The sequence below is a fragment of the Pinus tabuliformis genome, chromosome 1_2 (genome assembly GCF_031772625.1).
Source record: "Pinus tabuliformis cultivar Carrire ecotype Pingquan chromosome 1_2, CPIR1, whole genome shotgun sequence".
NCBI classification, from domain to species: Eukaryota; Viridiplantae; Streptophyta; class Pinopsida; order Pinales; family Pinaceae; genus Pinus; species Pinus tabuliformis.
The window spans coordinates 809,009,482-809,081,570 of NC_142298.1; positions in this window are offsets into that span (position 1 = coordinate 809,009,482).

Below are 72,089 nucleotides of genomic sequence, written 5' to 3' on the forward strand. Positions count from 1 at the left end.
AAGAAAACTCCAAAGTGAAGGTCATAGGTGTGAATGTACAACCAACTGCTAAAACTTGTCACCCTCAAGAATCATCTTCAAACTTAATAAATCTAGGGAAAAGTGTTCTTATTCAATTGTTTTGAAGGTTGTGGTTCTTGTTCTTGTGGAGTCGCCTTTGAGCCAGAGTTATTGCTTTTAACCAAAACAACCAAAAAAATTCCTCCTCACTGAACAACCAGAGGAAACTATTGAAAACCCAGGGAAAAGTTTTCTTGCTTTCTCTCCCCGGCAATGGCACCAATTAATGTTGTACCTTAAGAAACCAATTTCCTGGCTGTGTAGAAATTGTGCTTAAGACATTAATGTTTATAGTTATTGTCACTTAATTGTATGTTGTATTCTCAAATTAAGTACCTGGAAATCTGATTTTTAACCCTCAATACTTAGGTGACAAGAAAATATTAAAATGCCATTTAATTTTTGAATAAAAATGATGAATGAAGAAAGCTTGAATAAGTCATAAACAATATGTTGTTTTACATAGAATCTACTATCTGTGACACTTGGAGAAGTTATAGATAATATGTTGTCTTACACATAAAATACTATTTGTAACTTATAAGAATGCAGAGGTGTGAACTTCAAGTATAGGAGCTCTCTTCTAAGGGATTTTAAATTCATTTACATAAGCAAATAAAGACCTGCAGCTTCATTACCATACTTAAATGAAGAAAACATAAGATGACACATAACAGAGAAGTCACAAAATCATACCCAACAATGTATGGAAAACTTCTAATTCTTTCATTAATCAACAATTGTATCAGAAGTTTAGTTGCCTAGTATCTAGGTTCTCCAAAATTCGAACCCATTCTCTCTAAATTTTCCCTTTTTTATACATTATGAGACAGTTGGTAGTCACCAAAACTATCAAACTACTTAACTATTTCCCTAACTTTCTAAAGCAAAAAACATTACAGAATATTACACAAAGGGTAAATACACCTCAAAGAACATAAAATAATAGGAAATAATGGAACTTAGAAGATTATTTCCATTCTCTGTTCGAAACTGTATATTGAGCCTTAAAGGAGCAATGGATGAAGGGCGGAAATCTTTGGGAACACTGCGGGGTGTAAAGAGTGTGTGAGAGCATCAATGAGGTGGAACCCCCACGGTGATTCCTGGCCACACATTTTGGTCAATTGTGCTAACGTCACGGTCAACTGCAGGGGTCGAGCTCCGGGTGTCCCTACAGTGCGCCTTAAAGGACTTATCAAACTATCGCTTGATCATGCTTGTCGAACTTGTATGACATTTAAATGATGGTGGGCCCATGGAACTTAAAAAGAATTAACACTGGTTCATAAAACCTATCGCATCTGCCTTTTCAATGCACCTTTGACTCCCTTATGGACCCGATAGGACATAAAACTATATTTAATAATTCATCAGGTCTGATATTACAGATTGAACCCAATGACTTTGCCAACCCAATTTATGGACCCGATAGGACATAAAATGTATTTAATAATTCATCAGGTCCTATATCAAAGACAGAACCTGATGACTTTTCTGACCCGATAGGAAATAAAACTGAATTTGATGATTTATCGGGTCCGATCAAAAGATGAAAATTGATCACTTTCTGACCCGATATTGCGACCCGATATTTGACGGATCCTGCCTCTTCCGATGGACGGCTGAGATTAACCCGGACTTCAGCAAATTTAAACTGTGTTTGATACACCATCGCGTCCGATCTCCGAAATGAACCCATTCTTAGTTAACTATGTGATTGTCGTTGGATCTATGGCCTGTTGATCGGACGACCCAGATCTTCTCGTGGGTTTATTACTTTCAAAGCCCTTGAAAATATAAAATCAACCATTTCTTTCATGTTTTTTGATTTTTCTCTCATTTTGTAATAAACTGAAAATAAGACTTAAATAACAATGGACAATGAGTGCTACAACAGAAATGACTGTGTTTTTGTGGTCGTCAATAGGTTCTTGAAGATGGCTATTATGGCGGCCTGTAAGAAGAATATCATAGCAAGAGTCATTGCTAAACTCTTCTTTGAACGAGTGTGGGTGCACTTTGGGATCCCACAGTCTATCATCTCAGATCGGGATAGAAAGTTCCTCAGTACATTTTGGTCCAGTCTCTGGTCGATGTTGGACACCAAACTCACTAAGTCCACAACCTTCCATCCTCAAACTGATGGCTAAACAGAGGTTGTCAATAGGATGATTGTACATATTCTGTGCATGTACAATTAAAAGCATCCATGCACATGGGATGAGAGCCTACCCTATGTTCAACACAGCTACAACTGGGCTCTCCACAACTCAACTGGCCACAACCCTTTTCAGGTGGGCTTGCGATTCTAGCCACTATGTCCCATTGATGTGGACATGCCATTCGCAGCTACTCATGCAGATTCGGCTCATGTCCAGTCCGAAACAGATAAGGAAAACAAATTCATTGAGCACATCCAACATATTTGCCAGCAAGTCCACGACATTATGGAGAAATCAAATGCCAAGTACAAGCAGCGACATGTTCAACATCGGGTGCCACACAAGTTTCAGGTGGGTGACAAAGTCTGGTTGCATTTGCAAAAGGAACGCCTTACCGGAGTCTATTAGAAACTCATACCACTCTGATATGGTCCTTACACCATCACCAAGGCTATGGGAGACAATGCATTTGAGATCAGCATTCCCCCATTCCTTGGCTTGCACCCAGTGTTCAATGTGGACCACCTTCGGCCATACTTTCCACCATTACTAAACACATCCGACATTGCAGAACAACTCACACCCACAGAGTTAAATCCATATTGCATGGAACAAGATGTAACTGATCAGATCATGGACACATAGATCAAGCACACTTGCCAGCAGAATATCCAACTGAATCGAGTTGTCAAACTAGGCCAACTCCTTCACCAGGGCAAGTGGCTCACTAAGGACCAAGTTCAGCAGAAGTTTCCTCATCTAATGGAGGAACTCAACGCAATGGGGACCATTGCTTCCTAAGGGGGGAGGAATGATCCAGGTGGATATTAGTGGCCACCCGCCAAGTCCACTTGGACCCCCACCATTGTTTATTTCAGCTTTTCAGTTTCCTTAATTGTAGCACAGTGTACTATTTTTAGCAGTTTTTCGGGTCCTGCACTTCCGAAGTTATTTTGAGGCCCCAAACGACATTTTGGGAAAATTGGGAGCAACATGGGTCCATGGACCGATGTTTCTCTTCCCAAATTTGTAGTTCTCGGATAGATAATTCTAATGAGATATTGTGCACGTCAAGCGAAGATCGTATGCCAAAGTTACGACCCCATGAAGTTGATGTACTAATTTACCCAAACAGGGCCCACAGTTTGGCATTTCATCTTCTAGGGTTAGGTTTCTAGATGTTTAGGGTTTTTCATTGTTTCTCAACAATAACTAGGCCTTCAAGCCTCATTGTAAAACAGTTTAGAGGCATGTAGCCGCCACATCTCTTCTCAGAGATAAGATACCACTGCCCTAGCTAGTTTATTTCCATTTCTGTTTGTAAGCATATTTTAGTATTTTACAGTAATTAAATGAAGTATTATTTCTGTTGCATCTCTATATGTATGGTTATATCTATAATGTGTTGCGTTCCTGTTTAAATCCGGATCACTTCTCTCGCATAATTCGTCTATCTAAATGGTTTCACTTTATGTGAATTCCCGTATAAAAAATGTTTGGTATTCTGGGTGTGACCTCTCAAATTTCCAAGATTTTACTTATGAACGAATTCATGAATCTATTGCAGTTCATTCGTCTTCATGCAAATCTCTCACATCAAACTCGGGTTGGGAATGTGCATCTCTCATAGAGTCATGGAATTATGAAGTGGATTATCTCAAGGACTATCTTTGTGTGAAGGAATCATACTTATCAAATTTATCCCTTAATGGTCAGCTCATCGGTCTTCTTGTGAGTTTCATATTGCAAATTTGTCCTCTCATCACACTAGAAATCTGCTTGAGTGATGATGAATGCACAAGTTGTCACACGAATCAAGTTCTTCTCCATTCATCGTGCCTCAACTGGTCTCATGCATTCGTGGTGCTAGCATCCTTTTTAAACTCTTTTGGTGATTATGATGCTTGTACAATTTGTCACCAGTTGCAGGAAGGTGATTTGTCATACCTGGATTGGAAGGAACTTGGTTCGATTGTTTAGAGCATTCACAAGATTGTTCAAATTTATTTTTCTTCATGTATTGCAAATTGGGAATTTGATGCTTCCATTAGATCATCTGTTCATTTCTATATCTTTGGTGACTGTCATTCAACTTATCATTTTCCCATAAGCACATCCGATGATAGTTGTTTCACACCCTTTGGTATTCATTATTCAACATCTCTTTATTCAGATTTATGTCAAGTAGGTGAGGCACTTTAGCCTTCGCTGATGGTTATGGTAGGTCTTCGACGTCCATGCATGGGTGCTGAGAATGATCAGACCTATTTTCCCTTACAATATTCACATCACGATCCCTCTTCTCGAATAAAAAATTCATCTTGTCAAAGATCACGAGGTTTTCAAGAGGGCCATCATGAATTTTATGATCCAATCGTTGAATGGATGGAATAATCTTACATGGAAATCTCTGTAGAAAACAACAAGTTTCGATCTTTCCTCACGCTTACCAAGGAGCTCGGTGAAGATGAAGACATATCCACAAGAAGCTTCCCAGGTTTGTTGAAAATTGGTATTCATTGAAAAGGTAAGAATGTGAATTGGCTAAGAGCAGTGGGTGTGACACATCTTTCCACCCACAGGAAAAACCTTCCTTTTCTTGTGCAAGTTTTTCAAGTTTTTGTATCTTTTGTTGCACACCACTTTACATATTTTTTAATCAATCCTATCTTTGTGGATGTAGGTCAAAAATGACTACGGTGAATTCACTGGAAATTACATTACACGTAACCTCGACCTTCTAGCTGTTAGCTTAGGAGTAGGATTAGCTACACCGTTAGCTTTCCCTTTATTACACTCATTCTGCACTCATCCTCCGTAGTCTGTCTTCGTTTCCTTATTCTGATTCTACATCATTTTTTTCTTTGGCCATTTTGTTTTCTTGTCTTCTAATTTTGTTTCCTTTTTGTGTATTTCTTTCCTCTTGTCTTGTTTTCTTTCTTGTTGAGTTTTATTTTTCTTTCTACGTGTGAATAAGTGTTGTGGTTGGACCTGTTTTGGATTCTTAGTATGTGTGGTTGAACTATAAAGAACCTTGTGACACTTCAATATTTGGCCAATCCTATGTTCATATTCCTTATATTTGGTTGTCTCTTTTGGCCGATGAAGTTCTGACGGAAAATAAAATTCGTTCATAAGGAGAGCTTCCATCGCACCATGAACCCATGTTTAGTTTGGAAACCTCATGCCTATACTCGACTGTTTTTTCTTGTTAGGTTGTGTTATATTCTTTCCGCGACTAGCCCATGTAGTTAATCGGGGGGTTAGAGGGGGGGCGGAGCCCCCCTTCGTTGCGCCGATTGTGTAGCAGGGGGGGCATCACAGGGGTTTGAGGTGTACCCGTAACCCCACTTTTTGGGGTCCAGGGCAGTGCTCCGGAAAATTTTAGTTTTGGACCCTATGTTAGGATGGGTGGACCCACCTATGGTTTTGTGCATGATTTTCGCACATGTTTTTGGACGCGATGGTTTTCGGTCCATGGTATTGGACGCGATGGTTTTCGGTCCATGGTATTGGATGCTTCGGCATGTATAAATATGTATTATAACATTTAAAGGAACATAATGAAAAATCAGGCTGGTAGTCCCGGTTTTGGGATCCAGGGGAAATCTCTGTGTATATGTGTTTTATGTGTTATGCTCTCGCATTGTTTATTTTCTGTGTTTTAGAATTCGTATGCAGGTAATTTTTGTATGGGGTTAAAACCTATATTTGGTATCAGAGCTATTTTGGCTTCAAGGGGATGCCTTTGTTGCTGAGGGGTTTCACTCGGGCCTGTGGTAGACCTTGTTCAGTGGGAGATCTGCGAGATCAATTCTAGTGGTGAAAGAAGATGGCGAGCAGTGGAAATATAGAGATCAAAAAATTTAATGGTCAGAGTTTTGAGTTGTGGAAACTCAAGATGGAGGATCTGTTGGTGGATAAAGATCAGTGGATCATGGTAGATCCAAGTACTAAACCAATAGGAGTGTCCGATGAATAATGGAAGAAGTTGGATTAGAAGGAAAAGAGTACAATACGATTATGTGTCTCAGATTCAGTATTGTTGAATGTATCAGGGGAAGCTACGACGAAGGCTTTGTGGGACAATTTAGGGACTTTGTACCAATCTAAGTCTCTGGTGAATAAACTATTCCTGCAGAAAAAGTTGTATAACCTGAGGATGAAAGATGGAGACTTAGTGACAGAGCATCTGAACGCATTTAATACTGTGGTAAGTCAGTTAGCATCTGTTGATATTAAAATTTTAGATGAAGATAAGTGCATTATTTTGTTGTGTTCTCTACCAGATTCATGGGATAGTCTGGTTATTGCAATAGGTAGCAATGCAACTGCCTTGTTGTTTGATGAAATAGTCTTAGCCTTGCTGATATAGGAGATGAGACGGAAAAATATGGAGAGCCAAAATGGTGATGCCTTGTCTATATGAGGACAGTCCCTGAATAAAAACAAAAATAAGTCATCGAGTGGGAGATCTAAATCTAGAGGGAGATCTAAATCTCCAGGAAAACCTATAAAGGTGGTGTGCTAGAAATGTGGAAAGGAAGGGCACTACAAAAGGGACTGTAAATCTAAAGCTCCTAATAAAGGAAAGGGATCTGATGATGCTCCTTCTGCAGAGGTGAAAACACCTCAGATGAAGGTGGGGATGTGTACTTGGCTTCTTCAAGTACGCATGTAGATCATGAGGCATGGCTGATTGACTCAGGTGCATCCTTTCACTTCACTCCCCATAGAGAGTGGTTCTGTGAGTATGAGAAATACGATGGTGGTGATGTCTTCTTAGGGGATGATAGGAAGGCTAGAATAATTGGTCGCAGAAAAGTAAAGTTGAAGTTGCAAGGTGGAAGGGTTAGAACACTTCTGGGTGTTCTGCATATTCCTGCATTGGCCATAAATTTGATTTCTGTAAGCAAGTTGGATGATGTAGGTGTAAAAATAGTGTTCAAGAAGGATACTTGCAAGATGGTTCGGGGAGCACTGGTATTGATGCGGGGAGTTTAGATTGGAACTCTGTACAAGCTGCAAGGTAGCACTGTTATTGATGGGTGCAACAGTTTTGTGGTTCTTGAAAGTGGAGTAGAAAATCTAGTGGTCTCTAGAGAGAAGACCATGCTGTGGCATCAAAGGCTTGGACATATTGGAGAGAGGGGCCTTTGAATACTTCATGGTAATGGTGTGGTAGAAGGTATGAGTAATAGCTCTCTAGATTTTGATTTCTGTGAAAATTGTGTATGTGGGAAGCAGAATCGGGTGAGTTTTCCCTCTGGTAGTAAGAGGGCGAAACAGATATTAGAGCTTGTGCACAGTGATGTGTTTGGACCTGTGAAGGTTCCATCACTGGGTAAGTCTGTGTACTATGTATCATTTATAGATAACTTCTCAAGGAATACATGGATATATTTCCTTAAGAAGAAATATGAAGTCTTTGACAGGTTTAAAGAATTTAAGGCTCTTGTGGAAAATCAGACAGAGAAGAAGATAAAGGTGCTAAGGACAGATAATGGTGGAGAGTTTTGCAGCAAGGAATTTGAAGAATTCTGTAAGAAGTGTGGTATATCACGACAGAAGACTACTCCATATACACCTCAGGAAAATGGAGTTGCAGAAAGAATGAACAAGACATTGATGGAGAGGGAAAGAAGCATGCTCAGTGGTGCCAGGTTAGGACAAGAATTCTGGGCAGAGGCGGTGGATACTGCATGTTACCTGGTCAAGAGGTCACCTTCATCAACGTTGGAGGATAAGACTCCACAAGATGTATGGACTGGTAAGAAACCTTCTCTTTCACATCTGAGGGTATTTGGATGTGATGCATATGTACATGTTCCAAAGGAGAAAAGAACCAAGTTAGATAGTAAATCTGAAAAGTGCATCTTTATTGGGTATAAGGATGGTTTAAAGGGTTATAAGCTTTGGAACCCAGTAACAAGAATGGTTATGTACAGCCGAGATGTGGTGTTCAGAGAGGTGAAAGATGTTATTAAACATGAAGTCCAACCAAAGGAACCTGAGAAGATAGAGTTTGGGCTAAAGGAGGAAGAATCAGACTCTACGACAGAGGAGGAATCAGAAGATGAAGAGCCACAAACTCTGGTTGTGAGAAGATCAGTTCGAGAAAGAAGGCAGCCAGAAAGGTATAGTCCATCTACTTTCTATTCAAATTTTTCCTTATCTATTACTCACGATGATCCCAGAACTATGAAGGAAGCAGTAGATTCAGAGGATGGGAAACTCAGGAAAGAAGCCATGGTCGATGAAATGGCTTCTTTGCACAAAAACGAGGCTTGGGATCTGGTGGCGTTGCCGGCTGGAAGGAAACCCATTGGCAACAAATAGGTGTTCAAGAAGAAGAAAAATGCAGAAGGAAAGGTGGAGAAATACAAAACTCGGTTGGTATCAAAAGGTTATTCCCAGGTGCTGGGAATTGATTTTGGTGATATTTTTTCTCCTGTTGCCAAGGTAACTTCTATTAGATTACTTTTATCTGTTGTTGTTGCTTTTGATTTTGAGGTAGAACAGATGGATGTGAAGACAACATTTCTTCACGGGGATATGGAAGATGAAATATACATGAAGCTACCTGAAGGCTTTGCAGTGAAGGGTAAGAAAGAACTGGTATGCAAGTTAAAGAAGTCTCTGTATGGGTTAAAATAGTCACCAAGGATGTGGTATCAGAAATTTGATACATTTATACGGGGACTTGGCTTCACCAGAAGCAAATTAGATCACAGTGTGTATTTTAAATTAATTGGTGACTGTGTTATTTATCTGGTCTTGTATGTGGATGATATTTTGCTGGTTGGAAATGACAAAGAAATTATCTAGGATTTGAAGACCCAATTGTCCTCCAAATTCAACATGAAAGATCTTGGTGCTGCAAACTATATTTTGGGCATGGAAATTTAAAGAGATCGGGCAAAGAGGAAGCCCTGGTTAAATCAGAGGAAGTATGTTGAGACAATACTACAACGGTTTAATATGCAGGATAGTAAACCGGTGAAGGTTCCTATTCTTGTAGGTGTGAGGTTATCTGCTGAACAGTGTCCCAAGACACCAGAAGAGGAAGAGGATATGTCCCGTGTTCCATATGCAAGTGTAGTCAGTAGCCTGATGTATGCAATGGTCTATACTAGACCAGACATTGCACATGCAGTGGGAGTATTAAGCAGGTTTATGTCAAAACCAGGGAAGGAGCACTGGACAACAGTGAAGCGGGTTTTCAGGTATTTGCATGGCACTAGTGATTATGGTTTGTGCTACCAAGGAAGATCAAGATTGGACAAAATGTTGGATATTCATGGCTTTGTTGATGTGGACTGGGCTGGAGATATGGATCAGAGAAGATCTACAAGTGGGTATGTGTTTAACCTATTTGGAGGTGAAGTCAGTTGTATGAGTAAGAAACAATCTGTAGTGGCACTATCAACTACAGAGGCAGAATACATGGCAGCCACTCATTCAAGCACGGAAGAAGTTTGGTTGCAAAGATTGTGTTCAAGTATGGGGTTAGTACAGGGAGCTATAAGGATAGACTGTGATAGCCAAAGTGCAATTTTCTTGGTAAAGAACCCCACATATCATTCAAATACAAAGCACATTGATGTTCAATATCACTTTGTGAGGGATATGATAGAAGACAAAAGGATGTTGCAAGTAAAGGTGGACACTTTGAAGAATACTGCAGATGTATTGAAAAAATATATGAGCTTTGAGAAGTTCTCTTGGTGTAGAGAGACAATGGGCATTTCAAGGCTGGAAAAATGACTAAGCCCTCTTGTGGCCCCCTGTGGAAAGAAAACAAGAAGTGGGAGAATGTTGGGTTGTGTTATATTCTTTCCACGACTAACCTACGTAGTTAACCGGGGGGGTTAGAGGGGGGGGGCGGAGCCCCCCTTCGTTGCACCGATTGTGTAGTGGGGGGGGGGGGGGGTCACAGGGGGTTTGAGGTGTACCCGTAACCCCACTTTATGGGGTTCGGGGCAACGCCCCATAAAATTTTGGTTTTGGACCCTATGTTAGGATGGGCAAACCCACCTATGGTTTTGTGCATGATTTTCGCACATGTTTTTGGACGCGATGATTTTCGGTCCATGGTATTGGACGCGATGGTTTTTGGTCCATGGTATTGGATGCTTAGGCATGTATAAATATGTATTATAACATTGAGAGGAACATAATGAAAAATCAAGCTGGTAGTCCCAGTTTTGGGATCCATGCGAAAATCTCTGTGTATATGTGTTTTATGTGTTATGCTCTCACGTTGTTTATTTTCTGTGTTTTAGAATTCGTATGTAGGTAATTTCTATATGGGGTTAAAACCTACACTGCTTTGTTGTTGTCAAGCTAATCCAACTAGTAGAAACGGAGAAGGGGAAAAATCTAAACGAGCAAACCTAAATCATAGGTCTCTATGTGCTTCTCTGAATGAACAACCTATTCTTCTCTCAATAAGTCGGGATCCCTCTTCCACCCCAAAATAAATAAATGCCAATGCATAGTTGTCTTTAATAAATAAATAAAGGTGAAAGAAGAGAAAGGCTTCCTGTGCAGATAGGTGAAGCAAGAAACTCCACCTGGGTACTATCCAAGCTCGTTGGGAGTGGAGCAATGCTTGTGTTCCTGCATGACTCCGTCGGGGTAATGTCCAAGCCTATTGGCACTGGAGAAACACCATATATGAAAACCTATACACTGAAAATCTTAAGCTCTCGAGCTAAACTACCCTTCCCAATTCGAAACATTGTGATCTTGCCAAATATTATGTTGTGTTCGATTGAGAAGGTATAGAGGGGACCATGCCTACTCATGGGATAAGTGGGAAGTCCAAGGAAATCTACATGATGAATCAATGCTACCTGAAGAACCAAGGCACTGCACGAAAGGAGTTAGCCAAAATAGAGAAGCAAGAATCTACCATTGTGTCACCAAGTGTTGTAGCGACTGCAACACCCTCCAAAATTTTGGCCTACACTCAAATTTTGGAGTCTACTGTGGATCCGATGATCGATCATTCCTTAGTCACTTATTGGTAAGCTTATGATTTCAAGCTCCCTTCTTAAATATTAAGATTCATTTGTGCTTTCATATTTATATAACATGTGTCATCTTCGAGCATGGGGATTATCGCTTGTCATGCAAAGGGAAGTTTGTTTTGATTCAAGGGGAAATATTTGTGAAAATGAATTGTTCTCATCATATAGACATGTTTTTCACTCATTTCAAATTTTTCACACACTATTACAAAAGTGTCGCCATTATCCTCACAAAGTCTATCATCAGAGCCACACTTGTCATAAGTTGACACAAAGGTTGTTACATTAAGTGAAGTATATTTTAATATGTTTTGGATGGTCTACATTGTATCATTAAGTGTTCAAGTGTGTTATTGTAGTAAATTTCTATCACTGTTCACATCGGTTCCACTAATCCCACACTTAACCAAATTCTGGAGTATTCTTAGCAACCTACCCTCATCCAACTTTCCTGAACTGTGCACTCCACATCTGCAACCCTAAAGGTTTTTCCTTTCCTACTAGAACTGTGCAATGCGTAGAAATCCCAACCTCCCTTGGCATCCAAAATTGTGTAGTTGCTTCCTCCAATGTCCTTCCCTTAACTGGAACCCATTGTCTCCAGAAACTGTGCAGTTTTGTCCTTCAAGCATATTAGTTTCCTAGTCCACCTTGCCTCTTGAAACTACGTAGACTTTTCCTCCCAGAGCCTTATCTCACAACAACCACTTCTCGCTTAAACTATGCAATTTTTTATCTCAGTGGCAACTGTACAATTCTTTCCCTCAGTGAGGAATGTGCAGAAATTTCCCTCAGTTTAGCCTGAGCTATGCACTGCGCAATATCAATGATCAAGCTTGAACCTTGGCTTCCTGAACTGCACAATTGTGTAGTCACTGGGCCTTATCCCTTGTCCTCTCACTCATTCCTGGCCCAGTTTATGAATCCAAGCACAACATCTTAGACTAGGCGTTTATCACACTGATGTTGTATTGTCATTAGTGGATTACAAATACAAAAATTCTACTAGGTTATGGTAATATGATAAAGAGGTGATGAAGAATGAGGACATTCTAGATAACAATCAAGGATATGAGGAGAAAAGATAATTATTAGATAAGAAGATGAAGGTACTTGGGGTATGATAGAAAATCGGGACCGCATGAAGACTCCATCTGATGCATAACCCTTTGTTGGGTAGGTATGGGAAACAAAGCACATATTTTGAAATACACCTCTTAGTGTAGCATGAAGAACCACTTATCATTGTCATATCATTATGTCTTCAATGACATGCATGGTTGCAGGCACTGAAAGTCATTCCATGTTTTTCCTCTAAGTGTATTTCTCCCTTTCACTTGTTGGATCGTCGTCTTTTGGCATGGTTGGTTGTTATGTCATGTTTGCAAACATTTTCTGTTTATCTTGAAGGTTGGTCTTTGTGTATACAAGTTTTCCTAGCCATGTAGACACCGGTCACATTCATACACAAAGTCTTGATCGATATCGCACAAGTGTCTTCACAGTCTTCCTAAAGTCTATCTCAAGTGTCACACTTTTCGTTTCTTGTCATGAGAGAGTCACTAAGAGGGAATTTTTTTTTTTGTCCTGGTGGTCTATGTTTTCATGTCGTTGAAGTATGCTAAGTGTGTGATCACAATTCAAGTTCATCACAAGTTCATCTTCCTCCCCCACTTAGACATTTTTGAGAGATCTTTTTGACCAAGCAACTCAGCTTCACCGGGCCCTAACTGAGCTCTGCACTGCGTAGTATTAGCCCTCAAGGTTGTGACCTTGTTGACAGGAACTTTGCAGTGCATAGTCACTGTCCTCCAGGGAATTTTCACTGCGTAATTCCAAAGTTCAACAATCTTCCTTGACTCCCATAATTGTGCAATAGTTCCTTCTAGTCCGGCTTGAACTACGCATTTTTTACTTTAGCCCTCAAGCTTTTCCCTTTCCTATTGCAATCCCATAGTACACAAAGATTCCAACCTCCCTTGGCCTCCAAAAGTGTGTGGAGGTGTCCCCAAGTGTCCTCCCTCACCCGGAGCTCACTGTCCTCAAGAATTGTGTAGTTTTGGCTTCCAGGCCTCTCTGCTACCCAATCCTCCTTGCTTCTAAAAACTGTGTAGAACTAAACTCCCTTGGCCTCACCTTACACCAGCCACTTCTGACTTGAACTGCGCAATCCTATCTCCCAGTGGCCATTGCGTAATTTTTCTCCTCAGTGAGGACTAAGTTCAAAAGTTCCCGAGTCAAGCCCAAGTTGTGCTCTACATAGTCTTAATGATCAAGCTCTCTCCCTGCTAACTGGAACTGTGCAATGGGAAGTCACTGAGCCCTGCCTCATAGCCTATGACTTGTCCCAAGCTCAGTCCATGGATGATAATGTACCATCTTAGAGTAGGCAATTTTTGGATTTATGTCGTCCCCTCATGAGTGAATTGCAAGAATAAGCACACTCTGAATTCATGGCGAGATGATGAAGAAGGAAAACTAGGAGGAAAGCATGCCTAGAGACTCACTTGTAGCTGTTGTTGTTCCTTTGAGATAGTAGTAGGTCAGGCTACCAATGCCAGAGCATCTAAAATAATTGTTTTGGGGTTTTTGGGTTTTAGATTTTGGAAGACCGATGAAAGAACACAGATTTAGAATTGAAATATTTAATCCTTGGATAATATTAGTACTTCAGCAAAGGGCTGCTATAAAGCTTTACACAGTGATATAGATAAAAAATAATGGTGATATGAAGATAGAAAATAATATGATTATCACATTTTCTAGACTATAAAACAAAACAATCATAAGTGTGAAAACCTTCTAAACTACGTTCAAAATATTCAAGGCAGTATACTTAAGCTTACACAAGATGCTGAAAATTTATTGATTAGAGGGGATTAGCTAAACAAACAGTTTATTAATCCATTCTCTTAATAGATGATCACTTCAAGAGCTTATAGAAATCAATTGAGACACAAATTGTTCCTACCTAGATATCTTTGTAATTCATAAGCATACAAATAAAAACATAATGATTGAAAAACTGGAAAAACTTACAGGATAACACAAACTGTGTAAGACCATATTCAGAATCCTCTTCTTTGTATTAAGGTTCCAGAAAGCCCGATTACATCAAGTGTCCAGAAAAGCTTCCTTCAAAGGTGCAACCAATTTCAAAGTAGAAATAATAGTCAAGACTTTACAAGCAATGAGCGATAAACCATGAACTTTGAACCCTTAACAACTCGAGAAGAGAGTTATTTATATACAATAATTAAACTAGGAAAATATCCCTAAAACTGATTAATATTTTTAGGAAAAGAAAGATCTTCGTGGCAAGAAGATAGGCGCAGCTGTTTGAACTATTTCTTGCTATCCCCTTTATTCAGGTTGTGATGGCTTTTTGTATGATATTTTTCCCTTTTGGTTGATCGCTTGTTTGTATTCTTCACGCTGGCAGATTTCCTCATCTAACCTTTTTACCTGATACTGCTTTAAACTCTGTTTAATATGCTTTGACCTGGCTGAGTGACCTTTATTGTGCTTCTTTCTACCTTTACTGTACACTCCAATTTGTTTACTATGTTTTTCACAATAAATCGCTCATTTTTGTCTTCCAACTGTACATAGGCTTTTTTTTTGTAAGCCTAGAATATAAGTCTTTAACTGCATAAAACAAAACTATTACGAAAAACATGGTGATAGAGGAGGTCGTTAATGTCTTTACTAAGCTTGAAAGGCTATTGGAAGGAGTCCATAGCGTATCGGAATGTAAGATGAGGGTTTATATGGGCTGCAGAGGGCTTCGCTATGTAAAACAGGCAAACAGAACAAAAATGGTCATTTTGGTGTTTAAATGGGAAAAACAATTTTCCTTTGAAATATGGTGCGATAGTGAACAATAACCATTTTGTCATTTTGCAGAAAGCAGTTTTCATCGCACCACTTATAAGGCATGGGTAGTTTTGGGAAGGGGTCACCCGAAATTATCTGAGTTTGACACGTAGCAAGGGAGGACGGTGGAATACCACTTTTCGGGTGGGTAATGCCCATATAGAGAGTCAACTCGAAATTCGCTGAGGGTCGTTGGATTTGGATGGATTAGATTAGACGGTGGTGGAGTGAAGGAGCAGTATGGAGGGAATGAATGATTAAATATGGCAGTAATGGCTGTATTATGGGTTAAAACCCAGATTAGCAGTTAAAATAGAGGTTTAGTTATTTCTTCATTAAAATCATAAAAAACGATTTAACAAAGAAATTCTTTGCAAAACACATAATGGCGGACTTGAAATGATATAAACTCGGGAAGATAATGGCATTGGGTCTGGGTCTGTCGGATATCGGATATCGGATATCGCAAAGGCAGAGGATGTATACATCGAAGAGGACTTGCGATGAGAACATATGCGATATGGTGATAGTTTATGATATATACTGCGTCAGGTCCAGACTTATCGCGCATCGCATTTCACAATGGTGAAGGGGAATGCTTATTAGCGGGACTTGCGATGAGGGGCAGATGTGATGTGGTATGAACTATGATATATAATGAGTCGAGTCCTTCACGCATCGCTTATCGCAATGCGGAGGATATATGTAATCGCTGGGAATTTGCGATGGAGGCGGACACGATATGAATATGGATTATAATATATATTTGGTTGGGTCTGGGCTCATAGTTGATTGCATATCGCAATTAGAGGAGAGTGTATTCATAAGAAAGACTTGTGATGCGACAATATTGTGATGCGATAAAAATACATAGTTTTATTAATAAAATTAAGGGTTTTCAGGGTATTTTAATAACTGATTAATATTAAGGGTTTAATACATTAAGTTAGTATTAATAGGAAATATGAGTGGAAAGGAAAAATGCACTAAGTATAATTATTTTTATGTTTTATTTGCTTTTTACATATGCATTAATACTTAGGGAAACATATTTTGTGGGTTTTTCGGGTAAAAGGGTATTTAACATGGTAAAAAGGGATTTTGCATAGTATTTTCACTTTTCCTAGGTAAAAAGTGTTTTGACGTTAGGAAAAGGCGTTTTTATGGAAAATGATTGAATATGAAATGTATGAAGGTAGGAAGGGGAAATAGTAAATATAAGGATGAATGGGGATAGATTTTTTATGAGGGGGAATCTGGTACTTGGTATCCTTAAGTCATTAAGGCGAGCATCCGGTCCCTCCAGAAGTCAGAGAAATGCTCTGAGTCTTTTGACTTAAAGGATTAAGTACTTGGAAATTAGTAAAGTAAAGGGGTGAAATGAATAGGGAAGTTAATTAGTTGACTTTGTAAACCTTCGTTTGCTTTGTGTAATTTCCTCATGGACAAAGAAACATATGGTAAAACTTGATAAATGTATACTTTGTCCAATCAATCTTCATAATTCTACAACCTTTCTTCTACTTAGCCTTTGCTTATCCTATCATTTTTCTTCACTTAATGGGTGCATTTAAGCTAGCAAACCCTTATCCATTTTATTTTTATTTAACAAAAGCAAACTATCTAGTTCTAACCTTATATCAATCCAAGGGCTCAGATTAAACTGATGAGCACCTTATTATTCTCTACCTAACTACTGATCTGCCAAGATTAAACAGTTTGGCCAGATCTTTATTCTATAACTATAACATCAAATTTAAAAGATGAAGCAGTCAAGATTAAACTGTTTGACTATCATGGATTGTGGCATTTAGACAAGCTTGACACAACCATTATTTTGTAGAAAAATAGTAGTGGCATTCAGACTTGCTCACTTTCAAAATTTATTTGTTTTCTTTTCTTTCTAAGCTAACATTTTCTTTTTGCTTTGATTTTTTAGAGAATCTAACCTAACATTTTCTTTGATATGGACATCATCATCAATATTTTTTTTAAAAACATTATTTTAACTAACATTTTATTCACTATTGTTATGTCCATATCCTAACTTAACATTTTTTCAAATATTCTATCTTATCAAAACCAAAAAATGCTACAACATTGGCTCCATCTGGGGACTTCTTTCTCTTGTAGAATGCAGAGAACCTGTGGATCCATGTGCCTTCTCCTTGGGCTATGGAGTCCTGGCTGTAAAAAATCACACTGCCATCTTGGAAAGTGAAAGAAAACCAGAGTATTTATGATGAAAACTATTTCAACTTCTTAGTACTGAATGTAATGTTTGAGAAACCTTCCATTTATAGGATAAGTGGAATATAGCCCCTCAAGATTCTATAGCACAAAAGTGTTGTTACCCTTCACTTCAGCAATTGCTAAAGGTCCAAACAATAGATTATCGAATTTGCCATGCTTTCCTTTCTCTTCTCTCCTGGCATCCCATCTTAGAACTAGATCACCTTCCTTAAAATCCCTTTCCCTGGCTCTTTTATCAAACATGCTCTTCATATTATTCTGATATTTATTCAATTTGTATTGAACTTCATCTCTATTTTCATTAAATTCAATAATCTAATTTATTCTTCTTGAAAAATCACCAAGTTCATCTGTAGCATCCTGCAGGAATTTTAAAAAAGGGAAGGCCAAATTGGTAGGGAATATTGCATCTTTACCATAAACTAATTGAAATGGAGATTTTCCAGTTGATCTCTTTGAAGTAATTCTGCTTGCCCATACTGCATAAATCAAATGTGAATCCCAACTCTTCTTATGATCAGCTAGAGTCTTTTTGATTACCTTTACTAGACTCTTGTTTGATGATTCTGCAAGGCCATTACCCTGAGGATAATATGGAGTTGAATGATGTAATAAAATCTGATATTTCTGGCAAAAGTCAATCATTTTAACACTAGAAAAATCTGTTGCATTATCAGTTACAATTTGAGTTGGGCAACCAAATCTAGCTAAGATATTCTCCTCAATAAACTTAATTACTACTGAATCAGTAGCATTTCTAACTGGAATTGCTTCCACCAATTTAGTAAAGTAATTTGTTACAGTTAAGATCCATCTATGCTGATTACTTGAAGTGGGGTGAATCTCTCCAATAAAATCTAATCCCCATTGGGAAAAAGGTGCTGAAACTATTGATGGAATAAGTGGAAGAGCTGCTAATTTTTGTTTACTAGCAAACATTTGACAAGGAACACAACGTCTCACCTTTTCCCCTACTTGTAAAAACAATGTGGGCCAATAAAATCCTCCCCTCAGAATCTTTTATGTTGTAGATCTCCAAGCATAATGTCCCCCACAAAATCCTGTATGAAACTTATCAATGATTCCTTCAGTTTCTGATTCTGTTAAACATAATAACAAAATATTGAGTGGGTCTTTCCAGTATAAATTTTCATTAATAATGTAGTACTTGATTGATTTTAACTTAAGGGTTTTACACTGGGTTTTGGAGAACGATGCTGGACACTCAAAATTGATCAAGAAATTTATGATATCTTGATACTAGTTTGACAGCGTGAATTTTTCATCAATGTGTATGTGACTGATCTGCTCTGAAGGTAGATATTTTTGTGGATTCTCCCCTCTAGGATGAAGGGAAGGTTCTTGTGGATTCTCCCCTTCTGCAAGGATAGAAGGTTCTTGTGTATTCTTCCCTTGTATTTCTAAAATAGAATTGATTCCAAGCACTTTGCAGTTGGATTCAACTAGAAGCTTAGCTAATCCTTGACCTTTTACTAGCTTGGTAGCCTTGATAGTTAGATCAAATTCCAGAATTTGAGTGATCCATCTACCTCTTTTCCCATCGGTGTTTGGTTGGGTTAAAACAATTTTGACAGCACTATTAGGGACATAAGCAGTAATAGGTGAGTGTAAGACATACATTATGAATGATTTCAGGGCTTGGATAAGGGCATAGGCTTGCTTCTCAATGATGTCATACTTAAGCTCAACATCTCTCATAACCTTGCTGAAAAAGGCTATGGGTTGGTCATGGGAATCTTCATTTTTTTGTAATAAAACAACAGCAAGGGTTGTTTCAGAGGCAAAAGAGAAAATACTAAATGGCTTAGTATAATCGGGGTTGGCCAAGGTGGGAGATTCAGAGATGGCCCTTTTTATTTGTTCAAATGCATGCCTAGAAGAGGGAGTCCATTTGACTTCATGGTCCTTTCGGAGCATGTCAGTTATGTCTTTTACAATTTCTGCATAATTTGGAATAAATCACCTTAAAAAATTAATCTTGCCTAGAAAAGCCTGAATCTCCTTCTTGTTTCTGGGTAAGGTCAATGTTTCAATGGAAGATACTCATTTGGGATCAATTACTACTCCCTCCTTTGAAATTATATGGCCCAATAGTTTCCTTCTTTGACAGCAAACAAGGACTTCTTTGGGTTTAATGATATTCCAAATTTTCTACACCTGTCAAAAACCTTCATCAAGTGCTTTAAATGTTTCTGATCAGATTTAGAAAAACAGTTATGTCATCAAGATAAATAACCACAAATTTATTTACCTGACCCATAAAAGCGATGTCCATAGCTCTCTAAAACGTTGCTCCAACATTTGTTAAGCCAAATGGAATCCTTGCATACATGAATGTACCCTAGGGTGTAGTAAAAGTTGTTTTCTCTCTGTTTGCTGTATCAACATTTACCTGGTTATAACCTGAAAAACCATCAAGCATAGAAAGTCTTTGTGCTCCTGAAACCATTTGAAGTAGCTAATCCATTTTGTGTAAAGGATAATTATCTTTTAATGATGCCTTGTTCAAATTTCTAAAATCCTTGCAGAGTCTTATTTCTCAATTTTTCTTTTTAACAGGAACTTGATTTGCAACCCAATTAGAATATCTAAGAGGGAGGATGATCTGGGCATCTAGCATTTTCTTAATTTCTCTTTCTACAGTTGGTAGAAGAGCTGGATTTATCCTTCTAAGCTTCTGTTGATACGGTTTTGCTTTTGGATTCAGAGGAATCTTGTGTTGTATTAACGATGTATCATAGGTCTTTAAATCAGCATAAGTCCAGGCAAAATCATCCTTATAATTTTGCAGTAGCTTAAAATAATGAGCTTTGATTTCTGGGTCTAGAGATGCGCATAATTTGATGTTTTTAATATCTTTATCAGTTCCAACGTTAATCTCTTCTACGTTATCTTCTGAAGAAAAAAACCGTGGGTTTTTGAAAACATCATTTTGATCGACTAATTTTTATAAAGGAATGAGTCCCTTTGGAATAAAATTATTAGATAATTGGATAACATCATGATTACCAATCTGGGCTTTAAAATCTAAAGTATCATTCCCTTCTGTGTTTTCATTTATTTTAGTTTTGTCATCATCAATTTGCAGAAATGAAAAATCATCTATTACCTGGAGAAATAATTTCAATTGTTCATCGTCTTCAAATATTTGCCAATGTTTCAGGTTATCTGGGATAGATGGCATGTATTTGACTTGAATCTAATAGAGTACCTCAGTATGATCAAGGATTTTGAAGCTGTTAGTAGAGACAGCTAAAGCATCTGCGTGAATATTCTGATCCCTAGGAATATGAGTCAAATTAAAAGCATCGAAAAGGTTTTCAATTGAATCCCATACCTCATTTCTGTAGGACCTAAGTCTAGGGTGCTTAGTCTAGCAAACATTATTTACTTGCTTAACAATAAGTTCAGAATCAGTAAAAACACTTAAATTTTGAACTTTTAAGCTATTGGCTAAATTCAATCCTAAAAGGAAAGCTTTGTATTCAACTACATTATTAGTGACTTCGAAGTCTAATTTACATGATTGTGTTATATTTTTTTTTTAAGGTGAAATTAAAACTACTCCAGCTCCTGTCCCATCTTTCATGCCAGAGCCATCAAAGAACAGTTTACAAATATTGGTATGGTTTGGTTCAGGACTTTCAACTACCTCTTTAATTTTAACTTGAGTTTTATGTTGGTTTGAAGTGAGCTGAAAACAACCAAAGTCTTGATCTATTGCATAAATTGGATGGTTCCTTGGCTGGTCAGTCTTACAAATAGTATGTACAAATCTTACCTCTCTATATAATCTCAATTTCTCTCCTCCAAAAACATGAATAGTAGTGTATGACATGTCCATATATAGAGTTCCCCCTAGTTTGGCACAGCATTACCTAGAGAGGAGCATTCCAAACTTGGGAGGGATATCTGTAACAACAATATCAAGCATTACACTTTTCACTGGAATTTGGGCAAGGGTAACCACTAGATCCTTAATCAATCCCAAACAGGGCACCCTTTTAGAATCAAAGATGTACATGTCATGGTAGTATTTAGTGATGTCGAGTTTCAAATGGTCCATGATAGATTTTGGCATAAGGTTGTGTGATGCTCCTATATCAAGCATACAATTATACAACATCAAGTCATTTGTTTTAAGAGTGTTAGGTCCCTATAATACTAGTGATTCCCCCATTACTATTGTCGTTTTATCCCTTATTAATATTGTTGTGCCCCTATTGTCCCTATATTATTATTATTAGGCCCCATAGAATCCCTCTATTGTTATTTTTGTGCCTTTATATTATTATTGTTAGGCCGGCTTGGTTATATTGTGGCCCCTTAGACTCCTATATATAGAAAGGAGGTTTTTTCATTTGAATCATCAAAGAATTGTTAATTTGTGTAATGTAAAGGAGGTTTCCCCCTCGAAGAGGCTGAATTCTAAGGCGTTGATCTATCTTTTCTATATTTTTGTGAGTTGGTTTCATAACATTTGGTATTAGAGCTTTGGATTCTAGGGTTTTGCTACTCCAAACAAGTCATCACAGCATTTGTGCTATAATGTTTTTTATGTGATGTTTCAGATGCTAAAAAAAAAACCATTTGGGTTGAAATAGTTCTGAACCTCGGGTCTGAATTTCAGAGCTTTTCGTGCTATATTTGCAGAGATATGATCTGAGGAAGTTGGCATTTTTGCAGACTCCCAAATTACATTCCAAACAGGTCACCTGGGGAAAATTGTCATAACTTTTGTTTTCAGCATCAGATTGAAATGTCGTAAGAAGGTATATAAAGCGGACAGACTGTAGTTTCCTGTGTATTTTTTCAGATCCTAAGGTCAAAACTGTGACACGTGGCACTTCATACAAGCTCGCTCTTCTTAAAAGGTATATAATTAGGTCATCTTGGGAGATTGTGCATAACTCTTCCTTGGAGAATCTAAATTTGATCAGACTAGTGGCATTGGAAAGAGGACACAGATGGCTACTGCAGGTTGTAATTTCATAATTTAAAGATCGGAAATTACAAAGATACATCAGATGCAATATCAGGCTCCTACAAAGTGAAAAAAAAGGTGTGTATATTTTTTTTTAAATTTTTGCATAAGCTTGGTTTGAAAAATTAGTTTGAAGGAATTCAAAGGGCATAGTGAAGAATTATTATCGGTAATTGATGCCCCGAGGAAAGAAAATGGAAACACCTAGTAAGAAACCTGAAAGCTCTGGCATGACTCATGAAGAAGAGGAAGAAATTGTTGGAAATAATACTGAGGGGGGGGGGAATCAGTATTATCTAGCAATTTACCAAATCTTCCTTATTTGATCTTTTGAAATATTCTTGCATATCAGTACCATAAAACAATGAGCATGAATAAAGAAAATAGACAGTCACACCAAAGAACACAAGATGTAAGGTGGAAACCCAATGCGGGAGAAAAACCACCTGCTGCAATAATGTCTCTATCTTCTTTCAAGAAATTCTTTTTACAATGATTTTGTACTGGTGCAGTCCTTTACCAGCACGCAGGCTGCAACCTGCAAAGAGCTACAACTCTTTCTCGTTTTCCAGACTTCTCCTGGAAGGGAGCTACAACCCCCTACTTCTTTTCAAAAATGATCAACAAGTATACAACAGATACAGTCTACTACAGATATCAGATTAGTAATTACAGAAACAACCCAGAACACCTTATGAACAGAAATATACAGTTAACAGATCATCTTGAGACAGGGACGCATATTTTCTTTTTGTGGCCTGCGACTGGACGCAGTATACCTTATGCTGTTCTGCGTGCAGACGCACTGTTCCTTTTGCTTGTCTGTGACCGACGCACACATCAACACTATCGCGCCGCGTCTTTAGCTTCAGAGACGCACCCAATACCACAGTCGCGCCGCGTCCTTCGCTTCAGAGACGCACCTGATCCTTTACTGTACTGCATCCCGGCGCACTTTCCCTTCACTGAATCTGCGTCCCTTTAGATATAGAAGATAAGAGGACTTCAGAACCAACCCAAACACTCAGATCCACAGATCTGATCATGCGCCATATAGATCGTAGTCCATTAGAAGATTTACCCTTAAAGATATGGACTAGATCACACCAAGAGATGATCAACCAAGATGATGCTTAATCCAAATGAACTCCTTTGCTTTATATAGGCAAGCTTCTCCCCAAAGCGTGGAACAATACCACGAGCCGACACCATAGAAACACGCAACCGTCGGCTAGATACCACACAAGAAGCCCCCACGAGCTTTTCTCTACCTTGAAATGTGTGCACTGGGCGGACGCACCTTCTGAACGGCTGGCCGGCGTCCCTGGACGCGGGTTCTGTATGGAATACCTGCGGGGACGCGCGTGCTGAACAAAATTTCCTGCGTCCTTCTAGATTTACCACCTGAAAGCGTTTGCCATCAAGTACAACACCTGAATCATAATGCCAACAGAAATGCAACATGATATATCAAAATTACGAGACCAAGTGCAACAAATGTCACTCGCACAAAAAGTAATAGAATCTAATATGGATGGTTTAAAGAAAGATGTAGAAGCTAAGATGAATGGTTTACAGAAAGGCGTGGAAGCTAAGATGGATGGTTTAAAGAAAGGCGTAGAAGCTAAGATGAATGACGTGGAAGCTAAGATGGACGATTTGAAGATAGATTTGAAGACAGGCATGGAAGATTTGAAGACAGATTTGAAGACAAATTTGACAAAGTTTCTACAAGAAATGCTTACTAATAACGAAATGGTAGTAAAGAAAACTCATGATGAAAAAAAAATAAATGTTAGTCATGATTTCAAAGACTCTAACATTGGATCGAAGAACCACCATGTTCCAAAGATCAATATGAGGAAGTTTGATGGCAAGGATCCCGGAACATGGATACTACAGATGGAGCAATTTTTCGATCTCCATAATGTGCAAAACACACAAAAGGTACGTATTGCAACTTTATATTTGGAACCAAATCAGTTTATATGGCATCGATGGCTTTGCTCTCGTAAACAAATTGTCACTTGGGCAATTTTTACGGAAGAAATGACAGCACATTATGAGGATACAAAAAGAAACAGTTTTTTTATCCAATTGATAAATCTCAAACAAAAGGGTTCAATGATGGAGCACATTGAGGACTTCCAAAAATTGAACATAAGGGTAAAAGATATTCCAGAGGAGCATAGGATTGATGTGTTCATAGGGAATTTAAAGGATAATATCCAACATGAGGTTCGCCTTTGGGAACCTGATCCATTGGAGAAGGCATTCAGGTTAGCAAGAAAAATGGAAAGAAAAATTATGGCAACCAGGAAGCCTACCACTCACAACTATAAAGATGGAAGTGTTGTTGCCCCTAGCCTTCCACAACCTACAAGGGTGACACCACAACAATTGGAAGAAAAAAGAGAAAAAGGGATTTGTTATAGTTGTGATAGAAAATGCACTAAAGGTCATAAGTGTGCTAAGTTTTATGGCCTAAATCTACCTCACGCTGAGAAAGACAGGATCTAGGGTAACATCAAACCACATTTAACCTAGTAGCTAGCCCTACTAGGTCGGGAGAGGGCTCTCTCTTGGTCAATCTGGAAAAATATGGCCAATAAAGCTTGAGATGAATGATATAAAGACTAATTTTAGGCTAGGTATATGCTTAGAGGAGTTTGATTGAGTTTTATGGTTGTTTGCTGGATCAGATGTGAAAGGCAGTTTTGGGTCCGGGGAATGGACTCAGTCTTGTAGAGGTTTCTATGGGGCGAGGTAGGAAAATGGTTTAGTACTTTGGATTAAGTGAAATGGAGAGTCTTAAGACTGGTGAGGAGTTGGAGAGGGCATGAGAGTCTCAGGAATCCTCTTCAAACAGTTGAAAACATGAAAAACTAAACAAACCCTAGGTAGAGCACTGCAACATCAATGATTTCTACCTTTATCCTTGATTCATTTAGTTCAGCTGAAAAGAGAGAGATAATGACATACATAAACACATGTAAACTTGAATTATAGAAGGAAAAAACAATACCAAATCAACTTTCCACAAGAATCCCACAAAATGCTGCAAACTCTGGTCTATTCCTTTGCCAAACTGCAGAGATGAATGTACAATAATGCTCAAAGCATTCACAAGAGTCCAACCTTTACAAATGACTGAAAAAATACTAGATATAGGCAACAAACAACTCATGATAGCCTTTAGGGGTCGAATTCATGAGTTTAGGAGCTGTTTCAACAAGATCTAAACTAAGAACTGAAAAGTAGGCAGTGGAACAACTTGCCTCTAAAACCTAGGAAACTGATTCATTCAGTTCAAAACCACCTATTCATGATGTATCTACCTCCATGAGTGAATTTTCATCATTTTTACATAAAATTCCATCCATTTACATCAAATTACATCATGAGTTTGACCATGAGAGAGAAAAAAGTCAAACTGAGAAAAAACTAGGCAAAAAACAGAGTTTTTTGGCAAAAATGGCAATTTTCCATCCTGTGCGTCGCACCACTTTCCTTGTGCGTAGCATTTTTTTTGCAGCTAATTTTGGAAGCCTTCCTGTGCACCAAATTTTCTCCAAGTGGGCTTGTTGGAAATTTCTATCTGTCTACTTTCCAGAACAGGTGGAATTTCTGAATTTGGTGTCCATTTGCCCCTCCAAAAGTCAGTTCTCCCAACACTACTTCCTGTGTGGCCAAAAAGGGGCAGAGAGGGAATTTTTGAGGTGTTTTTTACCCTTTCGGAGGCCCAAAACTTGACAAAAATTTCTAGTAATTTCTGGGTATGCATGATCTTTCATGAGGAATCCAAAAATGTAGAGTTTTCTTCTAGAGGAGGTCCCTAGCAAATGCGAGCGCCGGGTGGCACTACGCACCAGACAGAAAAACCTGTTTTTTCCTTTAAAAATTCAAAATTATCAAAAAGTGTGCCAAATTTCTTGAAATTTTGGATGAGTGAGCTGCATCACGTACTATGTTGGGCCAAGGAAGCCTCAGCCAAGATCTTGAGCTTATCTTGCTCTTTCTTCCTCCTCAAAGTTTTCCTCAACTTGGCGTTTAAGGTCCTTATCCTCGCTTTGCAAATCTTATTTCTTGCCAAATAATGAAAAGCCATGTGCCTCAACATCTTTTTCTCTTTGTTGGCTTTCTCCAACAGCTTCTCCAAGTGCATATTTGCCCTCTCTAGCCAAGATTCCCGATCAGCATCAACCTCTTGTTCAAGCGGTGTCAACTTGACTTTCTTCCTCTTGGCTACTCGTTTATTTTCTCTTATAGTCTGCTAGTCTTCCAACTGCTTGTTCCTTTGCTCAAGGTAGTTTATGATCCACTTAGCTCTTTCAAGGTTAAGAGATAAGTCATGAATGTGAGCTTCTTGTTCTTTGATGATTTCCTTGAGTTTTGAGCTTTGCGAGCCCAAATCAATGTCCTCATCCTGACCTTCAGAAGGCCCTTCATCATGCACTAGTTGTTTCCCTTTATCTTTCTTTGTTGAAGAAGAAGGCAAATCCCCTTTCACCCTGGGTGAAGATAACATTTTCCTATGATCTGATGACAGAGACGAGACCCCTTCCATCCTAGGTGGAGATAGTACTCGTTCGGTTGCTACAAATAATCTCCTTGTGCCCTTTTGGTAAGTGACAAATATTGGCACACTGGTGGTTTGAGTCTCATGCACCTCTTGCTAATGTGAAGGCCCTTCTGCCTCATGAAAAAGTAATGGGGTCACTTGAGGACTTGTGAAAACCTCATGTGAAATGAAATCATCCCATGAAACATTCAACAAACTTAGCTGATGCAAAACCACAATCTTGATCAATGCAAAGTGATAGATGTTGTTATGCTACTGATGAGGAGGTTTTCTTTGCACCAATGTGGTCATTTTCTCAATATTTCTGCATATGAAATAGGGGATGTTCATCATTCTCACTCTAGTGAAATGCATCAACAATCTAACATGATAAGTGTATAAGTGAGAAAATATCTCTTCACAGCTAAAGTATTTGATAATGAGCTTCATGAGTGGAGCATATGTGTCCTGTAGGTATCTGAAAGGGAAGACCCTACTAATTTTCTTCTGATAGCCAGCCTTGATATAAGGCTCATAATTCTCTTTGTCTACCAGCTGTCCTTTGTTCCACTGTTCACCCACATTCGGAATACTTGTTGCTTCAGCTATAGTTTCAGGTGTCAAAGTGAAGGTAACACTTGCTAAATTGACCTGACCATTGTGAAGATGGAGGACAAATAGTCTAGCAAGCTCATGGTGGTATTTCACCCTTTCCACCATCTCACAAAACTGATAGCAAGATTGATGTTTGAAACAAGCTACTGCAAGAGGGCAAGCCAATAGCTCTGTGAGTGTAGTGGGCTCCTCCCGGATGTGTTTTCCTCCCTTGTGTGGTTTTCTTGGTGCATGAATTTCTTGGGAGGAATCACTCACTGTTTCCTCATCTCTTTCATAAGCTGAATCTATTTCCATATTTGCCACTTTTTGTTGTGAAATGATGAGTATGAAGAGATTTTATATCAAGAATAGGTGTTTGTTGTTAACATAATGGGATTGATGAGGGGGGTAGTGAATGATGGATTTTGATGCTGGTTGTAGGGTTTTTGGGAAGTGATAGGGTTTGGGTATACAGATTAGGGTTTGGGAATAGTGGGAATTAGGTATTAGGGTTTTAGTGTTTTTGGGATAGGGGGTAGGATGAGTGTGAATGAGAGAGGGAAGGGAAATGAAATGAGTGAAATGTAGTGAGGAGGAAAGTGAAAATGGTGTAGGGAAATAAACAGCAACAATGGCAAAATTATAAACCCTAGACAGTTTTTTCAGTGTAACTGTGCAGCAAACTAGGGTTTTATATTTCACCTGTTAGCACACCATCAATGAGGATGAAAACTCTTGCAATGACACTTAGGAACGTTTAACTTACTTGTGGAATAAAGATGGCAAGATTTTGGAGCTTAGCAAGTTGATTTGAGTGAAGTTTGGGCTTGGAGGACCGGTGTTCCGCACCCACTAACAGGTGCACCACGCTTGTGTAATTTCCAGTGTGTTTCCTGCGCTCTATGCGCCGCGCCACAACCCAAATGCGCCACACCCAGTAAGCTTTCACAATTTTGCTGCGATTTTCTCCTTTTGCTCACCAAATCGTGATTTCCACTTTGTTCTCTCACTCTTTGGCACAAAAATGAAGTCTTCAATACAAATAAACTTTATATACCCATTGACTTTAATTTTATTTAAAAGAAACCCACTTTTCTAATGTTTGCCTTTCACTTTATCTTTAAAACTCTGTTTTGGCATTTTGACTTTCTTTTTGACTTTGATGGACTAATGCTTTGAATTTCTGACTCTTTTGCAGGAGCTGGAGTGCAGGAGTTTGGCAAGGTGACTAGGGCTGCATTTCCGGACTTATTACATATAGGAAAAATGAAATTACATGAAATTTTTATACATAGAAGAAAAAACTATGTTTTTCCTCAAAACAAGGTTTTGAGGAAAAATCAATCATTGAGCATGTGATTATTGAAATTTTTGATGTTGAGACTTTATTTGACCTCCTCATGTGCCTGTTGACCATTATTGAACTTTTACAAGACTTTAATGACAAAACCCTAGACCTAATGAGACCTAAAACCCTAAAAATGGCTTTTGCAAGTGTAAAGACAGAAAATGACTGTAAATGACCTGAATTTGTGAAAATAGGCCAGCAGGTAAAGATCATGAGGGAAAATTGATAATATGCCACTACCATCAGATGATCCATGACCCTAATGGAATGTAGCTGATCGGATGAGACACCTAAAATGCAATGCAACAAGAGAATTTTGATCACTAATGGAGGGATGAAGATACCGACACTAACAATGAGAAGAAATTATTCTACATAGATTGTGAAGAGGAGCAAGAAAAGAAACAAGAAATTTCAAAAGAAGAGGATATACTCCAGTAACAAACCCTAGATAAAGAAGAATTGAATCTGACCATATCTTGTAATGCATTGGCTGGAATTACCACTCCTCAAACGATCAAGATAGAAGGACATATCAAGAAGAAAAGGGTAATAGTGTTGATTAGTTCAGGAAGTACCCACAATTTTATTCATTGTAAGATAGCAAAAGAATTGAATTGCTTCCTATATCTAGCACTAGAGCGCCAAGTGATGGTTGCAAGTGGAGGAACCATAAATTTCTCTGGAAAGTGCCATAATATCAAGCTATCCATGGGAGAATATGTATTGAATAGCCCAATGCTTTCCATTCCAATGGGTGGTGCTGATGTTGTACTAGGAGTACAATGGCTACAATCCTTGGGTACAATAGCTTTTAATTTTTAAGAATTTTTCATGAAATTTTCTGCAGAAGGAAAAGAAGTTGAATTAAGGGGTATTGCAGGGAAACTGGGAAAGATAATAATCTCTAATGGTATGACAAAGCGTCTAAAGAAGAAAAAACGAGGTGTAATTGCACAATTATGTTCACTAGATGTTTCTACATCGAAATCATCTATTTCTCTAGATCTCCAAAAAGTCTTGGACAATCATTCCAAGGTATTTGAGACTCCGAAAGGTCTCCCACCTATTCGTGATCATGATCATGCTATTCATTTGATTCCAAGAAGTGTTCTTCAAAACATCAGGCCATACAGATATCCCTATGCCCAAAAGAGTGAAATTGAACGTATGGTTGCAGAAATGCTAGAGGCTGGTATAATTCAACCTAGTCAAAGTTCTTTCTCTGCTCCAGTAGTATTAGTGCACAAGAAGGATGGATCTTGGCGCATGTGTCCAGATTATTGGGAGCTAAACATGCTCACTATTAAAGATAAATTTCCCATTCCTATCATTGATGAATTATTGGATGAATTGTGTGGATCAATTTACTTCACAAAGTTGGATCTTCATTCAGGATATCATCAAATCAAAATGAAGACTAAAGACATTCTGAAAATAGCATTTAGAACTCATGAGGGTCATTATGAATTTTTGGTCATTCCTTTTGGCCTTACCGATGCACCTTCTACATTTCAAGGTTTGATGAATTCCATTTTCAAACCCACCCTTAGAAAATTTGTGTTAGTATTTTTTGATGATATACTAATCTACAACAAGTCTTGGAAGGATCATGTTGAACATGTTGACAGGGTGCTCAAACTATTGAAGGAGAAACAATTATATGCAAAAAGCTCCAAATGTTTCTTTGGAGTACAAGAGGTGGAATATCTGGATCATATTGTATCTCATGAAGGTGTTAAGGTAGACCCTAGCAAAATTAAAGCCATCAAGGAATGGAAAATCCCCACATCCATAAAGCATCTGCGAGGATTTCTCGGGTTGACAGGGTATTATCACAAGTTTGTTAAAAATTATGGGAGAATAGCAGCACCTCTAACAACATTATTGAAGAAATATGCATTTTCATGGACTCTAGAAGCAACAAGGGCCTTCGAACTTCTTAAAGAGGCAATGTGCCAAGCACCGGTCTTAGCTACACCAGACTTCACAAAAACCTTTATTGTGGAATGTGATGCTTCAGGAAATGGAATTGGTGTTGTTTTAATGCAAGATGAAAGACCCATTGCTTTTGAAAGTCATCCAATCAAGGGAAAGTATTTACACAAAGCTATTTATGAGAAGGAAATGTTGGCAATACTACATGCACTTAAGAAATGGTGATCTTACCTAATGGGAAGACACTTCAAGGTAAAACCAGATCATGATAGTCTTAAATACTTTTTAGAACAAAGATTATCCTCTCCAGAGAAACAAAAATGGGTCACAAAGATGTTGGGTTATGACTTTGAAGTCATCCACAAAAAAGGGAAGAAAAATGTTGTGGTAGATGCACTCTCAAAAAGGGATGAGGATGTGGAAGCATTATTGTGCGCCATTTCTATTATCCAACCAGATTGGATAAACAAAGGAAGGGAGGAATGGAAGAATGACGAAGAAGTGTGGGCACTTATTCGAAAGTTACAACAATATTCCAATACATCTGATACATTTATTTGGAAAAATGATTTGTTATGGTACAAAGATCGCTTATATCTCTGTAAGAATTCCCAACTCAAACAAAAGATTCTTATGGAATTGCAAACTTCTCCCTTAGGAGGGCACTCATGATTTTTAGAAACTTACCACAGGGTTGAGAAGGAATTTTTTTGGGATGGGCTTAAATCAGATATTCAAAAGTTTGTGGCAGAATGTTTGGTTTGCCAACAAAATAAATTTGAAACAATTAAGACCCCAGGTCTATTACAACCTTTATCCATTCCAAGCCAACGTTGGGAGGAGGTTTCAATGGATTTTATCACAGGTTTACCCAAGTCTGAAGGAAAGAGTGTCATCATGGTTGTAGTTGACAGACTTACCAAGTATGCACACTTTTGTGCATTATCATATCCATTTAAAGCTAGTATAGTTTCTAATGCATTTATGGAAACAATTCAAAAGCTACATGGAAACCCAAAGATTGTTGTAAGTGACGAGATCCCATTTTCACTGGAAATTTTTGGACAAAATTATTTGCTTGTATTGGTACTCAGTTAGCTCATAGATCATTTTATCATCCTCAATCTGATGGGCAAACTGAGATAGTAAACAAATGTTTGGAAGGATATCTTCGTTGCTTTGTATCTGATAAACAAACACAATGGGTCAAATGTTTGCCTCTGGCTAAATGGTGGTATAACACTTCCTTCCATACTATAGCAAAAATGACCCCATTTATGGCACTTTATGGATATCAGCCACCATCCATCACATCATATTTAAGAGAAAATTCTAAGGTTCAAGCAGTGGAACATCACATTGAGCATCAACAACAAGTTCTCCAACTCTTAAAGGATAACCTCACGTTGGCGCAGAATAGAATGAAACAATAGGTAGATCAACATCGCAATGAAAGAAGTTTTGATGTAGGTGACTGGGTATTCCTACGGTTACAACCATATAAACAAATGTCCCTCAAGCAAGCTAAGAAGGATAATAAATTATCACCAAAGTATTATGGTCCGTACAAGGTGTTGCAAAAGATTGGTACTATGGCATACAAATTGGAGCTTACTATAGCTTCTCGAGTGCACCCAGTTTTCCAAGTTTCATGTTTAAAGAAGGTTATAGGCGACAAGCTCCCAGTTCAAACAATATTGGCAGAAATTGAAAAGGAAGGAAAAATTATATTGGAACCAGAAGCAGTCACAGAAACAAGAACTCGACAGCTATGAAATCGATCAATTTTGGAGTATCTCATCAAGTGGAAGAACTTACTGAAGATTCCACATGGGAGGATGAGAATTTTATACAGAAGCATCCATAACTACTCAAGCGTTGAGGACAACACTTTTTTGAAGGAGAGGGGCATGTTAGGTCCCTATAATACTAGTGATTCTCCCATTACTATTGTCGTTGTATCCCTTATTAATATTGTTGTGCCCCTATTGTCCCCATATTATTATTATTGGGCACCATAGAATCCCTCTATTGTTATTTTTGTGCCTTTATATTATTATTGTTAGGTCATCTTGGTTATATTGTGACCCCTTAGACTCCTATATATAGAAAGGAGGTTTTGTCATTTGAATCATCAAAGAATTGTTCAATTGTATAATTTAAAGGAGGTTGCCCCCTCGAAGAGGCTGAATTCTAAGGTGTTGATCTATCTTTTCTATCTTTTTGTGAGCTGGATTCATAACAAATAGTTACATAAAAAGGAGGCACTATCTCATCTATCATGTCTGAACTAGGGCCGAAAACTATTGCTGGTTTTTCATCTTGAAAACTTATAACATCACCTTCAGCATCAACCGAGGTATTTTGAATCCTTTTTGTGACTTGGCTTTTGTAACCAGGGTTTTTAGAAAGTTCTGATAGTGGAATTGGGATCTTAACCCTCTCTAATTATTTTTTAACATTAAACGTAGTCAAAATGTTTTTACCAGCTTGGGTAGTATCAATTGACTGATCTAAGGCATGAATAAGAGTTGTTTGAGCTTCAACAGTATTGGTACGTGGTTCAATGACTGGTGTTTTCTTTGGAGGTCTCCCAGGACCATGCCTAAGCCTAAGATCATACCTCTTGTTTAATTATGTAATTAAAAACTTAGAGAAAGCGTGATATTTTGAGACCTGTGAAGTTTCCTAATCTTCTCTATTCAGATTTTGTTGTGAGAGAGGAACGATGACTGTTTGATTGGAAGAAGAATCCATACTATTAATATCTTTAGTAATTTTCATATTATTATCATCGAGTTGTTGGTCATCTATCAATAGAGGAGTAGGAACCTGTTGATCATTGCTAGGTCTCTGAAGAATTTGAAGCGGTTGGTTTCTTTTATACTGACCTTGATTTTGGTTTTGGGGTCTAGTAACTATTTGTTGTATATTCCTAGGTTGGGTCTCAATTTTTGAAATCCCATTTGATAGGTTTCTAAGAAGAGATATTATTTCATCTATTTTTGAGTCTTCTGATTTAGTCTTTGAGGAACTAGAGGCTTCTTGAACAGATTTAAGTTTTCTTTGGGCTTTTTCTTCCTTAAGTTTTAAAGAAGTTGAGGCTGCCCTATTTGCTTCTACTTCTATAGTGTTTGTTTGCATGTCTTCAAGAGTTCTTGAAGTTCTCTCATGTAACATAACAACAAAGTCATCATCGAAAGCTTTAGAAAATCTAGACTTAGTTGCTGCTACAGGAGGCTTACAATCAGCAGGCATTTTGTGATAGATTTTGTTGAATCTTTTAATGAAATCTGATACTGGTTCACTAAAGTTCCTTTTAAGCTCTTCAAATTCTGTGAGGAAGTAAAGAGGATCCTTTTTGACACCCCATTGATTTTTAAATATGGTTGTAAGATCTTCCCAATTTCTAATGGAAGCTGCTGGTAACTGTCTAAACCAAATCCTCACATTTCCCTCAAGTGACTGTATAAACAATATCATATAAACATTTTCTTATTCTATATTCATGTTGCCTGCAAAGTCAAGGAAAGCCTGAAGATGGTCTTCAGCTAAGGGACGAGTTTCTACATTGTATCTAGGAAGGTATTTTAAATATCCAGCTGGGAATGCGTCAAGGTTATTAGGTAAGGCTAAGACAACATATCAAGCCTGTACAATAGGTTGGAAAGCCATGACAGTAGGTGGAGTATGAGGTGTTTGAGGCGTATGAGGTGTTTGTGTGGATGTAGAGGATGAAGAGGAAATAGAGGAAGGAGATGGTGTTTTAGGGGTTGATGAACTAGTCAGAGGTGACAGAGGAGGAGATCTTTTAAAAAACTTCAAAGGAGTCTTAAGAACTAACTTTGGGACCTGTAAAGGAATACCTTATTTGATTCAAAGAGAGGATTGGTATATATAGAGAAGTTTTTCTCAGGTTGTTTAGAAGAAGAAGCTCCAGATCAGTCAAAAATGGAAGGTAATGGATAGGTGATAGGGGATATAAAATCTGTAGGTTTATATTCGGGAAGATCAACACCCAAATCATATTCAGTTTTAGGTGATCCTGGTGGTAGTGTGGGTATTGGATGAGATTCTAATGAATGAATAAGGTAGGATGACTTAAAATCAACTCCCTTATTTAGAAGTTCAGCAATCCTAAGTGATAAATGGGAATAATCAGGATCAGGTTGGATATTACTATAGGGGTCGAATGATTCTAATTCTTTAGATCGTGGGACTGAAGAAGAAGAGGATGGTTTGTGTCCCCTTTTAGAACTGGCCTTTTTTAGAAGTCTTTCAGGATCTGGCAGAGGACTAACTATGTCATCTTCTGAATGAGATCTAGTATGTTTATAAGGTGCCAGCTTGGGAGTGTGGAGTCACCTAGGTGAATGATTTTAACCTTTCTAAATCCTTTAATCAATTTTAAAGGAAAGAATGAATGAATATCATTGTCCCAAGGGAAAATTAAACAAAAATTTGAATCCCTGGCAACGACGCCTGTCTGATGTTGTTCCTCTGAGATAGTAGTAGGTCAGGATACCAATGCCAGAGCATCTAAATTAATTGTTTTGGGGTTTTTTGGTTTTAGTTTTTGGAAGACCGATGAAAGAAGACAGATTTAGAATTGAAATATTTAATCCTTTGGATAATATTAATACTTCAGCAAAGGGTTGCTATAAAGCTTTACACAGTGATATAGATAAAAAATTAGTGGTGAGATGAAGACAGAAAATAATATGATTATCACAGTGACAAAGGAGGTCATTAATGGCTTTGATGAGCTTGAAAGGCTATTGGAAGGAGTCCATAGCATATCGAAAGGTAAGATGATGGTTTATATGGGCCGCAGAGGCTTATTGGGGCTTCACTGTGTAAAACAAGCAAACAGAACAAAAATGGCCATTTTGGCGTTTAAACGGTAAAAACAGTTTTCCTTTGAAATATGGTGCGATAGTGAACAGTAACCATTTTGTCATTTTGCGGAAGGCGGTTTTCATCACACCGCTTATAAGGCGTGGGCGGTTTTGGGAAGGGGTCACCCGAAATGATCTGAGTTTGACATGTAGCAAGGGAGGATGGTGGAATACCATTTTTTGGGTGGGTAATGCCCGTACAGATAGTCAACCTGAAATTTTCTGAGGGCCGTTGGATTTGGATGGATTAGATCAGACGGTGGAATACCACTTTTCGGGTGGGTAATTCCCATACAGACAGTCAACCCAAAATTTGCCGAGGGCCATTGGATTTGGATGGATTAGATTGGACGGTGATGGAGTGAAGGAGTAGTACAGAGGGAATGAACGTTTAAATATGGTAGTAATAGTTGTATTATGGGTTAAAACCCAGATTAGCAATTAAAGTAGAGGTTTAGTTATTTCTTCGTTAAAATCATAAAAAACGATTTAACAAATAAATTCTTTGCAAAACACATAATGGAGGACTTGAAATAATATAAACTCGGGCTGATAATGGCATCGGGTCTGGGTCCATTGGATATCGGATATTGGATATCGCAAAGGTGGAGGATGTATACATCAGATGGGACTTGCGATGAGAACGAATGCGAAATGGCGATAGTTTATGATATATACTACGTTGGGTCCAGACTTATCGCGCATCGCATTTCGCAATGGCAGAGGGGAATGCTTATTAGCGAGACTTGCAATGAGGGGTGGATGCGATGTGGTATGAACTATGATATATAATGAGTGGGTCCGTCGTGCATCGCTTATCGCAATGCGGAGGATATATGTAATAGCTGGGACTTTTCGATGGAGGCGGATGCGATATGAATATGGATTATAATATATATTTGGTCGGGTCCGGGCCCATCGTTGATGCGACAATATAGCGATGCGATAAAAATACATAGTTTTATTAATAAAACTAAGGGTTTTCGGGGTATTTTAATAAGGGATTAATATATACGGGAAAGGGAAAATATTAAGGGTTTAACACATTAAGTTAGTATTAATATGAAATATGAGTGGACAGGAAAAATGCACTAAGTATAATGCTTTTTATGTTTTATTTTCTTTTCACAAATGCATTAATACTTAGGGAAACATATTTTGTGGGTTTTTCGGGTAAAATGGAATTTAACATGGTAAAAAGGGATTTTGCATGGTATTTTCACTTTTCCTAGGTAAAAAGGGTTTTAACCTTAGGAAAAGGGGTTTTTATGGAAAATGATTGAATATGAAATGTATGAAGGTAGGAAGGGGTGATAGTAAATATAAGGATGAATGGGGATGAATTTTTGATGAGGGGGAATCTGGTACTTGTTATCCTTAAGTCATTAATCTAGGGTCTGGTCCCTCCAGAAGTCAGAGAAATGCTCTGAGCCTTTTGACTTAAAGGATTAAGTACTGGGAAATTAGTAAAGTAAAGGGGTGAAATGAATAGGGAAGTTAATTAATTGACTTTGTAAACCTTCGTTTGCTTTGTTTAATTGCCTCATGGACATAGAAACATATGGTACAATCTGATAAATGTATACTTTGTCCAATCAATCTTCATAATTCTGCAACCTTTCTTCTACTTACCCTTTGCTTATCCTATCATTTTTTCTTCACTTAATGGGTGCATTTAAGCTAGCAAACCCTTATCCATTTTCTTTTTATTTAACAAAAGCAAACTATCTAGTCTAACCTTATATCAATCCAAGGGTTCAGATTAAATTGATGAGCACCTTATTATTGTCTACCTAACTACTGATCTACCAAGATTAAACAGTTTGGCCAGATCTTTATTCTCTAACTATAACATCAAATTTAAAACATGAAGTAGTCAATATTAAACTATTTCACTGTCATGGGTTGTGGCATTTCGACAAGCTTCACACAACCATTATTTTGTAGAAAAATAGTAGTGGTATTTAGACTTGCTCACTTTCAGAATTTATTTGTTTTCTTTTCTTTCTAAGCTAATATTTTCTTTTTGCTTTGTTTTTTTAGAGCATCTAACCTAACATTTTCTTTGATATGGACATCATCATCAAGATTTTTTTTTAAACATTTTATTCACTATTGTTATGTCCATATCCTAACTTAACATTTTTTCAAATATTCTATCTTATAAAAACCAAAAAATGCTACAACATCTGTACCGACATATTAACCTATTGAGAGAAAGAAAAGGACACATGTTTGCAGCCACCTCCCAAGACCGAATATCATTGAAGACCCCACACCATCAAGCTATGTAGAGGAGAAGATAAAGCACATCCAAGAACACATCTATCGCTCAACAGCAACAATGGCTTGACATTGCCACATCATCAAATCAGTCCATGTCATCAATGTCATGTCAAGTCATGTGTCCATATTCATGTGGGCCACACATATTATAAATCAAATGTATTGTAAAGTCTAAGTCTAATGGATACACATGAATATGAAGATTCATGTAAGTTGAAAAGTCATAAGAAGTTGAACAATCATGAGGGAAGTCAAAGATTCACAAGGGGTAGACATCACCCCTTTGGTTATAGATATCCCCATCATTGTATGAGAAAGGGACTTTTCACCTTGGCTCCTCCCACAAATAATTAAAGAGACCAGTCAGTTCTTTGAGGAGGAAGGAGTGGCTGCAGTGTCCCATTACTAGGGCTAGGGACGTACAATGTAAATATGTGTCTTGGAACTTTTTCTTAATTACAGAGGCCTTTCAAGCTAGCCCATTTCCATTCATGACTTATGGATTTTTGTAAGACTATTCTATGATTTGTATTTCATGTTCGTTTTCACATGTACTAAGATAAATGAACTATTTCAGTTTTTTAAGTGCTTATCTTATTGGGAATGTGTTGTAATGTTTTCCACTGATGTGTCATCTTTGTGGACTATTCTAAAGGATACTAGACAAAACTTTCCTTGCTTATCAGTTATAATGACTGTCACATCCGCTGTGGACTATTTTGATGGATGTTAGACAGATCTTCCCTTTTTCATTGGTTGTAACGACCGTCGCATCTGTTGTGGACTATTTTGCTGGATGTTAGACAAGCCTCTATGGTTCATGTGTGTCTCTTTCTAGGTGGTACTATTACCTCTCACTTAGATGCTCACTTTTCTCCCCCCTTTGTAGTAAGACAACCTAGATAGTTGAACTACACACTCACTAGGCACACTCACCTTATTGTTTGAAGATATCATTGCATCACTCTCCTGTGCCAATAGCTAGAGCTAAGGCTGATATTTGAGTATTTGAAAACTAAGACTTTATACCAGATGGGACTCCTACACCAAACGATGTGATGTATAATTGGGACTTCATAACAGGGAGATCCCCTTGGTTGATGGATTTCCAGCACTGTCAACAGAGTACCATCTTTGCACATAACATCAGTGCACCCCAAGGTGATACACTTGGCCTAATATATCCCTTGTCAATCATTTCCTTCAACTGCAACATCAACTCTACTAACTATGGTGTCCTCATTTTGTATAGTTCCTTTGATGCTGGTGTTGCCCCTAGTACCGGCTTGATGGAGAAGTCCACTTCACTATTAGGTGACAAGTCTGAAATTTATGCTGGAAACACATCCTGAAACTGCTGCAATATCAGATACCTCTTCATATCTTTAGAATCCTCAACATCTTTATCTTTATCAATATAAATAATCACTACACATAACACACACCCTTATCTATGAATTCGCTTTTCCTATGTGGTTGTCATCATTCTAACTGATGTTTCCTTCTTCTTACCCTGCAAGACTCTTTGTTCTCCATTGTCATCCAAACACTCAATGGCTTTTTAACAATAGTCTAGCTTAGTCGTATGGAGATATAACTAGTCCATACCCAAGAACATACTATATGATCCCAATAAAGATACATTCAAATGTGTTGATGTAGGCATACCATTCAACTCGAATGCACAATATCTTACCCAACGATGAACTCTCTTCTGTGTACCTTTAGCCAAAAGCACTAACCAATATTTTTCATGAATTTCTTTATTCAAACCAAACTTATCCACTAGGTCACGATTAACATAACTATAATTAGATCTAGGTTCAATCAAAATAGAAAAAACTTGATCACAAATCTTACCATCCATCTCAACAATAGATACTTGGTGATCCTCCTACCTACGATTTAATGCTGCATAGATCCGTATAATGCTCTACCCAACATCCGCAAATGTCTGTGCTTCCTATGCACTATAAATGTGAGGCCTACCACCTTGATACTTTGGAAAATCCCTCTTGAGATGTTCCTTACCACATATCCAACACTACAACTTTCCTTTACCATCACCTTTATTCTACTTCCCTCCAAGATGTGACCCATTGAACCTTTTGTAAGGTGCAACATTTTCTTTTCCTTTTTCATTTTGAGGTCTTATTATTTTTGGTTTCCATTTACCTTTAGCTATGTCTTTACCTTTCCAACCTTGTTGATATTCTATCTTACGCTTTGATTTCTCATAACAATGCTTCAATTTCCCAATGACTTCCTCATGTGACTGAGGCTCATCATACTCAATCTGATCTCTAAATGCTAATGAAAATCCACTGAGAATTCTTTGAAATTTTGCTTTTTCATCTTTAATATATTGTACATACTTCAACAATTCTAAGAAATTGATTATATACTCCCCATATATCATCGATCCCATCTTTAGCTCATATAATTCCTTGGCCTTACTTTCATAATGTCACTATGACAAATACTTCTTCCTGAAGGGTCTCTTGAATTCATGCCAACTCAACTCTTTTGTCCTGATGTCTTTGACTCACTTCACATATTCCCACCATATGTCTGCTTTCCCTTTGCGGTTCAAGATAGATATTCTAGCCTTCATATTCTCTGTGTAATGATTCAACTCAAAGAACTTCTTCATCCTGAGTAGTAATGCCTTTTCATCCTCTGACTTCTTCAAATATCCATAAAAGTTAGGTGGATTTTCTTTCTTTAACTCCTCCAACAAATATTCCCTGTTGTGCCTCTTGTAAGGATGATAATGATGATGACCATGGTACTAGTCAGAGCTAGAACTAGAATAGAAAATGTGTCCATCACCTCTCCTATCCGGAGTATCCAAGTTCTGCCATCTCTAATCGTGTCATGCCTATTAGAACTGTGCCCACCATGAGATATGTTACCATATGCCCCATTAGCCCTATCCTCCTGTCTATGGTTGATCCTATGTGGTACCTGTATCTACAATTCTGACAAACTCTGAAGGATTACTGCATTAATTTTTGCTTGTTTCTCCTGTGCATGAATGATTTTGTCATTATCTTCTTTGCAACTTCTTATTTCTACCTTCAAACTTCTCAATGTGTTTGCTAAGTTTTAAGAGTGCCCACCACCATGTTTCTCATCTGATCCATAGGGAGAGCCTTATGAATTGTAGTCTACCATATTGCTAGTCATATTTTATATTCTTCCTACAAGTATACCATGTCATCTTAAACCAAAACATAACATAATCAAAATACCTTAGTATAGTTAAGGAGATGACATCTTGTATACAAGATCAAACGGATTAGTGAAATACACGTAAATCATAATCATATAAGCCTATAATCATCATTTCAACCATTATCCAGTTACCATACATGACTATACCAACCACATGCCATGACCTCATGCACAAAAACTATAACCATGTCAATGTATGCATAACAAAATATAAGCTTTTACATGCACAATCAATGCATAAATGACACAGACTCATGACAAACACATCCAACAACACCATCAAATTTCACATGGTGACACAACTGCAACCATGACCACCACCATGCAGAAACAACAAGCACATAGACCACAAGAATAAAGAACAAATATGCAACCGAGATGTATGCATGACTAATACATTATGCCCATCCAGTCCAAAGGGTGAACCTGACTCTGATACCACTATATAACACCCTCCTCCCACATTTACCCAAGCTAGCCAGTCCACTGGGGTAAACATGTGATGAGAGGATACTCTTATATGATTTGACTCCCCATGTATAGTTAAGGAATTGGAACTGACAAAACATAACCAATATGACCTTCCCTAGGAGATACATACCCTTCAGGAGATAACCAACCCCTCCATGTGCTTAACCCCTCAGACAAATTGTCATTTTTTTTTCATCTGGAGCCTCAACCACTACCATGAAAAGCCATGCATGTGACTGAGTCCCTACAGTTTCTCCCACAGCAAGGCATTCTAATGACTATGGCCTTTTTCAAGAAGTTCTGAGCCAATGACCCCAGATTCTATGCCAGTTTTTAAGGGCTAGGTCTCAGGCCTCTTCTCTGAACATCGTGAAACTTTCAAAAATGATAAATAACCATGAATTAAAGCTAGTAATGGAAACATTGGTACAAGGACTTGACCGGAACCCCACTAGCCATGATAGGAGTTTCATCAAACATATCACAAATATGCAATCTACATGACATAACAACATATCTGAGAATAGTTGTCTCATACTTATCTGATATTCATCAAGAAGCATTTAAGCCTTATCACAATAACTGAATTATCATCTATTAGGTCATATATACATTCACATTTCATATATCAATCAAATCATGATGAGAGCCATAACCGAATTCTGACATGAACCATACTTATAGCTAGCATATAACTAACAAAGATAACAACCATAAAGACCACATATTAACAAGTATATTTACACATGAAATACCAATGAAGAAGAAGTTCATATTAATCAACGCATAGGCCAACAAAGTCAAGTACTTCCACGAACCACCCGACCATAGATTGGGATCAACCAAATATTTATTTCAACCAATCACCCATGTGCATATTCCAAGAATGAATGTGAGACTCATAACAAAACCAACCAGGGCTTCCTCAGGCTTTACTTGCATATCCACCAAGGGATCTAGGCCTGAAACCCTCATCAATACAATTGGGATTTACCGCAATCCCACTGGATCACTAGGCCATAAATAATCATGGATGCCTCCAAATATCTCCACCTAAACCATGAGGAATTTTCTTGTCTCAACCTCTCGGCTTTACCGCATATCCCACCATTATTGGTCAAGGGATTCCTAGGCTTATGAGGTCACCACCCTTTGGGATTTTCCATGTATCCCTCCATTATCGATTAAGGGATTCCTACACCTAATCAAGGGTATTCACAATCAAGATTTACCATATATCCCTACCCTAGGATTCCTAGTCCTTGTGATCAATCCTGAGATCACCGCACTCAGCTTAAAATCCATTCGAAAATTTAGCTCAAACAAAACAAGAGAACCCCATCACATCATGGCCATTTGGTAATGGCAAGTCAAGGCTGAAGAACACCGCCACACCTAGAAAGACCCTTGCCAATGACAACAAGAGAACTAGAAAAACACATGCATGTATGATGCATTTCAAAACTAGCAGGGAAATCATACATGGAACTTCATACCTACAATTAATCTCGTTGTATCCACTTGATCCTGCTCTTCCTTTCTTGATTTTTTCTTCCTCTTAATTTCTTGTCCTTCCTTTTCCTCCTTTCCTCCAATGCTAGAGTTCTCCAAGAATTCTCTAAGTGTGCAAGAGTATGAAATAAAGAGTACATAGAGGGAGAGAGCTCCCAAAATTGAACTGATAAAAAACTACAAACTAATCCTCAGAAACCTTTTTATTAATGAGGCCTCTATTTTCTTTAATTTCCATTATTTTCCTTCATTTTCCTCCTCACATGCAACATGCGACCTTTCACCTTCCTTTTCTCCTATTTTCCTTTTTTTTCACAAATAAAATGCCAATTAATGCCTCTTGCCTTTCCAAAGCCTTTGCCTCTGCCAATTTCCCTTAGCCATAATAAACCAAATGAAAACCCACACTAGGATTATTTTCCCAACATTCAGCTTGGAATAAGTGTCCCATGACCTTGGTTATTATTTTACTTGTATCAACTTTGTTACATGGAATTTGGACAAGGGTTGTTACAATTCTCACATGAAAATTTGTTGTAAGAGATGCATATCGTTTACACAATTTTAGAGGTGTAAATGCTCATGCTAGGATTATTGGTGATGATATTGAGACACATTATAAAGAATAAGTTTTTTTCAGATGAACTTGTGTTTAGTTACAACCTTTTGTTCATCTTTTACCATTTGGCCATCTCTCCCCCATATTTTTCTCACCATTTTGTTGAAGGTGGAAAACAAGATAAATCCTTCCATTTGTCAACTAACTGAATCTTAATGTAAGAACAACACTTTAGTTTTTACTTGTTATTCATTCTCATTGTTCTTACATAATTTGAATTTACTATTGATCATAATGGTCTCTTGTTTGCATAGGCATTACCTGTGAATTGTAGAATCCATATGTAACACCCTCCTCCCACATCTACCCATGTAACCATCCAAGCGGGGTAAACATGTTAGGAAGAGTTACCATGATATGATTCAACTCTCCATTTTTCAGTTAAGGAAGTGAAACTGATGGAACATACTACACACACCTTCCAAACATATTGCAGAACCCCCTTGAGCCATCCAAAGCTTCTAGGTGACTAACCCCTGAGACAAACTAACCTTTTACTGCATTAAATCCTTAGGTTCTCCCATAACATGGTCATTAGTGAAATTGGAACCCTATAGTTTCTCCCACAACATGGGCATGCATGCAACTGGGGACTTTGCTAGGTAGTTTTGTGCCTGTGACTTCGAATTTTGTGCCAAGTTTTCAGGGCTAGGGCTCAGGTCACTGCCCAAAACTCCATGAGACTTCCAAAAATGAAAGATAACATTTAAACAATGATACAAATGTAATTACTTGAACAAGGAATTGACTAGACCCCTACTATCCATGACAAGAATTTCATCAAACATGTTAGAAATATGCATTCTACAGGTTTAAACAACAACTATGAGCATATGGGTCTCATACTTATTTGAGAATCAGTAAGAAGCATTGATGCCTCATCAAAATAACTGAATTACAATCTATTAAGTCCTATATTCATTGTACGTTAAGGGATTAAGAAAAACATGATGAGAGCCATATACTTTAACTGTCATAAAACTCATTCATAACCAACATATAACCAATAGAAATATCAAGGATATAGCAGCCATATAAGCCATATACAAACAAGTATGTTTACCCATAAAATACAAAGGATAAAGAGAGATCTTATTGGTGGTTGCATAAGCTAACCAGGTATGGGACTTCCATGAACCACCCAAACATATACTAGGCTGAACCAAATCTTTCTTTCAGCTAGTCACCCTCGTGCCATATTCCAAGCATGAATGTGGGATCTCATAAAACAGATAAATAGAAAACATCCAGGGCTTCTAGAGACCAAACCACTTGACCCCTCAACCAATGATTCCACCTCATGGACAGACATCACTAATCATCACCATATTGGTCTCTACCCAAGTTGAAAATGGATCCAGAGCATTTGTTCCCACTAGAGATTAGAGGACTAGTAACTCAACCCATAGTTGCTACCACATTTCGAGAGTGTTTGTCCAACCAAGGCTTCTAGGAATAGTAACTCAACCCACTAAGGGATTCTAGAGACTTTGTCCAACCAAGGTTGCCAGGACTAGTAACTCAACCCAAGCTATTACAGGGCTTCCAGAGAATTTGTCCAACCAAGGCTTCCAGGAACTAGTAACTCAACCCACAACCAAAGGAACATGAGAACCAACAAGAAAACAAAATAAAGGAACCCATAGCACCATGGTTGACCAAAAAATGAAAAAACTAGGAAAATCCACTGTCAATCTAGAAATCCTCCATGCCAATGACATATCATAACCAAGAAACCCCATGCATATCCCATGCATGCCAAAACTAGTGAGGAAAACATACATGCAACTCAGTACCTATAAGAAAAACCCACTATAGCTATTGATCCTGATGTCCTCTTGTGATTTCACGCTCTTCTTTTTCCTTCTTGATCCAAGTTCCAAGTATTCCATACTCCTCCAAGAGTGCCGCAAGAAAAATCAAAGTGTCTAAGAGTATGAGAGAGAGAGAGAATAGACAGAGAGCTCCAGACCTGAGCTGACAAATGGTACCAACTGATCCTCATAAGCCTTTTTATCAATGAGGCCTTTATTTTCTTCATTTTCCATTATTTTCACCTCCCTTTTCTCCTAATTTCCATTATTTTCATAAATAAAATACCAATAAATGCCTCATGCCTTTCCAAAGCCTTTTCCCTTTTCATTTTTCAATTTCATTAGCCATTAATTAATCACAAGTGATCCCCATCACTATGTTTTCTCCCAAAATTCAACTTGGAATAAGTGTCCCATGACCAAGGTCTTATTTTACCTTTATTAATTTTTACATGGATTTTTTACCAGGGCTATTATAGAACCCTCCCCCTTGGCGGAACACCATCCTTGATGTTCAACGACACCTATAACCACAAGACTGTTGAAAGCAAAACATACTGCCCATGGAGCCTTATAACTTAGCTAATTGCATTGTTTACAATGATCAACCCGCTGATAAGAAAACCATCATGACAACATAACAACATGAAAACCATAATGACATGACACCTATAATACTTATTAGAGCTTTATAACATAGCTCATGGCAATATTTACATCCATGTACATATGTACATATACCAAAACATCATACCAAAACATATACCAAAACATTCACTCAACTAGTGAATAAAGAAGGATACATAGCCTGCATCTGATCTGCCATATCTTATGTAGCTTCCTTGGGCCCAAAGTTTTGCCATTGCACTTTAACTTTCTTAATTGCTCGGTTTTGGAGAATAATCATATTTCTCTGTAAAATGCACCGAGGTTCCGGTTGGAATTCTCCTTTTGGCTCCACCTGCAATACAAACCAGTCAATCACATGATCAACATATTTAACATACCTCTTAATCAATAGCACATGGAAAGCATCATGGAATTTCACTGTCAGAGGAACTGTAAGTTGATAGGCTACTAGCCCATTCCTCTCAAGAATCCTGATAGGTCCACAAAACCAGGGTGCTAGTTTGGCACACAATCCAATCTGCAAGGAGCTCTTCTTCAACTTGATGCACAAGTACACATGCTCCTCAACCTAAAACTCCTTAAACAACGTATTTCAATCTGCATAGCTCTTCTTCCTATTCCGTGTTTCTTTCCTATTCTCCTTGATTACCTGCATTTCATGTTCCATTTCCGCCAACATGTCTCATGCAATCAACACCCTATTAACTAGACCACTCCAACTAATAGGAGTAATACAAATTCGCCCATAGAGTGTCTGAAATAGACTCATCCTCAAAGATTCCTGACACCCATTTTTGTAAAAGAACTCAACCAGTTGAAGATATTCTTCCCACTTTTTCTCATGATGCATCACATACATCCTCAACATGTCCTCCAATATCCTATTGCTCCTCTCTGTGATCCATCTGTCTATGGATGATAAGTTGTGTTGAAGGCCAATTCTGCACCTAATCCTGCAGAAAACTCCTTCCAAAACTTGGAAGTGAACTTCGCATCCTTGTTTAACACAATCTTCTACAAAACACCATTCAATCTCACCACATCTTTGATGAAGAAATATGCTACATCATTTGCTGAGTATTTAGACTTTGCTAGAATGAAGTACACTACCTTCATCAAGATCTCCACCACAACCATGATGGAATCATGCTACCTAGATGTCCTCAAAAATCTTGTGATAAATTCCATGGAAATGACCTCCCATTTCCACTTCGAAATCAGAATCAGTGTTGTAGTCCACCTGGATGCTTACACTCTGCCTTCAGCTGTTGACAATCTAAGCACCTAGCCACGAACTCTGCCACGTCTCTCTTCAAATTCAACTAATAGTAAAACTTCTTCACTGTCATTAGTGTCTTTTGATATCCTTGTTGACCTGAATACGATTTTCACATGAAACTCCCTCAAGATATCCTTCTTGATCTCACTTCTATCTGGCACATATATCTTGTCTCTAAACCTGACCAATCCGTCTTCTGTAAGAAAATAGTCCACATCCCATGTAGTTGTACCTGCACTTGTACTTGTACCTATACCTGCACTTGTACTTACACCTCTACTCTATTGTGGCATGTGCCTGAGCTCCATGTACCTATTATCATACTGAACTATTTGTAAGATCTGACCCTATAAATCTGTCCCATAAGAGCTTATAGGTACTATGTGGTTCGCTTGCATCCGTCTGCTAATAACATCTGCAACCCTATTCTCTTAACCTTTAATATAATTGATCTCAAAGTCAATCTCACTAATCATGGCCAACCGTAAAACTTGCTTGACATTCAAATTCAGTTGGTCAAATAGATACCACAATCCACTGTGATCACTCATCAATACAAATCGTCTACCAAGAAGATAGTGCCTCCACATCTTCAATGCATGAATGATCTCTTCCAACTAAAGATCATATGTCATATATTTTTTCTTGTGCTCATTTAGTTTCTGTGACTCATAGCACATTATCTATCCTTCCTACATAAGGACTCCACCAAGCCCTTTCTTGCAAGCATTTGTACATACCACAAACACTTTGTATGGATCTTTGATCTTTAACACTAGAGCATGTGTCAACAACTACTTTAACTACTCAAAACATTTTGAAAATTACTCTGTCCGTTCAAACTTCTTAACTTTTTGCTGCAATGATATGATGGGATATGAAATCTATGAAAAGTTCCTCACTGCCCTCCTGTAATAACCTACTAACCCCATAAATGATCTTACCTCATCAACATTTCTAGGGGTTGCCCACGCCATGATATCCCTTATCTTCTATGGATCTACTGCTATGCCTTCCTTAGAAACCACATGTCCCAAGCAATGTACCTCTATCTAAAATAACCTGCACTTGATGAGATTAGCATACAACTGATGATCCCTCAACAATCTTAATACTGCTGTTAGGAAATCAACATGCTCTTCTTCATTTTTAGAATATACCAATATATCATTGATGAAAATAATAACAAAATTTTCGAAATAGGGACGTAACAAACTATTCATCAAGCACATAAAAGTAGCTGGAGCATTAGTTAAACCAAATGGAACTACAACAAACTCATAATGCCCATACCTAGTTCGGAAAGCAGTATTGTATATTCCCTCCTCTTTAATGCATACCTGATGATATATCAATCTTAGATCAATCTTTGAGAACATTGTTTCTCCCTTCAACTGATCGAACAAGTCATGAATCCTCAGCAATGGGTACCTGTTCTTGATGGTCACTTTGTTCAACTACCTATAGTCAATGCATAACCTAAGAGTACAATCCTTCTTCCTCACAACCAATACCAGTGCACCCCAAGAGGATACACTTGGCCTAATGTATTCCTTGTCCAACATTTCCTTCAACTGCAACTTCAACTCTACCAAATCTTGTGTGCTCATCCTATAAGGTTCCTTAGATGTTGGTGTTGCCCCTAGTACCAACTCAATAAGAAATTCTACTTCCCCATGAGGTAGAAACTCGAAAATATTTACAGGAAATACATCCTGAAACAACAGTAGAATTAGGTACCTTCTCAAAACGTCTGCATCCTCAACTTCGTTACCTTTGTCACTAGAAATATGCACTGCAAACAACACACACCCTTTCCTATGACTATGCTTGGCTTGCATAGCCGTCACCATTCTCACTGATGTTTCTTAATCTTACCCTACATTACTCTTTGTTCCCCATTTTCATCCAGGCACTCAATATCCTTGTCATAAAAATCCAGCTTGGTCCTATGAAGATATAACCATTCCATTCCCAACAACATACTGTATGATCCCAACAACAATACATTCAAATGTGTTGAGGTAGGCATACCATTCAAGTCAAATCTACAAGATTTTACCCAATGATGAACTCTCTTCTTTGTACCTGTAGCCAGCTTCACTAACCAAGAATCTTCATGTACTTCTTTATTCAAACCACACTTATGCACTGGGTCAGGATTAACATAATTATAATTAGAGCTAGGGTAAATCAAAATAGAAACAACTCGATCAAAAAGCTTACCTTCCATCTCGATAATAGATACCTAGTGATCTGCCTACCGATTATTTAGCGTTGCATAGATCCTAGGAATATTCTGTCCAACATCTCCCACTTTCTGTGCCTCCTGAGCACTGTAGATTTGTCGTCTACCACCCTGATGTTGTGGACAATCTCTCATGTGATTCTCTCCTCCATGATTCCAACACTGCAAAGGCTTCCAACCTTCATCCTTATTCTTCTCCTGAGATCAAAGTTCCTGTCCTCTGGCATATGCATTGAACTTCTTAGATGGTGTTGCATTCTCTTTATTACCTATACCCTGAGGTGTTGCTTGCTTATTGTCCCATTTTCCTTTATTCCTTGCATTACCTTTCTAGTCCAGTTTATTCTTAGATCTACACTTTGATTGCTCAAAACAATGCTTTAGCTTCTAGATGGCCTCCTCCAATCCTCTAGGCTCATCAGAGTCAATCATGTCTTTGAATTATATCGGAAACCCATTGATGAATCTATGAATCTTGGCTTTCTCCTCCCTTAGGTAAGGCGCACACCTCAACAACTCCAGAAATCTACTAGTGTAATATTCATCAGTCATATATCCCATATTTAGCTCATAAAACTATTTCTCCATGTCTTCATAGTACCTCTCTAATAGATACTTCTTCTTGAATAGTCTCTCAAATTCACTCCAAGTCAAATCCTCCTCATAAATATCCCTGACGTTCTTTACATATTCGCACCAGATATCTACTTTCCCTTTAAGACTAAATGTATCTATTTTAGTCTTCATGTTCTCTAAATAATCACGCAATCTGAAGAACTTATTCATTCCAAGCAACCATGCTTCTGCATCATGTGAATTCTTCATCTCTCCATCAAATGTAGGTGGATTTTCTTTCTTAAACTCATCCGAAAAATATCCCTTGTCACTCCTATTGTAAGGATGATAACAATGACGATCATAGTGCCTGTTAGAACCGGAACTAGAATACTTCTTGTGTCTATCACCTCTCATATCCGGAGTTTCCAAGGACATGCTATCTCTAATAGTGTCCTCTCTATCCAACATGTGCCCACCATGAGATCTACTACCATATGCACCATTATTTCTGTCCTCCTGCCCATGGCTAATCCGAAGTGGTCCCCATCTATGGAATTTTGATAAACTGTAAAGGCTTACTGCATTGACTTCTACTCGTTTCTCTTGTCACTACATGATTTTGTCATTATGTGCTTTACAAATCCTTATTTTTGCCTTCAAGATTCTCAGTGTGTCTACTAAGTCAAAGGCATTCCCAAAACCATGTTGCTTATCTGATCCATAAGGATAATCTCGTGAATTGTAATATACCATCTTTCTAGTCATCTTGATCTCTTTCCTACAAGGCATATTATGTTATATAAACCAAATCATAAACAAACCAACATACCTTAGCATAATTCAGGGAGGATATCGCATTTGCAAGATCAACGGATTTAGCGTGATACATGTATAAACATTATCATAACAACATATAGACATATAAAATATATATATAACAACATATAGACATCATTCTTGTAGGAATTTACAGGGTAAGTTCCACAGAAAGAATACCAAAAGGACACCGCTCAGAACCAGATCTCAAATCAATACACCAGTATTTTTGATGTGGTTAAAACCCTCAGAGTGCAAGGAGGGAAACAGTCCACGGCCTGTCCCAACGTGGGTACTACAGGAAATTTATTAATCAAAGAATGAAAATTTACATAAGCTTCTCTCATGCACGGATTACCCGAACAATGACCCTCCATGCGCTTTAAATAGAACTCATGGACCAATCGGGTGTCAAGCCACGGATCAAGTGTCGGTAATACCGAGGTGAGAGTGAACCGTCGGATCACTACATATCGTGACCATCGGATTGTAAGTTACAAAATGTACAACGGTAAAGAAACACACTTTACCTAACTCTAACCTAACTCTATGCTAGACCAAGTTGGACTTAACTATATCCTATGTGTCGGAATATCTTAACATCCCCCCTTAAGAACAACTTGGGATAGGATTGAAGGATTTACAAATATGACACAATAGGAGAAGGAAGGAGGCACTAGAGCCTATCCCCCCTTAGTGACAACTTCCTGAACTCCAATCATATATCGAAGTTTAGTGAACTTCGCCTCTGTGAGAGCCTTTGTGAAGATGTCTGCAACCTGATCATCTGTTGGACAATATTGCACTTCAAGAACATGGTCATGAATGAGCTTTCTGATGAAGTGCATGTGTAGTTCAATGTGTTTGCTGCGCTGATGTTGGACTGGATCTTTGCATAGCTGAATGGCACTTTGATTATCACACCAGAGTGTGGTTGGATGCTGCTGCTCAAAGCCAAACTCTGATAGGATCTGACGAAGCCACAAGGCTTCCTTACTAGCTTCCACGGCACCACGATACTCTGCTTCTGCTGACGAAAGAGAAATGGCAGCCTGTTTCTTACAAGCCCATGTAATAGGTCCTGAACCAAGAGTGAAGACATAACCGGCAGTTGACTTCCGATCATCAAGGTCACTAGCCCAATCAGAATCAGTGAAACCAACTAATAGAGGAGCTGCTTTGGCACTGTAATGAATCCCAAACTGTACTGTACCTCGAACATAACAAAGTATTCTTTTAGCTGCTTTCCAATGACTTTCACGGGGGTTTTGCATAAAACGAGCAACAAGACCAACAACAAAGGAAAGATCAGGATGAGTATGGGTTAAATACAGGAGTTTTCCGACAAGTTGACGGTATAAGGTAGCATCAACTTCAGGAGAAGTACAAAAGACTGAAAGTTTGACTCCAGACTGAAAGGGAGAAGGGGCTGGCTTACAGTCTTCCATGTGAAAATGACGAAGAATATCACAAGCATACTTGGACTGGGAAAGGAAAATACCCTCTTGGGATTGCAAGACTTGAAGACCGAGAAAATAGTGTAAGTGTCCTAAGTCTGTCATTTCAAATTTCTTTTTGAGGCTGGACTTCACATGGTTTATAAGGTTGGGATCACTACCAGTAAGAATAAGATCATCAACATAAAGAACAAGGATGATAAGAGAGTTGCCCACTTTCTTTGTGTAGACAGTATTGTCAGAATGACACCTAGAAAAGCCAGATTCTAAAAGAAAGCTATCCATTTTGGCATACCAAGCCCGAGGAGCTTGCTTGAGGCCATAAAGGGATTTCTTAAGTCGACAAACGAGGCTGGAGTCTGTTTGTATGAAGCCAATGGGTTGTTCCATATAGATTTCTTCCTGCAAGTCCCCATGCAAGAAGGCAGATTTAACATCCATTTGATGGACTTCCCATTTTAAAGAGGCAGCAAGGGAAAGAACAAGGCGGATAGAGTTCATTTTGGCAACTGGAGAGAAGGTTTCAGTGTAGTCAATGCCTTCAACCTGTGAAAAGCCCTTAGCAACTAGACGAGCTTTATGTTTATCAACTTTCCCATCTGGTCCATACTTGGTTCTGTAAACCCATTTGCATCTAACAAGTTTGCGTCCCTTTGGTAGAGGAACAAGATCCCATTTATCATTTGTCATCAATGAATGATATTCTTCATTCATAGCTGCTTCCCAATGTGGATACTACAGGCAATTTATTAATCAAAGAATGAAAATTTACATAAGCTTCTCTCATGCACGGATTACCCGAACAATGACCCTCCATGCGCTTTAAATAGAACTCATGGACCAATCGGGTGTCAAGCCACGGATCAAGTGTCGGTAATACCGAGGTGAGAGTGAACCGTCGGATCACTACATATCGTGACCGTCGGATTGTAAGTTACAAAATGTACAACGGTAAAGAAACACACTTTACCTAACTCTAACCTAACTCTATGCTAGACCAAGTTGGACTTAACTATATCCTATGTGTCGGAATATTCTAACCATATTATAGTCATCAATGCATGACCATATGAACTACACATCACGACCTCATGCATGACAACAACAACCATATCAATGTATGCATAACGGTATATAAGCATTGGTATGCATAACCAACTCATAGCCGACATACACTCATGATGACACATTCCATGATAATACCATCTACCTTCACATGGCGACATCACTACAACCCTGATCAACACCATGCATGTGCAACAAGAACATAGACCACATGCATGAGTAACACATATGAAACCGACATGAATGCATGACTGACACACCACCCATCTAGTTCGAGGGGTGAAACATGCTCTTGTACCACTCTATAACACCCTCCTCCCACATCTACCCAAGTAACCGATGAATCATGGAAAACATGTGATGAAGAGTTACTATTATATGATTTAACTCCCCATGTTTCAATTAAGGAAGTGGAACCGACACAACATACTAATCAAACCTGCCAGACATACTGCAGAACCCCCAAGATCCATCCAAACCTTCCAAGTGACTAGCCCTTGAGAAAAACTAGCCTTTTACTACATTAAACCCTCAGTCTCTCCCATAACATGCTCATGAGTGTGACTGGAACCCTAGAGTCACTCGCACAACCTGGTTATGCATGTGAATGGGGAATTCCCTAGTTAGTCCTATGCCCGCGATTATGAATTCTGTGCCACTTTTTTAGAGCTAGGGCTCAGGTCACTACCCAGAATTCCATGAAACTTCTAGAAATGAAATATAACATTAGAAAAATGATACAAAGACAATTACTTGAGAAAGGACTTGATTGGACCCCTACTAGCCATGACAGACATTTAATCAAACATGTCACAAATATGCATTCTACAGGTTTAAACAACATATATGAACATAGGAGCCTCATACTTATCTAAGATTCACTAAGAAGCATTGATGATGTTGGAAATACTAAGAGGGGGAGGGTGAATCAGTATTCCTTTCAATTAGTATTATTATTAATCTTTCAGAGCATTAGTTAATGTTCAATTATTATCAATGTTTGTACAATGATAGCAGTAAACAAAAGGAACACAAATGCACACAGTTTTAAGGTGGAAACCCCCTCTGAGACAAAAACCACATCAACACTTTTCTAATAATTCTTTAATATTTAACTCCAATTTAAAAAAAATCTCCAACTTCCTAGAATCTAGAAAAGCATTCTTCTCCAGCTCCCACTGGATGGACACTCCAATGCCTGAGATTCTTCAGTAGTCAACTAAATAGACGCCCCAACACCCAATGAGCAACAATTCACCCAGGCACCACCCCACCACCCTAAATTTTTCACAGGCTTGAACCTGTTGGTGACTTTATGCACCAGCCTAGCACCAGCCTACCACCCTATAAAATAATGAAAGAAGAATGGACTCCCATACCAAGGAAAATGGTCCACTTTACAATGATATAGAATGATGTAGAAGAAGAAGACACACTAGACCATAACCCCAACTATGACCCAAACACCTAATGATGATCCTAGACCTCCCAACATTGCCACTTCAACTCTTGGTAGATAGACACTTGTACAACTTTTATAGTGATTCTTTTACAATGACTCTGTACAGTGATACTTTTACAATGACTGTATGCAGTGTTGCCCACTTGAAGACTTCACGTGGTGAACTCCTTGTTGTTGTTCTACACCTAAATTGCTACTCTTGTCATCCTCACTATTAGATTATGCATCGAGTCTTCTCTTGATGAATATATAACACCTACAAAAAGTCTTCAAGGAAATATCCATGACATGATAATAGCAAAACTTACCTCATCCTGCAGAGCATATGTCAGTGCTAAAAAAAAAACAACAAATTAGAATACAAAGACCTAATGCAATTAAATATGAACATGCATATACAGAAGATACTTACTTGGAGCTTACCTCTGCTGCATCATTTTCTTGCACCTTGCTCTTTGCTACCCTAGAAAGTTTGGTCCTTTGCAGCCCTTGACAACACTTGATCTAGTTTTGTTTCTTTCCTTCTAGGAGCAAGAACTTGAATCTAATGTATCTATGTGATTTTAGATCCCCAATATGTAATATTTGGTCTTGTAGTAGTCCTCTAAGTCTTCTTTCCAATGCCATAGGTCTGACTCGATTTGGATTCTTCAAGGAAAAGTTATGCCCAATCTCTCGCAATGACCTAATTATGAACTAGTTTAGTAGAGCGAACTTTTACGGCATGCCACGTGTCACTGTTTCCTCATTCAGCTCTGAAATTGATACAAAAAAACTATAGTTTGTGCACTATCCAACACTTTTTACAGAATTCACATCCTCTTCTCAGAGAGAGAGTTATGATTCTTTTCCCAAGGTCACTTATTTGAGATGAAATTCGGCAGCCTGCAAAAACCCCAACGCCCACAGATCATATCTCCAAAAATGTAGTGAAACAAGATCTGAAATTTGGTCATGACGTTCATCCATATTTTGGCTCAAATGGGTTTTAATTTCAGCATCTACGACTTCACATAAATAAAGTTATAGTAAAAATTCCACGATCACTACTTTTGGAGGATATATGAGATTTCTTTTTATAGAGTTGAGAGGGGCTTCTATAGAGAATGTTGGAGGGATTTTAGGATCTTAAAAAATTATTAATTATTGACTATTCAATGAAAAAAATCAATGATAAATTCCATGCCATAACCCCATGGGGTTTTATCCCACTAATTGGGGTTACTAACTTCAATCTTGAATAACCTACAAACTGTGAGGAATTACCAGTAGAGCTATATACCGATAGAAAGATATTTTTGAGTAGATTATTCCTATAATGGTTATGAGATGAGAAACCATGAATGATTATGCTCAATGTGCCATGGAAGTTTAGGCTCATCCTTGGTGTTTCTTGGGTTGACATCAATGACAACCTCAAATCGTCTTTAGATCAATAGATGCCTCATCGCAATAACTGCATTACCATATATTAAGCCATATATTCATTGTACATTCAATGATTAACCAAAACATGTTGAGAGCCATAAATTTTCATTGTCTTAAAATTCATTCATAACCATCATATATACAACAAAAATATCAAGGATATAACATCCATATAAGCCACATATAAACAAGTATATTTACCCATAAAATACCAAGGTGAAAGAGAGCTATTATTGATGATTTCATAAGCCAACTAGTTATGGGATTTCCACGAACCACCCGACTATAGACTAGGCTGGACCAAATCTTTCTTTCAGCTAGTCCCCCTCATCTCATATTCCAAGAATGAATGTGGGATCTCATAAAACAAATAATAAAAATCATCCAGGGTTTCCAGAGGCCAAACCACCTCAACCCTTAACCAGTGATTCCACCTCATAGTCGGACATCACTAACCATCACTATATTGGTCTTTACCCAAGCTATGTAGGGCTCCAGAGTGTTTTTTCCAACCAGGGCTTCCAAGACATGTAGCCCAACCCACGGTTGTTATCGGGCTTCAAGAGCGTTTGCCCAAAAAAGGCTTCTAGGACTAGTAACTCAACCCACCAAGGGATTTTAGATCGTTTGTCCAACCAAGGCTTCCAGGAGTAGTAACTAAACCCAAGCTATTATAGGGATTCTAAAGTTCTTGTCCAAGCAAGGCTTCCAGGAACTAGTAACTGAACCCACAACCAAAAGAACATGAGAACCAACTAGAAAACAAAAGAAAGGAACCCACAACACCATGGCTATCCATGAAATAGAAAGGCTACACAAATCCACTATCAATCCAGGTAATCCTCCATGCCAATGACAAATCATAACCAAGAAAACACATGCATATGTCATGCATGACAAAATTAGTGAGGAAAAAAACATGCAACTCAGTACCAACAAGAAAAACCCGTTGTAGTTGTTGATCCTGATGTCCTCTTGTGCTTTCCTGCTCTTCCTTTTACTTCTTGCTCCAAAATCCAAGTTTGCCACACTCCTCCAAGAGTGCTCCAAGAAAAATATAAGTGTCCAAAAGTATGAGAGAGAGAGAATAGAGAGAGAGCTCTAAAATCATCTTACAAAAGGTGCCAACTGATCCTCAAAAGTCTTTTCATGAATGAGTCCTTTATTTTCTTCATTTTCCATTATTTTCCTTCATTTTCCTCCTCACATGCAACTTGCGACCTTTCACCTCCCGTTTCTCCTAATTTCCATTATTTCATAAATAAAATGCCAATAAATGCCTCATTCCTTTCCAAAGCTTCTTCCATTGCCTTTTCCAATTTCCTTAGACATTAATTAATCACAAGTGATCCCCATCACTATGTTTTTTCCCAACATTTAGCTTGGAATGCGTGTCCCATGACCAAGGTCTTATTTTAAATTTATTAATTTTTACATCAATTTTTACCAAGGTTGTTACACCATAATCCATTCTCAAACAAGGAATTGCTAGGTAGTTAGTTTTAAATAATAGTTAAAGGAGATGCACAGGTAGAGTTGTTTCAAAGGATCACTTTGTGTGGCACAAGATTGCTCCAATTCTTGGCTATGAGAAAAATAAAAATCCCATGCATGATTAGTTTCATTTATATTTGCCTCATCCTAGTTTTTGGTTTTGAGCATAGAATTGAAATTGATTTGTATCATCCCTTTATTTATATTCGTTTTGTGTAAGTTTCTAAATTTCTCTCTTCTCACTCTCTACTTTTTGATTTTTCTTGTATGCATTGCATTGTCATGTAATCTTGCATTTCAAGCTAACAAGACTTGCAATTATCTGTTATCATTAGATAATAAACTACAATGTGTTTCTTCTGCAATATATATCTCCATTAAATGGCCAAATTCTAGTGAAGAGAAAGAACAAAACAAAATGTGACAATTTGCATAAATCTAGTTCTAGAAGGTCTAACCTATGTTGAAATTCCACAAAATTTTCCTTTTAGATCATATACCAACCATATAAAAGTCCTCTATTTTGAAGTCTCTATGTCTTTTTGTGCTAGGGTATTCTTGAGAGCCACTTACTGGCTATGAACTAGATGATCGAGACCTTGGAGGGTTTATACTTGAAGGAACTAACATTAAAGACACAAAAATAGATATTTGTTTTTTTGGCCCCTCCTTTATAGTATCTTCCAAGAGCCCATATATTGGGTGCCACACCACAACAATGTCTGGTGGAAAAAAATGTTAATGAAGTTGGCCAAGAAGATATCTAATTAATCTAGAAAATAAAAATCATGTCCTTACTGAAGGAATTCTAATTTGCAACTACAATTCATGATTTCCTTATATAACTTAGTTCTATGTTTTAATATTTCTTCCAATGCATTAAAGAGAATTACAGACTTATCTTACCAAAAAAATATCGTACCATGATAATATCATAGTGTTGGAAACAATGATCACTACTAGGGGGGGCTGAATCAATAGTAATGGTGTTTGTATAAATTTTGACCAATTTAAACTTTTGCCACAATGTCAATTATCCATGCACATTTACAAAATTAACTCATCAAAACATGTAAGCAACAATAACCTCAAATCATAACTATCATGATAAATAACCATGAGAAACACAAGCATGCACACATATGAATGCAAGTATTTCTAGTGGAAACCCTTTCGGGAGAAAACCACCCTACTATTGTTGTGCTGCTCAATTATTTTATTATATTGTTCAACAAATTATACATGGATTATATTACACCCATAAGGCAAAATACTTGGCTTCCTCTACAGTATGTTGGAATCTATCAATTAAGAACTCTGTTTCTCTCACAAATCTACGGAAATATATCTGTTGGAAGCTCCCACAACCAACAATCCTTGCCCAACTAGCATTGGACTATCCAACTCCTATTGGATGGAGAAAACTCTTTCTACTATTGGATATGCCAAATCATTGTCTTTTATGAAGCCTCCACACCATCACTTCCTCCATGCGAACCATGTTTCATATATTTTCAGAGTTGGTTATCAATTCTGTCAACATGAGTAACCCAACAACTCCATCATTTTTCTCATCAAATCTGAATCCAAAATCTGATCTGGAGGAGGGAATTTCTTCACCTCTACTCACACCAAAATACTTCTCCCAAACACCAAGTTGTCAATTTTCTACCACAAACTACATATAAATTATGAATCTTCTTCTCAACTCTATGTTTGATTTCTGCACACAAATCTTTGATATATCTCTACATAAACTATCTAAGCATTTGTTACATTCTCTACTCACTCATAGTGCCACTTGTTAGGGTCCTATAATATAGGTAATCAAAGTCTATCTATCCAATTATTTATTTTGGGAATCTACTGGTAAAGTTTAGCCTATAAATTCACCAGGTATTATAGTCTAAATTGTCTTTGTACAAAGGTCTCAAATTGGTCAAGTCATTGAAAATATGTGTGTCAAAAGAGGTCCATTAGTCTTGATTTGAATTTTAAGGTCCCTAAGGGGTCATCATTGAGGTGTCATGAGTGTATTTTCATGAGTGAGTGTTGGACAATTGATGGTGGTTGTACTAGTATTGTGCATGACCGTTGGCACTGATGTCAACTAGACTAACAAGAATGTGTGCTATAACAAATGCATGGCTGAGAAGGATTCCTATGACAACTGCAAGCTTTAAGTATAGAATCATCATTGCAGTAGGCTTCTTGGAAAATCCATAAAATGATGATTACAGTGATGGAACACATGGAAGTCCATGGTAGTTGCAGGCTTCATGTAGAGGATCATCATGGTGGGTGTGATTTTAGCTGTCCAAAGAGTCAATGAGAAGAGAATTTTGCAGTCATATTCCAAGAAGAAGAAGGACTCAAATCCTACTTCAGACACTCTCCGTTGGAAAGTGCTCTGAAAAAGATTTCCAATGATCTGTGGAAGTCCAAAAGTGGACTCCTAGATCAAAAGATATGGTCTGCTGAAGTTCAGAGATTTGAAGCCTTAGGAAGGAAGGAATATTGACATATCAGAGATTGGAATATCGGAGGTCCAACATATCGACACATCGACATATCAAAGATCTGAATGTTAGAGGTCTAGCATATTGGCGCATCAACATATTGGAGCATAAACACATTAGAACATCAGTGTATCAGAACTTATTAAAGTGAGGAACCTTTAAAAAGTTGTGATATCAATAAAGTTACAATAGTATTAAAAAGTGTGAAGGAATGTTGATAAATATTAAAGAAGGATTTCATTGCAAAAGCAAAGGTTTACGGGCCCTCTTCTCTCTCCCCTAGCAAGACACATGGCAGTATATGATTGGCTCTGATAAGCTACAATGACAACATATGATTGGCTCCCATAAGATGTAGTGGCATCTGACAGTACAAAAGGACACGTGGTAGGCATATTCAACCTTATTGAGTAGTCTATGGGCCAAAACTGGGTGACACATGTCACCTTTAAGGATTTACCATGTGGAGTGATGACATCATATCGGAGGTCGAAATATCAGAGGTTGAAGATGTCATAAATTTATAACAGTTGGAGTTTAGAAAATTTTCAATAAAGGGGGCTTCCGATATTGGGCTGGCACATGGTTATGAGAGTTCAAATAACCAAGGGCATAATGCAGTTAATAAATGAAGAATGGGCCCTAGTAAGAGTCTGAAGGCTTAGCACCTTAAGGCCAAGCGCAGGTCACAACTCTCGTTCCTATGATGAGAAATGTGGTGAGGGCTAAGCAGAAGGAGCCAAGATGAAATCAGAACTTTGCACAAGTTATGCTACAAAGGGGGCTCCGATATCGCATTAAGCCGATGGTCACTGGCCCAATCATATGAGAAATAAAATGCCAAAGGAGATAAGCGCCAAGGTACTGAGGAGTATCGGAGCATTGTAACGATGTGGAATTTCTCTAATAAGAAAATACAAAGAGTTAATCAAGTTTGAAAGGGTAGCTAACAGGTTTTGTGAAAACAACTTCAACCACTCCAGATTCCAAGGTAGAGGATCAATAATAATGAACCAATTTCCAGATTTGAAGGCTGAAGATTTTCCAACAGTTCCAAATTTCATGCAGTTTTCCAGTGATTGTATTTATCTTTATTTTATTTTTAATAATTTTTCCAGAAATATAACCACAGTCAGTAACTACTTTCCTTGGAAGATTCAACAGAACTATCGAATTTCACCAGAATTCCACTTTTCTAGTTCTATTTTAGAAATATCTATATCTTTGTTAGATATTATTTTGTAATCAATTCTTTTTTGGAATTCGAAGATTAGTTCAATACGATTTATATAATATTTTTTAATAAGACTTAGAAAGGGTTGGATTATGTATGAAGAAAAGAGCTCTACCTTGATGTAAGTTGTGGATTATACTCAAAGTAATCAATTTTCAAAAATATAGAGGAAATTTTGTTCCATATGAATTGCCATCCTGACTGTTGCAAGAAGATTACGAGTTGAATTTACTTAAGTGTACTTTACTCTGGCTTGTTCTAAACAGTCTTAATGTTTTCCTCATGAAATTAAATATAAAATTCATTTGAATATGCTTTATATTTAATTGATCCTCTACTTTTGCATCTCATCCACACCATAAAAATATTAAGATCCAAGAGTTTTCCTACCCTTCCTTGTTACAACTACTCTATCAATTTGTAATGGATTACCCAAAATTTTATGACTCCATGGCCAATGGAATTTTCTATCATTGTTCAACCAAAATTTTGAAAAAACCACCTCGAACTTCAATATCTATCCTAAAATCTTGAAAGAAGAAATTAAATCATATAGAGAGAGTCCTCTCTTGAGCTAGAAGGGCTAGATCCTAGCTTTCAAAGTGGTTTTTGGTTACCTTTGTAGTTTTCTTCCTCAGCCTAGGTAAATTACAAAGTTCTAATGCCCTCGCAATACCATACTCTCACAAAAACCAACAAATAAACTCAAAACCTTCCTCTATTTATCATTTTTATGTGTTGAGTAACTTAGTAAATGCTACAGGTTATGGACCACTCAAAAATCCTTTTCACATGCTTCAGATTTGGTTGAGATAGGATTCTTGACCAAATCAACCACTAACTCCACTAGCCCTTTGATATCTTCAACCTTGATCAGCTTCTAGAGGGCCCACAAAATTTTCTGACCATATGCCGAAAAATTCTGATCAAGAACATTGCCATAACACCAAAATTAGTTGAGAAACATGAGGAATGCAGAGAAAAACTCTTTAAAAACCTTGGTCGCTTCCACAACATAGGCTCCATATGACTGGAACACCTCATTCACTCCCATTGACCTACCTGCTAGCAACTGGAGCTTTTCAATCATCCCGTGACTCATCATCCATGCAACTGGGGTAGAGGATGAAGGAAAACATCTTTCCTCAACTCAGAAACTTCTCCACCTTCCAGAGCTTGACAAGCCTCTGTAGAACCTATAGAAGTCACTAACACCTGCAACATTTCATCAAAATATTGCTACATCATTTTCATCATCATCAGATAATATAGGCTGACTAGGATGTGAACCAACAAACATACTAACCATTTGGTCCATAAAAATTTTCCATGATAGCTCAACCAACAATATGCAACTCCAGAACATGCCAAACATCCTCCAACACCTGAAAAACTATCTCCAACATCTACTGACACATGTAGATACTCTCCAAGCTCAATGTATAACATCATCAATATGTGGACCTAAATCGGAACATGGAGACCATTGTGACCTAATAAACAAATATCCTTAACTCTAAATCCTGTAGTAGCCACCAATAATTCTACAATCATCACATCTCCAAGCTAGTAGACATGGCAAGGACCATCTACACATCATCCATACACAAGCCAACTACATCAACACATACACATACATAACCAACTCACCTGCAACCCAAACAACTAGGTTGACATCAATGCCAACCAAAAACACATCTACAACACTGCAACACACATCATTGCCAACAATCCCCCCCTTTGGCATTGATATCAACCCCTGTTGAACTAATCATATGAAACTGTCCTTTGAATATTGATCAACATACTCACACTCTCCCCCTTTGACATTAATGACAAAGGGATAAACATATCAAGGACAAATGTTATATTCTCTTCTACATGCAAGGGGTTCCATAAAGAACATAAGCTCCACTCAAAATCATATGCAGGTGATGAACAATGGAGTGCAAGACTAAAAGACAACAACACTCCCCCACATAACTAAAAAATATGTGCAATAAGCTCCCCTTGAACACAAGCTATATGTAATAAAAAACACATTATAGCAACAATATACATCTCCTACCAATAGTGACAATAAACTCTCTCACTTAGTAGCAACAAAAACCGAATCACATGATCTCCCCCCTGAAGTAACAATAGTATAATCCATGTCATAGTAGAAGCAACATATCAAATCAGAAATACATAGCAGCAACTACATAATGTGACTAACTAGCAGAAACAACTCTTATCAACTCCATAGCAGTTGCAACATATATCCAACCAACTTTGAAGCAACACCAACAAATGTATCCTCTCCATACTAAACTATCTAGCAACATAAAACTCATATATCAACAAAAACAATGAATGTCTAGAAGCAACATCTCTCTGAAGTAGTCATGGAAGAAACAAATAAACGATGACATGTCACAATGATATGATCAACCATACTCTACTGAATGCAAACATATCCATGGTTGAATATGTAAACCGATATATATAACTTCCAATGCCTCCTTGTCATATGCAAGATGCTACTCCACATGGACCAAGGACTATGACTAAATGATATGCAACAAAGTATGGGGATTCATAGGCCTATTACATGGCTACCAAAATGATAATGCATGATTATAAAATGACAACATAAGCCCATACATATGGTTGAAACATAACTCACATGACTCTCTCTCAATGCATGCATGACTCTAGACTGTCCCTCCATGATAAGTATGAGAGTGTACAAAAGTAATATATGAAGTGCATGGTTGTAACAACACTACTAACATCCCATACATAGCTGGACTAACTCTCATGAGTCATTATGCAATATATGCCAAACATGGCTCTTAGCATTGTGCATGAAATATACAAAAATGAGACTCTCTCATACATGGATATCATAAGAATCCTCTCATCAGTATCTGTCTCATACAATGTCATAGTTTAAGTACAAATAGCGTATAATCAACCACATGTCCTCTATATTAAAAAAAGATAATTTCAATTGAAGTCTCATAAGGGACATGCATCATCCTCCCCAAATCATTATCCATAAATCAATATCTTAGCAGTAGTAATAAAAAACACATAATAATACATAGTGGCCCAACAATAACATGTATCAACATTATCATTGTAACAACCCTGGTCAAAAATCCATGTAAAAAGTTAATAAAGGAAAAATAATAACCACGGTTATGGGACATGTATTCCAAGATGAATTTTGGGCAAAAAATCCTAGTGTGGGTATTGATTTGGTTTATTATGGCTAAAGGAAATTGGCAAAGGCAATGGCAAAGGATTTGGAAAGGTAAAGTGGAATTAATTGGCATTTGTTTTGAAAATAACATAAAATTGGAGAAAAGGAAAGTGAGAGGTCATAGATTGCATGTGAGGAGGAAAATGAAGGAAAATAATGGAAAAATAAAGAAAATAAGGCCTCATTAATAAAAAGTCTTCTGAGGATCAGTTGGTATCTTTTATCAAACAATTTTGGAGCTCTCTCTCTATTCTTTCTCTCTCACTCTTGAACACTTAGAGTTTTCTTGGATCACTTTAGCATTGGATCAAGAAAAGAAAAGAAGGCAAGAAGAAGCAAAAGATCAATCAATGAATAGTAGGATCAAGCAGCTACACTGGGATTACTTGCAGGTATCGATTTGCTTGTATTATTTGCTTGCTAGTTTTGGCATGCATGGTTATGCATGTGTGTTCTTGGTTTTCTTGCTGTCATTGGCATGGCTTTTTCCACGTGTGATAGTGTTCTTCAACATTTCCTTTCCATTTCTAGATAATCGTGGTGTGGTGGGTTCACTTGTATTTGGTTGAGCTGGATTGTTGGATGGAATTAAAGCTGAGTGGGGTGGTCTCAAGATTATTCACAATGCATAGGAATCCTGGGATGGGATACATGGTAAAGCCTGGATGTGGACACCTCGATTAAGCCTAGGAATCCTCGACCAGCAGATGGCAGGATACATGGTAAATCAGTGGTGAGTACCCTTGATTGAGCCTAGGAATCCAAGGATGGGATACACGGTAAAGCCTAGAGGGTCGAGATCTCGTAGGCCTACGAATCACCAGTAATGACGAGATACATGGTAAAGTTGAGAGATTGAGATGGACAAATTCCTCACAGTTTAGGTGGAGAGATCCGGGGGAATCCATGATTGTTTAGCACCTAGTGATCCAGTGTGGATTGTGATAAATCCTGGTTCTATTGATGAGGGTGAGGTGGTGTAGCCTGAGGAAGACCTGGTTGATTTTTAGTTATGAGTCCCACATTCATGCTTGGAATATGGTACAGGGGTGATTGGATGAAGAGAGATTTTTTTTAGCTAATCTATGGTCGGGTAGAATGTGGAAGTCCCGAACCTGGTTGGCTTATTCATTCATTAATAATGGTTTCTTCTCCTTGGTATTTTATGTGCAAATGTACTTATTCATATCTGGTATTTATGGTTGTCATATCCATGTTATTTATGTTGTTTATATGATGGTTAAAAGTATGTTTTATGACCATGATATGTATGGATCTCATCATGTTTTGATTCGTAAATGAATGAAAAATGAATATATGACCTAATAGATGATAATGCAGCTAACGTGATAAGGCATCAATGCTTCCTAGTGATTCGTTGATAAGTATGAGACCTTATGCTCATATTTGTTGTTATGATCTATAGAATGCATGTTTGTGACTTGTTTAAAGAAATGTTTTTCATGGTTAGTGGGGGTCTATTCAAGTCCTTAATCGATTTTGTTATCAGAAGCATTGTCTTCATGTCTTTTATGAATTCTAAAAGTTTCATAAGTTTTTAGGCAGTGACTGGGTCCTAGCCCTGGAAAATAGCCTGAAATCTCACAATTGCTAGCATAGCACTAGCAAAAAAAGACTACAGTCGCACTTAGGTAGGCTCATGGGAGTGATTGGGGCTCTTAGTCACTTGGAGGGCTTGGCAAGGGAGTGACTGGGGCTCAAGATCAATACAAATGTTTAGTTCCTCAAGGGTTGGCTACTTAGAAGGGTGGGTTGGCTCTGGAAGGTTCTGTAGCAGGTGTAAAAGGCCAGATTGGTTTAGTTCCATCAGTTCCACTTCCTTAGCTATACTTGGGGATTCAAATCACATCATAGTAGCCTCTCGTCACATGTTTACCCCTGAGGACTGCGTAACTTTGGTAAATGTGGGACGAGGGTGTTATAGAGTGGTATCAGAGCATGGTTCACCCCTCGGACTGGACAGGCGGTGTGTTGGTCATGCATTCATGTTGGTTTCATATGTGTTAATTATATTTGTGGTCTATGTTCTTGTTTCATATGCATGGTGTTTGTAATGGTCACAACTGTGTCACAATGTGAAAGTTGATGGTGTTGTTGTTGAATGTGTTGGCATGAGTGTATGTGGGTTAAGCATTGTTTATGCATGACAATGTTTACATGTTGTTAAGCATATATTGATATGGTTGTAGTTGTCATGCCTGAGGTCATGATATGTGGGTGGTATGGTCATGCACTAATATGGATGATCTTGAAGATGAGATTTCCTCCTTGAATTATATTGAGGTACATTAGCTTGTTTATGATTTGGTTTAGCTGACATAGTATGCCTTGCAGAAAGAGATCAAAGATGAATAACAAGATGGTAGACTACAGTTCACGAGATTCCCCTTATGGATCAAATGAGTAGCATGGTGTTGGGAATTCTTTGGTCTTAACATACACATTGAGAAGCTTGAAGGCAGAGATAAGAAGTTGCAATGCAGTCAATGATAGAATCATGCAGGCACATGAGAAACAAGCAGAAGTTAATGTAGTAATCCTTCAAATATTGTTAGAATTGTAGCGACAAGGTCCACTTCAGATCAACCATGGGCAGAAGAATAGGATTAATGGGGCATATGGAAGTTGGTCTCATGGTGGTCACAGGTTGGATAAGGATGACACAGTTAGAGATGGAAGACTCTTGGATACTTCAGATAGGAGAGGGGATGGACATATGTATTATTCTAGTTCTGATTCTGACAAGCACTATGATTGTCATCGTTATCACCCTTACAGGACGAGTGATAAGGGATAATTTCCAGATGAGTTCAAGAAATCTAATCCATCTACCTTCAATGGAGGTCTAAATAAGCCAGAGGATGCATAGGCTTGGTTACATGGGATGAAGAAATTATTTGAGTTTCATAATTATATAGATAATATGAAGGCAATAATAGTTATCTTTAGCCTGAAAGGTAAAGCAAATATATGGTGGCAAGATTTGAAGTGGGTCAAAGACATCAGGATAGAAGAGTTTATTTGGAATGAATCCAAGAGACATTTTAGGTAGAAGTACCTGTCAGAGAGGTACTGCAATAGTAAAGCTAAGGATTCTATGAGCTTAAGATCAGATCAATGACAGATGAAGAGTATGCGACTAAGTTCTTGGAGCTATTGAGGTATGTACCATATCTTAAGGATGAAAATACTAAAGTTCGAAGTTTTGTTAATGGATTTCCCTTAACATTTAGAGATCAGATTGAGTATGATGAGCCTCGATCACTTAAGGAGGTCATTGGGAAATTGAAGCACTCTTATGAGTAGTTGAAACGTAAGATAGAATCTCAGCAAGGATGGAAAGTGAAAGACAAAGGTAAAGGTAAATGGAAATCGAAAAGGATAAAGCCTCAAAATGCAAAAGAGAAAGAAAATGTTTCACCCTTCAAAAAGTTCAACATAGCTAGATAGGGACATGGGTGATAGCAGTAGAATAGAGGTGATGGTACATGGTTGGAATTTTCGATATGTGGTAAGGATCATCTCAAGAGACATTGTCCACATTATAAAGGTGGTAGGGATCAGATCTATAGTGCACTGGAGGTGCAGGCTCTTGGGGATGTCAGGAAGAGAATTCCTCATATTTATGCAGCAAAGGATAACAGACAGGCAGATCACCAGGCATTTGACATTGAGATGGATAGTAAGCTTTGTCATCAAGTTGTTTCTACTTTGATTGACCCTGCGTGTAATTATAGTTATGTTAACCCTAACTTAGTGGATAAGTGTGGTTTGAATAAAGAACTACATGTGGAATCTTGATTACTACAGTTGACTATAGGTAAAAAGAAGAGAGTTCATCAGTAGGTAAGAACTTGTGGATTTGAACTGAATGGTATGCCTACATCAACACATTTTAATATATTTCCATTGGGATCCTATACTATGATTTTTGGTATGGATTGGTTGTACCTTCACTCTACTAAGGTTGATTGTTATGAAAAAGCTCTTGAGCGTTTGGATGAAAATGGGGAACAAAGAATCTTACAGGGTAAGAAGAAAGAAAAATCAGTTAGAATGGTGACAACTTTGCAGGAAAAGAGAAATCACAAAAAAGGGTGTCTGTTATTTGCAGTGCACATTTCTAGAGATAAAGGTAAGGAGGATGAGCATTTAGAGATATTGAGCAGGTACCCAATTTTACAACAGTTTTATGATGTGCTTCTAGCAAAGATTTTAGAGTTTCCTCCTCACAGAGAAGTAGACTTTTCTATTGAGTTGGTACCAGGGGTAGCACCACCATCAAAAGCACTGTATAGAATGAGCTCTCCAAAGTTAGCAGATTTGAAGTTGAAGTTAAAGGAAATGCTTGAAAAATGATACATTAGCCCAAGTTATCACCATGGGGTGCACCAGTGATGTTCATGAAGAAGAAGGATGGTACTCTTAGTTTGTGCATTGATTACAGGAAGTTGAACAAGGTGACCATCAAGAACAGATACCTGTTGCTGATGATTGATGACTTATTTAATCATTTGAAGGGAAAAATAGTGTTCTCAAAGCTTAATTTGAGATTCAAATATCATCAGGTATGCATCAAAGAAGAGGAAATATAAAAGGCATATTTCCGGAATAGGTATGGGAATTATGAGTTTTTTGTAGTTCAATTTGGTTTGACTAATGCTCTAGCTACCTTTATGTTCTTCATGAATAGTCTGTTGCATCCTTATTTGGACAAGTTTTTTATTGTATTCATTGATGAAATCTTGATATATTCTAGGAATGAGGAAGAAAATGATGAGAATTTAACATCCATGTTGAGATTTCTAAGAGAGCATCAGGTGTAAGCTAAGCTTAGCAAATGCAGTTTCTTTCAGACAAAGGTACATGACTTGGGGCATGTAGTCTCCAAGGTAGGTATAACAATGGATCTAGAGAATATAAGGGATATCATGGAATGGGCAGCTCCTAGAAATGTGAATAAAGTAAGATCATTTATGGGGCTATCAGGCTATTATAGGAGGTTCATCAAGAACTTCTCTCGGGTTACATATCCTATTACTTCTTTACAGAGGAAAGGTAATAAATTTGAATGGACAAAGGAATGTGCAGAAAGTTTTGAATAGTTGTAGCAGTTGTTGACAAATGCTCCAGTGTTAAAGATTGCATATTCAAACAAAGAGTTTGTGGTATGTAAAAATGCTTGCAAGAGAGGACATTGTGGAGTCCTTATGCAAGAAGGATAGGTAGTATGCTATGAGTCACATAAATTAAACAAGAACAAATAGAATTATCTGACACATTATCTTGAACTGGCAGTGATCATTCATGCATTGAAGATGTGGAGGCACTATCTTCTTAGAAGGAGGTTTGTATTGATGAGTGATCATAGTGGGTTGAGATACTTGTTTGACTAGTTGAATCTGAATGTTACGTAAGCTATATGGTTGGCCATGATCAACGAGTTTGACTTTGAGATTAGGCACATCAAGGGTAAAGAGAACAAGGTCGCATATGTTCTTAGTAGGGGGATACATGTGAATCATAAAGCAGATATGAATTCTTATGGGAAAAACCTACAAGATCGGATCTTACAGGGAGGACAATAGGATAACAGGTACATAGATCTTAGGCACAGGTTACAATAGAGTACAGGTACAGGTACAGGTGCACATGATGTGGAATATCATCTCTCAACAGATGGTTTGATCATATTTAGGGACAAGATATATGTGCTAGACAATAGTGAGCTCAAGAAGATTATGTTGAGGGAGTTTCATGCAAAACCATATTCAAGTCACCCAGAATACCAAAAGACATTGATGGCAGTGAAGAAGTTTTATCATTAGATGAATCCGAAGAAGGATGTGGTAGAGTTTGTGGCTATATGTTTGGACTATCATCATGTTAAGGTAGATTGTAAAAATCTAGGTGGATTTCTACAACCGATTTAGATTCCAGAGTGGAAATGGGAGGTCATTTACATGGAATTCATTACAAGTTCGTTGAGGACATCTAGACAACAAGATTCCATCATGGTTGTGGTAGACAGGTTGACCAATGTAGAACACTTCATTCTAGTAAAGACTACATATTTAGCTAGTGATGTGGCATAGGTCTTCATCAAAGATGTGGTCAGATTGCATGGTGTTCTGAAGAAGATTGTGTCAGACATGGATGCTAGGTTTACTTCCAATTTTTGGAAGGAGTTGTTTGCAGGATTAGGGACAGAGTTGGCCTTCAACACAACATATCATCTGCAAACAGATGGACAAACATAAAGGGTCAACAGGATATTGGAGGACATGTTGACGATGTATGTGATGCATCAACAAAGGATATTGAAGGAGTACCTTCCATTGGTTGAGTTCTCTTATAATAATCGTTACCAAGATGACTAACGATGGGTTTGTTTGAGGCATTATATGGGTAGATTTGTAATACTCACATTAGTTTGAGTGTTGTAGTTAACAGGGTAATTATAGGACCGAATATGTTAACAGAGACGGAATAGGAAATGTAGGTAATGAAGAAGAATCTAAAGGCAGCACATGATAGATAGAAAATTTGTGCATATCAAAATAGGTACTTGCACATCAAGCCCAAGAAGAGCTCCTTATGGATTGGATCGTGTGCCAATATGGAACCTCAATTTTGTGGAACTTTCAATATTCTTGAAAGGATTGGACCAGTTGTCTATCGACTTGCACTGCCTCCAACAATGAAATTCCATGATGTTTTCCATGTGTCATTTCTTAAGAAGTATGTTAAAGATGTTGATCAATGTGACTGACTCAGCTGTATTGCAAGTGGATCTCGAAGGAGAATTCTAGATGAAACCACAGTGTATACTGCACAAAAATATGCTCATGCTCCAAAATTGAGAAATCGAACATGTTAAAGTGTAGTGGAAGCACTTTGGGCCTGATGAAGCTACATGGGAGATGGAAGATCAAATGTGGGCTATGTATCCT